We start from the raw sequence: 72,089 nt of genomic DNA, 5'->3' as shown, positions 1-72,089 counted from the left end.
CTGGTCCTTCCCACCGCCCTCAAATTAAGACCCCAAAGCTCATAACTTGGAGTTGTGGTTTAAGAAAGGAGCTTGGAATACATCATTCCTTTCCTCTTCTCCATCTGGCTAGCTCCTGCTCATCCCAATTAAGGCTTCTTTCTTGCAGAAAACCTTCTAAAATCCCAACTGCTGAGTCTCAATGTTCTTTTCTTTACCTCAGTCATATCCTTGCCTCCTTCTTTGGTATTCACCACCGCTCTCTAGGTTAAAGGTCTCCTAGAATCTCCTGAGGTGTGTTTCCTCATTACTGCCTGACATTCTTAAGGTAAAGGCCAGCATACAAAGGACATCCTGACTCTTTAGGGAGTCTAACTAGTTTAAGGGCCCAGGGATAAGCAAGGAGCTAGCCTGCAGTCTGTAACAGAGCTTCCCAAAGCCTCAGCTACTCACATGCCACTGTCATGTTTTTTGCCATACCTGAATTTCTTCAGAACTCTTATTACTTTTCTTTAAATCTCACTTTCTTTGTTGTTGTTGAGGAAGATCAGCCATGAGCTAACACCTGTTGTCAATTTTCCTCTTTTTGCTTGAGGAAGATCATTGCTGAACCAACACTTATGCCAATCCTCCTCCACCTTGCATATGGGATGCCACCACAGCATGGCTTAACGAGCCACATATAGGTCCCATGCCTGGGATCCGAACCCGTGAACCCTGGGCCGCCACAGCGGAGTGCATGAATTTAATCACTATGCCACCAGGCCAGCCCCTAAATCTCACATTTTTAATTTAAGTAAGTACATTTAAAGAAGAAACTTTATATCACTGCCATAAATGGAAAACTAATATTTTTACAGGCATTAAAAATACACAACAATCAAAACATTTATCCATGTTCCACCTAAAATCCTCTCTTCTACCACCAATGGTATACCCATTACGTGGAGGAACAATGGTCTAGAACATCAATGGTAGACCAGACAGAAGTCTAAAGCGTGGATATGAGCCTATGAAAATTTCATGGCAAACTGATCTGTCTGGCTTAGGAAACTAGATAGAGCTTCTTCAGGATAAGGACTTGCTTTGAACAGTGGTCCACAGATGTGCAGATCCCATCTCCGGACTCAGAGTAGAAGATGGGATGGGGAATGGGGAAGTACAGGAACTCAGTCAAGTCCAAGAAAAGCAAAATGGTCCCAAGAAACTCATCTCCCACCTCATTCCGCTCCCAGCTTCTAGCTCCCAGCCGTGGCATCTGAGTGAGCAACACACTGAGAGTGTTGGCATGCACAAGGATTTTAACTGGGAGGCAAAAGGGAACAAGCATATGAAGTCTGAAGTTTACTCATAGTGTGCTATGTATCCCAAGGTCACCAGATAGGTCTCTCAAGTGCTTCTCCTCCTCGCCCCACCTCCTTCATCAAAGACTTTATTTAGTGATAGTTTCCTGATCCCCCTTAAACCAAGTTCTGCAGATAAAGTAAAATTGACTTGGCATTTTCTTCTAAATCCTCTTCCTTATTTTGAAACTACTGTTTTTATAGTACAATATACTTGCTCTTTGTCTACGCATGTCAAATGAAATAAAAATCCTCCCTTTGGAAACAGGATCTTAAAATTCCAGGATGTCAAATTTTATTAAAATCCTCTAGGTGCGTATAGTGACTTGAGATCTAGACTACACCATACTTTTACATACATGATCTTATTTCAACTACTCTCAAATAGAAATAGAAAAAACACTGGTTTAAAAAAAACTAAATTAGGGGCTGGCCCCCTGGCGTAGCGGTTACGTGTGCGTGCTCCGCTGCTGGCGACCTGGGTTCAGATCCCAGGAGCACACAGACGCACAGCTTGTCAGGCCATGCTGTGGCAGTGTCCCACATAAAGTGGAGGAAGATAGGCACAGATGTTAACTCAGGGCCAGTCTTCCTCAGCAAAAAAAAAAAAAAAAAAGAGGAGGATTGGCATGGATATTAGTTCAGGGCTGATCTTCCTCACAGAAAAAAAAAAAAACTAAATTAAACAAACATAGATTTTACATAATGTATCCATAAGGATTTAGGCAATTAGGATGGTAAAGAAAGAGATTTTCTGGAAGCTAAATGGGTAAACAACAGGCAGCTTTCTTCATACCAAATAAAACTAAGGGTGCTGCAAGCAGGTTATTTTGGAGGCAGATTTCCACGAACTGTCAATCACTCTCAGTTAACAGAAAATTACACCCATATATTCTTAGAAATCTCTCGGTTTTCTCCTTACTACGGAGTGCTGGGGTGGTAATGTTCCACTTTGAGGTGGTGTATATTAAATACACGTGGCTTGATGTGAAAATGCTGGGGGATTTTTGCATACTTCCCCAGCTTTGATGCATAGATGCTCTTAGAAATTTTTTGCAGAGGTTTGGCACATGTTCCAGATAATCGTTTTTGAATAGTAAAAATATTGCCCTAAAAATTAATAGTTCTTAGGAGGGAAAAAATAATTTTCTTGGTAGAAAAAAATATTGACAATAGCTACCTATTTTTAACAGGTATAGCTGTTCTCTTTTTACTCTTTTGCCTGAAACGTGACAAATATTGCTTTTCTAGGTCCCTTTATGAAGTATGAAGGCAGTATTAGCCTCACAAAAATGAATAAGCAGAGAAAATAACATTTTAATAAGTGTCAGGGGCCGATATGGATATAAAACAATTTGCACCATGCAAAAAGGGAATGGTCTGTAGTAATATTAACTTTTACTGTTAATTGTACCACATTAGCATGAACTTTCACATTCATGTTTTCTACTCTTAAACACTTACATATTCGCTATCTCCTTTCAGTTTCTACAAAATAAGATAGCGATGTTATCCTCAATTTAACTGTGAATAAATAGAAATCTAGAGAGGTCAAATAATTTTCCCAAAGTTACAAAGCAAGGTAGTAGTTACCCAGGACAAATCCTACCACTTTATCTTCTAGACAAATGAAATGATCTAACTGTGGAGAGTCTGCATATTGTATATCCACATTATAAGTTAGATTTTCTCGTGCACCTCTCATTTTTCTTCTTTGGAACCTAATACATCACTTGAACACAGTCCAAAGAAAACCTTATTAGTACTATATTGTTGAATAACATTTATTTAGGCTTATGCTGTAAATAATCACTGGGTTAGGCAATCCTTTGAGGAAAATATTATTATTCCTATTTTGCTAATGACAAAACTAAGGCTTAGAGAACTTATATTATGTGTGCTGGGTCACACAGGCAAAAATGATTGGAGAAGAAATGGAATCTGGTTCTAGCAAACTGCAGAGCCAGTGTCTTGGCTCCTCCCCAAAACTTCTCAAGTGGGTTGCAGAGCTCCAGGGTCATTTTCTAGCCAGTGGAACTGTTCAAATGTAGACGGGCTAAGAAACAGACCACAGCTGGTCTTTATACAAGCTGGAAAATTAGTTCAGTGAATCAAATTAATTGCAATATTACAAAAATATAATCCAAAAGATCCATCAAGCAATTAAGTGCTTTATAACACCATACAAAGAAAAATGTTTGCATGCTGTTATTAACCTTGGAGGCACCACTCTGAAAGGACCCAAAGTTATCCACAGTGATAACTGTGGAGCAGACCCTAGAGACTGATGATCCAAAGCCAATTCTATTTGGGCAGGAATGTGCCTTTGTACACACATTTGGCTCCCAATCTGCCTGTACTTTTCAGGACTCTGCTCTATCCCTCTCTCTGACTGCTGAACACTTGTGTCATCACCTCTTCAACTGATGCACAGTGACAGTCTCTAATCCTGCTCTTATCTGGAATTACACATCCGCTGGATTAGAAGGCATTGTTTAGCACTTGGGGGCTACAAACAATACCAAATTGCATCTGAGAATACAAATTAAGTAAGTGATACTGACTAGAAATAACTATTCACTTTTGCAATACCTAGCCCATAATCAGTGTTCAGTAAATATTTGTGGAGTTGAACACAATAATATCAAAAGCAATTCAAAAGGAAGATTTCCCCAGGGTATGTAGAAATATGTAAGATCCGCAATGGGTAATTGAAAATTGAGTATACTTATGCTTAGAATCACAGAAATGGAAGAGGATTTAGAGATAATCACATCCCATGAACAACTGAGGCCAGGAGAGATACCCAAGGTCACAAAGATAATTAGTGGCAAAAGCGGACCATGAAACAATAATGCCAGACTCTTGGTTGAATGCTCTTTCCACAACATTGGTACTTAGAAATGTCATTTTTAAACTAAACTCAGTCACACTCTCAAATATGTGGTTCCCACAAAACAAATTTCTAAGTATGTGTATATTTAGGCCCTTACATGCAGATGTTTTAAAAATGCTGGATATTCCTAAGTCCGGCCTCTAAGTCAAGAGGCCTGGCTTCTAGTCTCAGCTTTTTTGTTTTTTTCTTTTTTTTCATAATTTTATTTATTTATTTTTCCCCCCAAAGCCCCAGTAGATAGTTGTATGTCATAGCTGCACACCCTTCTAGTTGCTGTATGTGGGACGCGGCCTCAGCATGGCCAGAGAAGTGGTGTGTTGCTGCGTGCCCGGGATCCGGACCCGGGCCGCCAGCAGCAGAGCACGCGCACTTAACCGCTAAGCCACAGGGCCGGCCCTAGTCTTGGTTTTTAACCAGCCACTTGATAGGGAGTCACTTTGTCATACTGGATCTTAGCGTCCTGAACTGTAAAATGAAGAGGCCAGATGTATCTGTCAGGTTTCAATTGACAAAAAAAGAATCAAACTCACTTAAGCAAAAAATTCAAACTGACTTATGACTTGTAACTGAAGAGTCCAGAAAGAGACATGTTTCAGGTGGGGCTTAACCCAAGGCTTGAATCATGTCACCAGGATCTAATCTTCTCCCATCTATCTGCTATGTCCTTCTACATTGGCTCTGTTTTCAGGCCCCATGTGACACAAGATGGCTGCCAGCTACTCTAGGCCTATATCCTCCCAAATTCACGTCCTCTGGGTCAGGCAAAATCAATAACTACACTGGACAAAACGTCTTTTTAGGTGATTTATGTGTGCATTGCTTTCTGGTTCTGTGGGCTCCTGTTTATACCTATCTTAGGTTATAAGAATATATGAATTGTTTTGAGGAAACCTAGTACCTCTCTGTGCCCCAGCAGCAGGCGTTTGTTACACCTCCACTGCCACGGCCGTGAGCAGGAAGTAACAGTTCACCATGTGCCCCATGCCTCAGCTCTGCCTGACTGTAGTTTCCTCCATGTACTCTATTGTCACATGTCACTTTGCTTTTGTACACACTGTTCCCTCTGTCTGGGGTGCCCTTATTCTTCCTTGACTCTCTCAAAAATGCTTACTCATTGAGCCAAACATCACGTTCCCTGGGAAATCTTCCCTGATTACAGCCCTCTCCTCAACTGAAATTGACCACTCCATTGTACTTAGACCTTCCTATCTACCTCGACTGGATTGGGTATATTACATAGTATTCTTTTGTTTACATGTATTCTCTAAGAATTATTAGAATTTGGAGGGCAGGAATCATTCTTTATTCATCTTTTTGTACCCAGGGCCAAATAACAGTGCCTAAAACATAGAAATTATTCAATAAATTTTGATGAATCAGTGAACTCTAGTTCCTCTGAACTAGAACATTACTGAATCCCATTCTCTCACCTAAATCACAATTAAAAATAATACATCTCCACCCCACACTCCACTCCAACGCCCTGACAGTAATGAATGGTTTTACAGTCTTACATGTTCATAAAGCAGAACTGATCCTGCTTTCTAACCATTGTCAGGACAGACATTTATTTGGTTTTCACAAAGTGAATGGGATTCCACCACCTCTAAATCTGAGGCATCTGGGCATTAGAGAATGTGCTCCTCAATACCTGTACAATCATATATATTTCAGTGTTTCATTATGCTAGGAATTCTTTGATGAGAATACTGGAACAATTTTAATGGATTTTATTGAGTGTACAATTTGTGTTGCCTATCAATTCCTTAGCTATGGTAGTTAATTTGAGAAAAAAGTCTTTGTGCTTTAGGAATCTGTTAACTAATAATATTGCTGCTTGTTCTCCATTACCCATGGGCTAACCAGAGGTTATTATGCCAGAAGAGCGTAGGGTGAAAAACCCTGCTTACAGAACTGCAGGACAGAGGCCTGGGTGTGGGGTTATCACTCTGTGTACCCCACCTGCGTCCCACTTCATTATTTTTACACAAGGAGAAGCAAATTTAAAAGAGGCATCTGGGGCCAGCCTGGTGGCACTGTGGTTAAGTTCAGTGTCCTCCACTTCAGCAGCCTGGGGTTCACAGGTTTGGATCCCAGGTGCGGACCTACACCATTCATCAAGCCATGCTGTGGCAGCAACCCACATACAAAATACAGGAAGATTGGCACAGATGTTAGCTCAGGGCTAATCTTCCTCACCAAAAAAAAAAATTTTTTTTAAAGGCATCTGGAAAAGTCTAGAAAAGGAAAAGAAAGATAAAGTGCAATGAGAAAGGGCAGGTCATTGCCATCATCTTGGTTACAGGAATGTGTAAATCAACTTCTGAGGACATGTACAGCTACCACCCAGGACGATCAAAGCATGGGTCTCTGGGATAATGTCCATGATTTACTGTAGCCCAGGAAAAGCTCAGCCTGATGGGCTGCTACTGACTTGGGTGTGGCTACTACTTGTTAGGGCTTAATTAATAGGTTGACCACCAGTTTACTGCCAGTCTTGGAGCTTAAGGAACCAAAGAATTTAGATCAAGGAACTTAGTGGGAGATATCATCCAAGATTGATTTGGGAAAAAACAAACAAACAAATAAATTCAGAAAGCATGTATCTATGTTTACCCAAAGAGCACATTCCGTATTGCAATACTGATGTCATTGTCATCGCAGACCCACTCAGAGACCACACACTATGCTGCTGGAAAGGAGTCCAATAGAGGCCTCTTAAGAGATATACCCTCATGCTCCTGCTATGGCAATTCCACCTTTCAGGTTCTTTGAATGAACCATGCTCTCTCTCAAATCCAGCCTTGGTACATACTGTCCCCTCTGCCTGGAATATCCTTCTCTCACTGCCTGCCTGATCCCCTAATTTCATCTAGTCAAATCTTATTTTCCTTCATCTTTCAGTTCCCCAAGATACCTCCTATGATCTCCTGGACTCAATTATACCACCTTGCATCCTGAACTTTTCCTTCCCTAACACTTACCACACCTATAGTTATTTGTTCGAAGTCTGCCTTCCCTTACTGATTGTCAAGCCCCTAAGGGCTGGACTCTTTCCGTCCTGTTCACAGAGGTGAAACAAATAGGAGTGTGGAGTAGTCTGATTAAATTCAGGGAGAATGAAGAGAAAGTTCTCCTTATGCTTATACAAAAGGGGATATCTGGAAAAAAAAGATGAAGCAAAGACAAAACTAACATTCAAATATATAGTAAGTCCCTGTATGTGCCAGGCACTGGACTATGATGTGCTTGGAGGCTGCAAAGACCAACAAGTCATGGTTCCTGCTCAATAAATTATAGTTGTTGTTTTGTTGGAGCCAGGAAACAAGAGGTTGATGAAACAGAAGGATATTTGGATTCCCGAAATAGGAGGAGGGAAATGAGAGAAAGATGAACTGGGGAGAAAAGACAGACTTTGAACACTTACCAATTTCATTGATTCCTTTTAACTTCTTCACTTGCACCCCAAGTTACAGTCTGCTTTCGGACTTGTGTTTTGTAGCTGAATATTGAACTTAGCGGCCTGCTTCTTAAGACATTTTGGGCTCTTTGCTTGACATACCACTGTATTCTTTCAAAAAACAGTTCAATCAACAAACATTATGGAACCCCTGCTACATGGGCAGCACTGGGCGAACTACTGTAGGCTGTGTACTTTACAAAAGATGCAGTATCCTGCCTTCATATCTCAGCTCTCCACATCCTTCCTAGACACGCAGCTGCTTGTGTGTGTTTATCCTTTTCATTTTCCTTTTAAATCAGCACTCTGTAATCACAATAACACATTTTGGTGCTGTGTTAGGTGAGGAAGCTGAGAGAGTTGCTTACATAACTCAACCCAGCTCATGTTCTCCGAAGCTTCATTTATTTGACATCCCACCCTCATTCTAACCACACTGCCTTGGCGGCACCACTGAGTCCTGAAGATGACAATGAGTAAGTCCAGTCTCCTAAATAAAGGATACATTATAGATCTGTTTTCTTCCAGTAAGAAAAATCATGCTAGTCTCCATCTGAATATTAGAGCCTGTGCAGTTCTACAAGGAACACTCACATGTTAAGTTTTTAGTGGCCTACAAAAAGAAAAGGAGGATGATCAAAAAATTTTTTTATCCTTGGCAATTGAGGTTTTTCTTTAAGAATCTGGTTCTAGATAGAGGCGACTAACAAAAATCCTCTCCTCCCACATCTCCATGCTTTGATGGGGACACCCCATGGAGTTTAGAGTGACGTGGTAAAGGATAAGCATAGGGTTTTGGAAATTCTCAAGAAGCCAAGAAAGCAGTATTACCAAGACGGAAAATGTAAGTTAGACAAGAATTTCAAGAAGTTAATGTTTACTAGTAGATGTCAACTCTTCATCACCCAGCTGATGCTAATTCTAGAGATGTAAGGGAAGTTGGGGGTGATTCAAATGGATAAAATCAGAGAGCTGGAGAGAATTCAACATGAGCTATCAGAGAAAGAAGGCACTGGGGGTAATCAGCCTTCCAGGGAAGCATTTAAAGCCTTAAACAAAATCAAGGATAGTTCAAAGAATGTCTGTGTCCAGGGGGTGCTCCTGAGGCGGTTTCTACATGAAGCCAAAAAACAGCCTTGATGCCCAGAACAAAGAGACAGGGATACAAACAGATGGTGAGGAAGGAGAACACATCATGGAATGTTGTAAACCAAGCGAATACAGGGAATGTATAGCATAATTTTTTCTCCCAAGACTGAATCAAATTTTATTAAAAATAGCGTGCACACTTCTTAATAGTTAACCAAGTGTGTTGTACTTGACCAAACAAGTGAGGTGGATGCACCCCATTCCTCCAAGACACGTGGTTTCTGCAGAAGAACAGCTCCATGTCCCAGGCCATGAAAGAGAAAATCACTGCCAGTAGAAAAGTGATGATAGAAGGAAGCTAGTGAATCTGCTTGGGAAGTACCCTAAAAAAGGCTGCTCCATCACAGGAGCTCTCTTTCCCCTTCCAAGAAAATCTAACATCTAAACACTCCAGCACAGTCTCAGTTAAATTTCAAAGGGAGATAGAGGGTGTTAATCAAGGAATGCTTTTTCCTGATTAGAGTCATATCTGCTTCTCTCCATGAAAGTCTAAAAGACTTTGGACATTATAAAACTGCAATTCGCAGAGTCTAACACCACTTCCCTGTACATACGTTCCTGTCAAATCATCAAGGGGAACTTGGAGGACTAGACTAGATTGGCAACCTTTGCTTAAGGCGTGTCAGTCAGCTCAGTTCTGCAAATGAGCCAGGAGCTGGAGGCATCCAGAAGACTGAGCAAAGAACTTGGTGGGTGGTCTGGAAGGGAGTCTGGGCTTTGTAGGAGAAAGACACAGCGATGAAGCTTCTGGCCGTGAGAAGCTGCTGGGGGAGATACTTAACCAGGGAAAGATGCCAGTCCACATCAAGACTACATGAGCTCTGAAGAGAATCGGCCCAGGTGCCAGCCTAACACTATAAATAAAGAATCTTGGCTGAGTCAAAGGGAAGCCCTTATTATCCTACGGAATATGTTACAGATACATAGATGAGCACAAAGAGACATACATCAAAGGTGTGGGTAACAATAAAACTTAGCATACATCCAATGATTACAGATATTGAAGTGCTTTCCCGCAAATGATTGCATTGAATCTTCACAACCCCAGGGATGGAAGAAAGGCAGATATTTTATTATCATTATTGCTCTGCCCACCTTTCAGCTTTATCATGAGGCTAGCAATGAGATGTTAAATGAAAACCATCTTGCACGTGGCCACTCAGGACATCATGAGACCACCCCGGGGGGGAAGAGGCCTGATCCCTCCACCCTGCACACAGGAGGCAGCCCACGCTCAGATCATTCATGACCCCAGTCCCCTGACAGTGAGCCTGCCCACACATAACTGGGCCAGATCCCACCTCAGACCCTCAGACATCTTTGTCACCAAATGAGTCACTCCGTCTTTGGAATATCTGTGGTCAATTAATTCCAGTTAAGGCTTCTATTCTTATAATCCTTACATGCCAAAATAAAGTCAGGTTATCTCCTCTCTTCTTAACCCCTTAATGCTCTGTACTTCTTTTCTTGGGCTTCTCTCCTCAAACCACTATGCCCTCTGGAATCTTATTCCTTTGTGTAAAAGAAAAAAAAACCTATAAGCATAACATCTCCCAACATTGTGCTTCGTATTTCACATGCCATAGAACGAAGGGTCTGGGTGACAATTTATTGGCTCCTTAATGCCACCTTAGAACCAACACACTTCCACCCTGGTACCCATGCCATCTGACTATACCACCGTGTACACTTCTATGTTTCTATCATCTACTGACTCTCCAGTCACATCTTCAAGATATAACACTCCTCTACTCCCCTCAACCCCAACCTCTGTCTTCATTCTAGAAAACTTCAGTGTCTTTGTGGGCAATCCACTCAACACCTTCATACATTCCTTTACCTCAAGTACACAATAACAAATCTCACCTCCACTCAACTTGGACTCCCCCACATCGCCAGGGATATATCTTGAACCTTGTTGTCACCAAGAATGGTTCCACATTCAAAATCTTAATTGCAAATATCCCGTTCTCTAACCCAGCTGCCTTTCCTCCATTGCTCTCAGGACCCTCGCTTGCACACACTTGCTCTTCAAACTCATTGAGTCCTCCAACTCCTGGGTCTTCATTTCCTCGCAATCCATCAGCCTTCCCTTAAACAGACTACAAGTAGTTGGTTGTCTGAACCAGTAACTCTTAAATCCATGCCTGTCTCTCCCTACATTGCATTCATCAGGCAAACTCCCAACACAGGAGCAATGTCATCTTGGTACCTAGAAGGCTGAACGCTCCTAAGTAAAATGTTATAACCATTCAGATTATTGTCATAACAAACATGTGGTCTCTGATCTTAGGACTTCACTACATCTCATCAATCCTTTCACTTGATCAACTCTCCTTCCTACTTTCATTAGTAATTATTTTAAACTTATACATCTCTATTGAGGAACCCTACCAAAGCCCACCTTCCTCACTCTAAGTAGACAACAGAATCTTTTCCTTCACTGAAAAGAAATTTCATCCAGAGAAGTAAGAGGAAAAGGAGGGAGTGTGGCGTCATAAAAGTGAACTTTTTTTGAAGAATCCTCTATCCTCTCTTTGAGATCGTTAAATAGAAAAGTTCTCAGGGCCACCCTAGGCTCTCTTCTCTCCTCATTTTCAGAGGTATACCTCATCTACTCTTATAACTTCAGTTATCTTTCTTTGTATAAAGGACTTTGAAATCTCTGTTTTCAGTCCAGACCACTATCCTATGCATCATTAGAACTTCAACTCAACATTTCCACTTACATGTCTAGAAAGCACCTCAAATCTTCATGTCCAAAATTAATCTCTCTCTGTTTCTCTGTCTCTCTTTCTCTCTCTCTCTCTCTCACACACACACACACCTCTTCTCTCATCTCCTCAGTAAAAGGCATCACCACCCAGTTGTTTGAAATAGAAACCTGGTAGTCATCCTTGCCTCCTCCCTCTGCCTCCTCCTTCTGCCAATTCATCAACAATTTCTACTAATATTATCTCCTTGCCTTCTCTCAAATCCAATCACTTTTCTCTGTTCAAATAATGAACAACAACCCTGTTCAAATAAGGAAACTAAAGCTGAGAGATGTTAAGACATTGCACAATGTGACACAACTGGCAGAGCCAACTCAGACTCCCATCTGCTTCCAAAGCCTGTGCTTGAAATGAAAGAATATGGCCTCACTGGGAGCTCTCAGAGCCAAAGAAATCTCCAAGAAACACAAATTAGACTATTTCAACTGCAGAATGGCCCAAAACCCAAACAAAGAAGGCACTGGGGGTGATCAGCCTTCCAGGGAAGCATTTAAAGCCTGAAATAAAATCAAGGATAGTTCAAAGAACGTCTGTGTCCCGGGGTGCTCCTGAAGCAGTTTCTACTGATGCCAAAAATTGGCCTTTATATCCAGAATGAAGAGATAGGGATACAAAGAGATGCTGAATAGAAGGAGAATACATCATGGAACGTGACTGCTGATGGGCATATGTCATGAGTGAGAATAATCCTTTGCTTTTTATGCCACTGAGGTTTTGAGCTTGTTTATTACTACAGCATAACCTGGTTTACCCTAACTGATTTCGTTTCTTTTGGTTTTCCTTTAGGTTTATGTGGTACTCTCACTATCAAATCCAGAAAGAAGCAAAGATTGAAAGGGCTGCAAAGTAGTGCCCTTCCCCTGGAAAATTTTTCTAATAATTCCATTTACCCACCCTCTTGTTAGGTTCATGTTTCTTCCTGGCTTCTCTCTTTAACCTTCTGATGTCAGTGAAGGTGTCCATTGGAGGGACTGAGAAGAAGTGAATGTTAGGGGGAAAAATAAATGAATGACAATTTTTCAGCATCCCCCAAAATGAAATTACCTTGAAAATTACATAAGAATAGACTCGAGGTTTACAGAAAGGTGATGTAAATAGGATCTATTTTTATACTATTATCATCATTTTTTTTATACTATTATCATACTATTCTTATATCTTTACATCTCCCTGATGTGACCAGCCAAAATATTCTTTGCACTAGAAGCTGCATCTACCTCTATTCAGTGACTCAGAATTTAAAATTATTTTTACTTAAAAGCAAGGGCTTTGGAGTCTGGCAGAAATAGGTTTATGTCCTAGTTCTTTGCCACTTCCAAGCTGTGTGACCTTGGGTGGGTCTAAAATGAGGAAAATAATAGTATCCATCTCATAGGGTCATTGTGAGGTTTAAACCACCAGTGAATGTACAGTGTTAGTGCAGCTCACGACAGTGCTTAATAGGTGCTAGTTAGTAGTAGTCATAGTAATACTATCATTTTCATGGTTACTGGTATTTTCACTATGTAACAGGTATACAGGGACATGTATTTGTGTATCTAATCCATAGCAGATGGGTCTGAAAGGCAAGAGAATAGAAAGGCTCTATTGGAAGATGGGAGAAATAAATTCCAACATACACGCTAACTGAAGAACACATAGCTCTTCTGAACTCCTTATGAGTTCATTTCTGGAAAGAAATCAAGAGACAATCTCTGTAAAATTAGTCATTTTTAATTTAATCTTTATTTTTTATCAAAGCAGTTCATGTACATTTGGAGGCAAATCTTACCACCAGAAGAATTATAACAAAAAACAACAGTTACTTGTTTCGGGTAGGGTAGAGGTGGACTCAAAATACTTGTTATTATGTGGGAAAGGTGAAAGAAAAGGCTCTATCTAGCATAACTCCTAGTTTGGGGCCTAAGCAACTGGGTGGACAACAGGCTTCTTAACTAAGATGGAGAAGACTGGTGGAAGGACAGATTTTCCAGCAGACGGGGAAGCAAAGAATCAAGAGTTCTGATTTGGACCTAGAAATCTAGACATCAAAAGGGAAGGCACTGAGTAGACAATTTGACAGACAGCCTAGAGGTTAGGGCATGGGTCATGAGGAAAGTTACTGATTTGGAAGTCACTGGCAAGATGTTAAATACTTAATATTTAAATGATAGCAACTTAGGAGAAGAGAGCTGAAATACTGATGCTAAAGCCCTTCCACATGTAGAGCTGAGACTGAGGAAGGGCAGCCGGGGAAATGACTGAGCCAAGAAGGTGTCGTGACTCTGGAGTACACAGTGGTTCAAGGAGGAGGGCACGGTCAACTATGTGCATGTGGCTCAGTACTCATGATATAAATCCAGCCCTCCTTTATTTCCTCGTCTCTTCCCTAAATGGATCACTGTGCTTTTATTCTTATTACTCGCTTGTGTTGGAGTGCCTCCTCCCCTTCCAAAATCTTATCTATCCACCGTGACCCAGCAAGAATGTCATCACCTTGGTAAGGCATTTCCTGACTCCACTAATAAGATATGCTCTCTTCCTCCGTAATATCCCATAGCCCATTGTATACTATATTTTATTCTGCTTTGTGCTGTAATTATATGTATTCTCTCTTCATCCCTCCTGTATTCCAATTGGACTGTAGTATAGACCCCCAACCCCTCCTAAGGTAGCAGAGTGTTTGGCATGCATTAGGTGCTCAGTAAGGACTTTCACTGAGTCAAATCCAAAAATGTAGAACTCAAGCCTGGAAAAGTATCTACAAAGGACAATCTCTTTTATCATTTGAGATTTCTGTTTGCCAGCACGTACACCATCTGCACCCAAGTCCAGGAATTATTTATACATTTTCCTGATCCTTTATAGAAAAATGGTGGGAGTGAGCATTCCCAGAAAACAAAGTTTTTTAAAAGCCATCTTTTTTTAAAGACTACATGACAAAAATAAACAAACAGTGTAATGTGGGCAAAGCTCCTGTAACATGCCGTGGCTGCATAGCTCCTAAGCTAAGGGCTATTTTAAAGACCATTTAGACTAATCTTTCCCCCAGATCTCAGGAATGAAAACAGCAATCTGCAAAAGTCCATGGATGAAACAACCATCTGAAGTTCAGATCCCTGAACTTCACACTAAAAAGCTAAAAAGACTAAACTCATCCAAGCCTTGGGTTGGAAGTGAGGCAGCAGTTCTCCAATGTTCTTGCTTCAAACATCAGCAGGTACTTGCATTCTCTTACGCTGGGAGGAGAAGTGTGGCAGCAAGAAGTCATCTGGAAGGTAGTTCTGGCTAAGAGTCGGAGGAAGAGGAGAGAGAAAAACAGGTTATCAATGGGAAATGCAGAGTCAAACTTTACGAACCAAATAGAATTTCTACAGGTCCAATGATCAACAAGAATTATTTGCCAAGCTTCTATGTGCACCATGCTGTGAAAATAACTGGCACTTATTTCCTCTATCCCTGCCTCTGTTTTGCACCATGTTGTGTCACAATTGTCTTCCAAAACTGATCACTCTTTCATGGTCAATGGCAATTCAGAACATTAGATCCTCAGATTTTTGCTAAAAGAATTTAGGCCTTTACAGGTGTTTGTAGATAGACAAATAGCCTAGTGACTAAGGAGACACATTCGTTTTAGTTTCATATTCCAGATCTACCGTATATTAACTGTGTGCTCATCTGAGCTGGTTGTTTTGTGTTAAGATTCCTACTTTCTGCACTTTCAGACCCATTCATTCAGAGTTAGGAAATTTTTAGAAAGTGCAAAGGGACAAATGTTACAAATGCCCAATAGTAGACTACATAAGTACAAATAATTAACCCAACATTCCTTTGCCACTAACATATTCTTCCAACACTAAAAAGTCCAGTAACCTCCTTTTCTTAGTGGTGGCGCCAGTTCAACCACACTCTGGAAGGTATTGGTTTCCTTAAGCACAATGTGGAAGCTTCAGCATAAAAGGGCAGCATGAGGAAAAATGACAGTGTGGAGCTTTGTGGTTTCTAGATCTAGTTGCTCATACCAGAACCTGGGAGGGGGAAACCCCCAAAAGATTAGTCACTTCATCTTGCGCTGCAGAACTCAATTCAGGTTAACAAAGTTTTTGCCAACAAAGGAGATGGGAGAATGGCAGTATTCACTTGCTCTGGACTGAATAAACAAATGTGGGATTTGTGGGCTGACTAATGTCCTGGGATAAACCAGGCAGTCAGCCAAATTCTAAGAGTTTGATGAAAAGACAGCAAGCCCCCACTTTTCTTCAAGGAAAGTGCTCCGTTGGAGTATTGATGTCCACAAGGGCAGCCTGGGCCTTCAACTTGCCATAAAGATTCACCCGTATTCAGCATCTGTAATTGAAAACCTAGATCAATTAGAAGAAGATCTAGGTTAGATCTTCTAGTGATAGAAGCTGCATTCTATCTTTTTGGGAAGTGTTAAGTATGTCATTCCTCTCCTTTTAGAAATGTGTTATCACTGTCCGTTTTTAAATACTACATTACTCTGAAAATATATAAGTAGGCTACTAAAATCTGGCTTTGGTTCTATCTTTCCATTCATTCATTCATTCATTCATTCGTTTCCTTCATTGAGTGCCTTCTACATGCTCCAGGCACCATGTAAGGCTCTGTGGATAAGACAGTGACTGAGTCAGGCGCAGTCCATGCCCTTGGGAAGCCCCCAGGCCAGCCTTGACAACTTCAAAGGCACTGGAATAGTAATACAATCTTATAATTTTATTTTTGGTTAGAGGAAAATATTAAAATTTGCAATTTTTTCAGTGAGAAAGGCAACAAACCCTCCAATTAAGGCCACAGTATAAGTTTGTAGGGAAGTCAGAAACAAGAATAAGGGGTTTCCTCTGATCTGGCCACCAGGGTCCCCCACCACGCTGTGAGGACCATAGTCATCACTTAACCCCACGCTAAAGTAGATTTTATTACACACTGCAGCTAGTGAATGTCAAGGACTAAGTGTCACAGGTTCTTAACTAACTCAAGAAAAATTTCCTAGCAGCAACTGATGTAACCTCCTTTAAATCTATAAGCCTGGCTTATCTACCCAGATCAGAAACATATATGGTATACGCAGGCTGAAAACAAAATTCCTGGAATGAGCCAATGTGAATATAATATAAACTAGAGAGAGAAAGTTTACTGCGGTGACTGATATAAAGGGAGTGTTTTATGGGTCTCCAAAAAATCTCCAACCTTCCCTGAAATGTAGGGTCTTCTTAAGTAGTATTTACCTGCACTGGAGCTTTCACAATTCCCATCTGAAGAACTAATCTCCATGACTTATTAACCCTGCAGAGTCCCAGCAGGAGGCTGCCAAGCTGCAAAGTTAGAGAATTAGTTTTGAGAGACATTATGTGTAACTGCCTTTACAAGGAAATTCAGGTAGATTAGCAGAGATTTTAAGGAAGCCCTTTCACGAAAAACTGGCAAGGAATCTGGGGTTTATGAAGTCATCAAATCAATACCAAGTTTAACATATTTAGGTTAGTCTTGTAAACATAACTTTTTAGGAATAAAGGTATTAACAAAATAAGGTTTGGAAAAGGAGCATAACTCTTGCTTAATTACTACGAAGAGCAGAGGAAGAGTTGAAAGAGAAAGCTATAGGCAAGTTGGAAAAGAGCTATTTCAGGTTTAAAAAGCAAAGAAAGAAAACCTGAGACTGGGATTGGATGATAAGCAGGTGGCAGAAGCCACTCACAAAAAAACCTATTTGACCAGCTGCTCAGCGTGCGCCTTGAAGGAACAAGACGAAGTGCACAGCCCACAAACCAGAGGAAGGCCTGCACAGGAAGTGGGGAGGGAGATAGAGTGCTATGGACTTCAGGACAGGATGAAGGCAGTCCATGTGAGGTTCCAGAAAACCAAGTAGGCAGTACAGGCACCAAAGTGTTTCCTTGTGTCATTAACTCAGGACCACTTCCTGATTTCAAGCACCATGCAACCACGGAAGGGAGAGCTGTGCAAACCGGGGCCATTTTTTAAAACCTCTCTCTGTTGTCTGCTTGTCAGAGATGATCAGAACCCTCTCTGAGCGCCTCACAGGGCACACACTGGATCCCACGGAGGTGAGCCATTTGACCGGCAGTGTCAGATTTCTCGGCAAAATTAGATGAGCAGCTTGACTTGACAAGTAGCATGAGGTAGCATAAAGAGCTTCCTCAGACGGTGCCAGAGCCTGAGGTGCCAAAAGCCTGAGGTGGTTATTAGAAGATGGTTACCGCCTCTGATTGTCCGCCTACAGCCTCTTCATCGCCAGGAAACTGCCACAGGAGAATCCAGCCAAAGCAATCACTGCTGCCTTGGGAAGGGTTCACCGTTCACGTGAGCTCTTGCTAACATCCCTGCTGTTTGCAAAGTGACTAGACGGGGCAGTGACAGCAATTCCTGTTGTCAGTTAAGGAGAAATTGCCCAACAAGATTTTAACTTTTCACTGAGTTTTAGCCATGCTGTTTCCTTGGTTATCTATCAGCTGGGACTTCTTTGGCAGCCAAGTTCTAGTGCATTTCACTTCCACAGTCATCGAAGCAGTTTGAAGGAAGGAAAACCGGAAAGGGGTCAGAACACCCCAGCTCTACCCCTAATCAGCTACAAGGCCTTTGGCCCAGCCAATTTGCTTCTTTGTGTTCCTTTTTCCTTTAATCATGAAATAGGGTAATATAAAACCTCTCTCACAGGGTTGTACAGAAAGTCACAGGAGAGAACAGATGAGCAAAATGTTACAGAAGGTATATACATACTTAAGTATGTGTGTGTATACATACAGCTTTTTAAATGTTTTCCAATTGAATAAAAGTGAAGTGTAGATTTGACAAGTACCTGGTTAAGTTGAGTGACATGGAAAATCTGGATATTTTAGAACAAAAATGCCTCCCTTGGTTTTAGGGGAAAAGACAGTAGTCTAAATTGTTCAGACTATTTTTCTTCCCCAAATCCTAGTCACAGAATCTATACAGGACTGACTTTCATGATTACTAGGAGGCCAGAGACAAAATATTTTGAGGAAAAAATGTTAATAGCTACTGATCATTAAATGTTTACTATATGCTGGCCAATCTATGAAGCATTTGACAGATATCATTTCACTTTCTCTTCATTACAATCCCATAATAACAATATACATTATGCCTAAGTTTATAAACAAATGGAATGTTTGAACTGATATTCAAACTCAAGTCTGTCTGACTTCAGGGCCCTTGATCCTAATCAGAGCCATTCTAGCTCTGTGAAGGACACTGTGTTTCTGTTTTGCCCCGGCTTGAGGCCCTAGTATTATTGCTTTGGTATTAAAAGTTGGCCCATGTGCTCTGGCTGTCCTGTGGGCCAGGCCCTAGGTGGCCCTCGTGGAGAAGCAGATGGTTACTGGAGGGTGACATGGAGCGAGTGGTGTGAGGGAAGAGTTCTAAGAGGAGAGACCAAAGAAGCTTCAAGAATAAAGCACTACGGGACTTCTACTCAGTTCTAAAGGGCTGCACTTCTTGGGTAAATGCCACAGAGGTTTGTGTTTAGACAGAACAGGAAGGACCTTTTCCTATATTCTCTGGTCATTCTGTTTAAACTAAAAATATTCTTCAGATGTGGCATTGAGCTGTTCTGGAATTTTATTCAATTAGGATTAATGCCTAAAATGTTGTTGTTTCCTATCCCCCACCTGTTACCTACCTCCGATGGTTTCTTTGGAGTTAGATATATTCCAAATAGGTATCCCAATTTTGTCCTAGAAAGCAACAGTGACTCAGGAAAAGGTGCTAATATGCTTCACCATAATGGTTGAACCCTAGAATAACCACATAGTACATTAGCATAGTTATTAGATGTTATTTAGAAACACCAACTGGAAAAGGGTTGAACATAGCATTTCAGAATTGAGAGTAACCATAATAGCTGAATGGCTAATATTTGTTGAGCCCTTACAAAATGGAAAGCATAGTGCCATACTTCTTACACAAATTATTTCATTGAATCTTGCAATATCCCTATGAGGTAAGCACTGTTATTCCCATTTTCAAATAAGAAGACTAGGTTTTCAAATAAGAAGACAATATTTCTCATTGTCAAAAAGGCCACCAAAATGACAAAGGAGGGTAGAGTTGAGCAAGAATAATGAAACACTTTCACCTATCTCCCCTTCAGCCTCCTAACTTTTCCAGTGTTCTCTCATATATCTATTCCACCACCCAAGGTGTTTCAAAAATCCATTCATTTGTCCTACCGCTTCCCTAACATGGATTGGTGACTCATGAAATACGAGTATAGCCCACGTAAGTATAGCCCAGAAAATTATCCAGGAAAAAAAAACAATAAAACCTTTAAAAAAGCAATTAAAGACATTTAGCTTAAAAGGACCTGAGAACGAACTATGACTCCAAGAAAGGGGTTTACGCAAATTATGAAATGGATTATGAAACCTAAAAACCCAATGGAGAACCCTAACTGCCAGACTAGGCCCCAAAATAGACTCTTCCATGAAATTAAAAGGAAATTATCCCACTGGAGTTATGCAAAAGAGAAGGAGAGACATTTTGTAGGGAAATGCGGGATCAAGAGAGTTAGTCGAATATAATGAAGAGCTTTGGTTGGTGTGCGCCCTTTGGCTGGCTCCCTCCCTCCTAGAGCCTGCCCCAGCTGAGAAATTTCAGACCAGCATCAACCTTAGAGGCACACAACTGCCTGGAGCAAAGAGGTTAGTACAGAAAGACATTTACAGGATGACAGTGACAGTTGTTAGTGAAATCCAGCTCTAAAATATACCCAATTACTTACATCATCCCTGGGGTTTCCAACTTAATATTTTCTCATCCAATGTCTAACCACAGAAAAGCTGGATCTCAAAATCTCCCTAAAGGGGAAATACTTATGAAGGAGTTATATAGTAGGTCCTTGTTTCTTTTTTATTATTGTTATTAATTAGCTATGTTTTACAATATACTTTCCTTAATAGAGACAGTGTGAATCATAAAATAAGGAATTTTGTACAATAATATAAACCAGAGCTATAAGAATCATAATGAATAATTATTGTAATACATTTTAGCATTTGTAACGTGGTCTAGTGTTATAGACTGCTCTGCCTATTTCGTACTTTTTGCTTGATGAATCCAGCACAAGTGGTGAGTTCTTCAGCTCACTAGTTCTTGGAAGCATGGAGTTGCAACAGTGGTGAAAGGGTATCTCTTCAATGCCCAAGTCAAAGTTAAATCTTGGAAATAATGGCTTCTTTCTCACCAATTCACTGGCATCCAGACTTTCCCTCTAAAACTTGTGAGGATGAAATACTTATATCAGTATATAGACGGACGCAAAGAATCAGTGTCTCCTTTGTACACAGTTGTTGCAACAATATACATACACGAAACTCTAGGACTTGTGAAAAACTGCTGGGTACAGAAAAAATAAAGAAAGAGAAGAAAAGGGAAGAAAAGAGGAGAGGTGAAGAGAAGAGAGGAGAGGAGAGCTTGGTCAAAGACAGGAGATGAAAAGGCTCTTTTCATTTATGTCTATTAGTGTCATGAGTTTATCTGCATTACATACATTATATCTTTATTATAATTCTGGAGGTAATTTGAATCACCCTCACTTTTGAGAAAAAGAAATCTGTGCTCAAAGAAGTGAAGTAAGCTACACTACTAAAAGGTGTCAACCCCAGGATTTGATCCTAGATCTCCTCGATTTTAAAAACACTCCTTCTCTTTCATTTTATCTTATTACCTCTCTCTCCAGGAGAGCACTTCTTTGCTGTGCACTTTTAATTCTTTAAGAGCAGATAACATACATCTGGTGGCAAGAAGACAGAAATCGTTTCAGCGATCTCTACTACTGAACCAGAATGAGGTTTATTCTTCTTCTCATCAAAAGAGTGACTGGGTGTAGGAGACAGAAGAGGCAGGTGTTAATCCTGAGATCTGGCTATGACCTAAACATAGCGCTCATTTCCTAATCCCCCTTCTTAGACCCCTTTATCACCTTGGACTGTGTGTGGAGTGGAGAAATACATTGAATGTGGTATACCTCTACTCAATAAATAGAATACAATAGTACCACCTTTCCATTTTAGCACAGATGCCTAGTTAAAACCTACGCACCAGATCCTCCTGCCTTTTTCCTCTCTTGAAGCAACTATCTATACAAGATCAAGTCTCTATGACAACCTTAGCTGTTCCTTGAGGGGACAGGTAGACACTCTAGTGGTTAAGTACATGGGCTTTGGCATCACATCCAGGGTCAAATTCAGGCTCCATTATTGATGTGGCCTTGAAAGGGCAAATTAGTTTACTTCTCTGATCTTTTTGTGGTTTCTCAATCTCTAAAATGGGGATAATAATATCTCATGGTATTGCTATTAAAATTAAAGAAAATGATATGCATAAAGTTCCTAGCATGATGTCTAAGACAGAATGAAAATCAGTATATATCTTTTGAATTACTGCTCTGATCTAGCTCAATGAACTGTCAAGTAGACAAATTACAGTACTTTGAGGTAGGTTTAAGGTCTAGGGAATCATTCTAATGGCTTTCCATTTGCTACAGGGAAATTTATCTGGAGGAAAAGAAGCTGTTGAAAAAAGCTGAGAGCTTTCTCAAGAGACCTGAGCTGTTCAGTTTGTCCCCAACTTTTTCCTATGTCCTAAGTCCAGTGCAAACAAAATTGCAGCCTATTAAATATTTAGTATTTAATATAGGCAATGAATTCATTTTAGGTCCAATTCATGATACTTCAGTGTAGTATTGTATTATTGTATGCATACATAAAATATTGTTTAATGAAGGTGCATAGTGACTTATGAGGATTTTAAAGAGCTTGGACCACAATTTTGAGCAATTTACATCATGGTAGAATTTTACAGTTTTGTAGCTTCACTTTCATAACATATTGCTGAGTCTGTATGGTTTATTTAACACTGAGATCTTGGTGAAGAGTACAACCTCCAAGGATAACTTTAGATTTTAAATTATCTACTCTTTGACCTGCATTGTAGCAAAGAGTGGGGACAGCCTGTGTATTTCACTACTTCCTCCATCAAAACCACAACTACCACCAACACCCAACCTATTACTGCCCCCCAACCTATTCCACTTCTTAAGTATTGACAGTTGAAAAAAAAATCAACTAATTTAATGAAGCTAAGTTATTTGAACATATGCTGATATAGTACTATGAATTACCATTAATAATAAATACCTGTACCAAAAAGCAAGAGGTTATAGTGGTGACACTAGGTGAGACTACAGGAGGGTGCAAATCCCACTTCCACTGCTAATTAGCAGTGTGGAATCAAATGAATTAACCTCTCTGAGCCTCAATTTCTACATCTACAAAATCTAAACAGATTCAAAACAGTGAATTTCATTAGATTAGATTAGATATTTTGATTAGATAGTGTTGTGTCTGATATATAAAAACACTCAACAGACAGTAGCTACTCTATGCTAGAATACAAACAATTCATTTTCACCTTATAATTCCACTCCTATTTATCTTTCCTCTTTTTTAAAAATTTCCATATTTTTCCTTTTCACTCTTACTCCTACTATAGTATTTGTGTTTGTAAAACCTCCTTAAGTCATCTGTGAAGGGAGACTAGATATTAAGGAAAAAAACAGACACAAATAAATAAATAATATCTTTCTATTTCTTTCTCCAAAGAAAAAGTTTCTAAAATAAGTATTGATCTTGTGTATGTGTGGTGGACAATTGCTTGGCACTTTTTAACTTGAAAAAGAGTGGTGTTCTCAGGATGATTGTGGGAAAGTCCTAATGAAACATAGTCAGGCACCTTTGCCTCCAAACCTCCTTTCCCAGCCAAGATGAAAACTATGGGTTCAACATTTCCACTCTAACTGACTCATTTGGCAGGAAAAGAAGTCCAGATGCCAAGAATTTAAAAAAAAAAAAAAAAAAAAAAAAAACTGGTGCAGGATAAAGGCACAGGAAGGAGGAGGGGGAGGCAGGAGAAGCAAGTCATATTCCATCAAGTTATAAAAAACCAATCCTGAAGATTAAAAAGGAGGATGCCCTGAACTTCACGGCCAAAATCAGGGTCCTGGAAGTACAACACTTCTTAAAGTATACTTCACACCAAGGAGTCTTAAGAACTACTGTGGTTTTTTACAGAATTACTGTGTTATAATTCAGTTGTTTACAGGAAAATAACAAAAAATATACGTCAACCTACACAGGAAAGTCAAGGGTAAAAACCTCCAAAACGTTCATGTTCAAATATACTAACAGAGCCAAAGCTGCACTTTAATTAGACTACTGTGAAAAATAAAGTATGCTTACACAAGTGTATATGTGTGCCTAAACTCATCAAATTGTATACCCTAATTATGTGCAGCTTTTGTATACCATTCATATTTCAATAAAGCTGGGGAAAAAAGAAAAACAATCAGAGTAATTGTTTGATAATTTAACTATATGAAACAATTAGCATATTTTAATCTTTTTGTACGCAGCTTATAATCTTTAGCTAATTTGTTCCATAATAATTGCTAAAGATAGAGTCATTATTTCTTACAGCTCCTGCCATTTTTGTAAATGTCTAATGAAAGTATTTAACCAACATACTCCACACAACTTTAGATTCTTCACCTTTCTTGTTTTGATCATTCTGAAATACATTGTCTGTGCTGGGAATACCTAAAGTGACAATGGACAGCCTATTGTTCTAGCTATCTAAGTCTTTACTATTCACCAAAGTATCAAATATACTGTCTTTAACACTTTTATAGGGAAGATAAGTAATGGAATGAGGTTTGAGTATCTAGAAAGTTCATGTCAAAGAAGAGTTAAAAGGCAGGTTTATGGGGTATATCATACCATTTAGTCAAAAAACGATTATTTAGCACCAACTAAATATTTAGGCACTCTGCTAAAAATGCAGGGTGAGAAACCAACCGTACTTGGAGTTCACCATGTATTGGAAGCAAGATGCAGGTACACAAACAAAAACAATTGTGTATCGTAAATTTTATGATGGACATACCAATTACGGAAACACAGAGAAATTCCTAATTATTGCTGGGTTTCACTATTTTTCCTCTGTAAAGTGAGGGAGTTGTCTTATTTCCTTAGGTCTCTTCTAAATCTAATATTTTGTGATGATAAGTTTATAAAAATATTTATTTCAGTATTTTTCTAGCAGAGAGCTGGAAGATTTTTGCGTTTAATAAATTGGGTACTGAGCCAGCCCTGGTGGTCTAGTGGTTAAGATTCAGCGTTTTCAGAGCTGAGGCCCGGATTCGTTTCCTAGTAGTGGAGCCACACCACCCATCTGTCAGTTATCATACTGCGCAGAACTAAAAGCTAACAACTGGGATACACAACCATGTACTGAAGCAATAAAAAAAAAGTAAAAAAATAAATAAATAAAAAATAATTAGGTACTGTGCCAGAGAATGCAAAATCTTTTGAACAAATACCCTGGGTCAGTAGGACAAAGATATTCTCACCGATTAACAACTGAGGAAGCAGAAAAGCATGAGCTAAAAAAAAGAAAACAGGATTTAATCTGATTTCTCCTGCTTGATCCCGCATACCTAGAATAGGTGTAATTGACGCTAACACCCTTTTTCTAGGATTATAATTTTGTTTGACTAACAGCAAATATATTTGATAAAAAGTTTTTTAATCTGCCACCATCCCACTCCACTTTTCATAAAATTAATCGGGTGTGAAATCTCAGCTAACTAAAGAAAAAAATAAATAGTAAAACATTATGGCACGTGTTAGTTACAGCTGCCCTGGGCAAAATGAAGTTTCACTTTTACTGTTTCTTTTTTCCTGCCCTTTGGCCTCACATTTCTGTGATATGCATGCCTGAGAGAGTTGCAAAGATTAAATAAGATAAAATTAAATGACACACGTAAAGCTGTCAATAAACAATAGCTCTTGTTACCATTGCTATGATTATGAACATTATTTATGCATTTTAGTTTTTTCTGCCATTCCTCATTCTCAAAGGTGGGTCCTACATGTAAAGCTTCCCAAAGCATGTCATGTGTAGTGCCGAGAGCACTTGAGAAGATCTGGGGATGCAAACAGACCAAAAAATGTTTAACTTAGTAGTCATACATTTATATTAAAATATATTAGAAAATTTTAGAGATAACATATCAACCTAGTGATTTAACAGATACTATTATTACTAAATTAATTTAATTAAGTTAAAAACAGTAGTATATTTACAGAAGCACAATAGTACAGGTGGTATGTGAATATAGCAAAAATTATAAAGATGGTACGTGAACAACTAAAGTTTGGGAAACAATTAAATAGAGCATAAACAACTACTTTCACAATCTAAGGAGTGGGGAGGTAGTGTCACATTTTGAAAGAGGCAAATCTCTCACCTACTAGATTACATATAAATTTCTTAAGGGAAAACTCAGTCTTCATCAACCCAGTATATTAATATGTGCTTAACAACTGAATGTTGCATATATTTGAAGATAATTGAAACAATGTGTGTGTGTGTGTGTGTGTGTGTGTGTGTGTGTGTGTGTGTGTGTGTGAAAGTCTTCAATCAGAACATTACCCTTATTCAGAGAGTTCTTGATGGAGAAAAAAGTCTTATAAAGGCAGCAAATATGGAAAAGCCTTAAACTGTAATTCATATCTTATTCGACACCAATGATTTCTCACTAAACAGAAAAACCTATAAATATGAGACAATCTTTACCAGTGTTTAAAATGCATGGGTTAAAAAAAAAAAGCTCTCAATTTACTAATGTTTATGGGGAAACTTTAGCCAATCACCCTTCACAACATTGGAAAAGTCCAAGCACACTGTAGCATTCAATAAATTTTTGTTAAATGAATGATTGATGTGGACATTATACCTACAAACAACCTAAAGTTTCATAATCATGTAAAGTATAGACCTGGTAGCTCTTTACAATTCTGGGGAAGAGGGGGAGCTAAAAATTAAAAGAAGCAGATGAAATTACAGTTCCTGTATAAACAGTGTTGTAACAGTATTACAATGATGGCCTATTAATGGGAATGTCATAAAACTCTACTGTAAATAGATGGTCAAAGCATGTGTACATTTCATAGGCAAGGCATTACATTACCTAATCACATATATTAAAGATTTAATTGATTAGGAGAGTTTAAGCATAGTCATTCTTGTATGATCGTGCCACAAAAGAGTCAGAATTCAGAGACTTTTGCTGAAATATAAAGGCTTTTTGAGAAGTAAGCCTAGTGATATCTGTCTTGCTTTCTTTAACATGATAAGGCCAAGGCGAATATTATGGTTAAATTTTTTTATCTTACTACTGGGTCTGAGTACCTGTGAGACAACATCCTGAAGTCACTCAGAGACAGTGTAGATGGAGCCCCTTGAGAGTGGTACTTCCAGCAGCAGGGTTGCTGCTAGAAGTGGTGGCCGTTGGGCTGGGTGGAGTCAGTCTACCACAGGGAGGGTGGGGCTGACTCTGAACTCACAGTGAAACAGATGAACTGGTCTTCATGCATTCATTAATTTCATGTGTTGAAATCTATAAACATATTTCTCTGCCATACCTTCCCAAAGAGCATGTGTGCACTTTCTGCTTTTCAAAGACAGAAGTAATAAAGATTGGGATTACTGAGCTCTGTGAATTGGAACATTTTTCACTGAGTATTATAATTATTCATTTGTAGGTGCTTGAAAGCAGGAAATGTCTGGTTCATTATATTTCCAGAGCCCAGGTCAGTGCCTGACACACTATAGGTATTCAGTAAATATTTGTTGAATGAATGAATGAATTTATAAATGAATGCTTGGGCCCCTAGAAAGTTGGAAGAACGAGGGATTTGAGAGGAAATAGGAAAGAGAACTTCTGAGACCCACTTATTTCGTGGCCTCTTCTGCCTACCCAGCCCAGCAACGAGAGAGCCAAGCAGTGATCTCACCCAAAGAACCTGCTGGGCTAGTCCAGTCAGTGGGTGAGGTGAGTCCTGCCACTCATGTCAAGCACAGTAAACTTGGCTAATATATTCCCAGAAGTACAGTGTGACTGCTCTCTCCATCCAAATCTGCCCTGGTAGGCCAGATCTAATTATCCACCGTGGAATTTGGCCAGTTACACTGAGATTATGGTATGTTGAGAAATTTGAACTTTAGCCACACATAAACAAAAGCACAGGGACCGGGCAATTCCCTATGGCTTCTGGGTGATTTTTGAATTTTTCGTCAAAAGGAAGCAGTTGCTTTGGAGTCTGTGAGTTTTCTTCTTAACGAGAGGGAAATGGAAGTCAACTTGATTCAGTTTTTGAATGTAAACTGTCTTCAAATATCTTTATTAAAATAATTTAAATGTATTGAATAATACCTGGAATCTACATAAAATACAGCACCCTTTATTAATCATCAAAAAAAAATCATGTTAAGTGCCCAGAAAGATACAAAATAAGTAAGATACAGTCTCTAGTGTGGCCTTTTTCAGTCAGATTTCAACAGAAGTAGTTGAAAGCCCTAAGAAAACGTTCTCCTTCTTCCCTCATTCATAGATGCAGAAAGGTTGTCTTTCAAATTTACAATAGAAGATCACACCAAGCATATTATCATATGTCCCATGTGGTAGAATTAAACAAATTTTAATGTTCCTTTTTAAGCAAATTTTCCTGGTAAACAAAAATTGTCTCAGGCTTATGCTTGTGTGGTATTCTCAAGCTTTGTGGGTACAGCTGGGCAAAGTCCTCTCCATAAACAAACTAGAGGCTGTGGGAGCTTCCTTCACTTTGGAAAATGGTTCACAGTAGGATCCCAACAGCTTGACAATTTCCACCGTGCATTCCACCTTTCTTCACCCTGTTGAAGAGGTTCAGGTACACATGTAACATTCAGTCTCCTCACTACCTCAGAACTGACTCATTGCCTTTCATTTTCTCTCTTTCCCTTTCCTCCCAATATACCCCTTTTCTCTTTTGCTTTGATGGGCATCGCTTTGCAACATGCCTTCTCCTTATCTCTGTTTTGTCTCTTATACCATCAACTTCTCTGGTACACTTGTTTTCTGTTTTCATGGGAATTTCTGCCTTGGCAGAGAGTTATTTAGTGAGACGGAGGGAGTGGCATGAAACCCACAGAAGGGATTAAGAAAAGTCAGAGAAAGCAAAGCTCACTCTATTGGCAGTGAAAAATGATAGAAGGAATGCTGGATGGAAATCAGAAAACCTGGGGATCGGTTCTGGCACCAAGGATTACCCTGTGGCCTTGGAATTCCGGGAACCTCTTGAGCATTTCAGTTTCCTCATCTGCATAATTAGCATGCTAATACTGGTCCTGTCTACCTAACAGAAATGACAATAAAATCCAACCAGACTGCAGGGGAGTTTTTTGTTGCATTAATTTATAAGTTGTATCTCTCTGTATCACATGAGATGTGGCGGTTGAGGATGTGAGACACTCGGCTGCAAAGGAGACACTCGTGCACACCAACTGTCCCCAGCCTTCTTGCCTGGACTGGACTAATGCAGAGATATTTAGAAGTTCAGTCCTCAGAGTACAAAGAATCGATACATATCAACAATCCTGCCATCTTTAGCATACTCTGTCTAGTTGGTTGGCTTCATGAAGCTTCTCCCAGCCTGCATTATTGACAGTCTGATGCTGGCCATGATCTCCTTTTCAACCCAGAAGCTCTGCCCACACCCCAGCTGCAGTCTGGTTGTTTATGAGCATCTGGATCAGACTAGAATTGAGTGGAGTAATGTCACTCTGGAGTCATTGGCTTGGGTTCAGACACTGGCACTATAATGAAATAGCTGTGACACCTTCAATTGGTCTTTAATTTCTCTGAGGTTTCATTTCCTAATTTGTATAGAGAAGGCACTGATACCTACACTGTAAAGGGACACGATGAATACAAAACCATAAAGCTTTATTATAACCCAAGAGTTAAAAGTAATATATATCACAAATATGTATATTTAGGATTGTCCATGTATTTGAGTTACAGTCTCTTAAAAACAAAAGATTTTAAAGAGAGGCAGCCATGCAATTAAAAATACACTGTGGTTTTTTTGAGCTCATAGCTCTTGAATAGATTATTAAATCTGCACTGGCACAATAATTAAGCCTAGTAGGTACTTAATTATTTTTTAATAATTAAATGAGTAAATAATCGAATGAATGAATGAATTCTACTGAAGTTTGGAGAAATGTTTAATTTTACATCTCTCCTCTAGGTGGCGAACTGATACCTCCTACAGCGTAGCATCGCATTTCCTGTCTCCACAACTGACATATGAAAATTGTACTAAAATAATCCATAATTTTATGTCTGTCACAGTGTGGAAGTAAGCAACCATAAATGTATTTTCTCCCAAAGTTATCTCTTTATTTCTACATCTTTAAGCTTCTTGTCAAAAACATTGTTTAGAGAAAATCATTAAGAAATATGATTGTGTAACTACTATAAAGAAATAGAATTGTGCAAGAGACTTTTCAAAGCACTTGTGCAAGATTGCTTTGAATACTTTCAATTTTCATGGCCTACTCTTAGGAAAACATTGTTTTGCTAAGTTCGTTATTTTCCTAGGGTATTCATTTTCCTCTAAATATGAAAAAAACAAAAGTAATTCTACTAATCATGATTTTTTTAACTAAGCCCCAAATATATGTTTTTCCTCCAGATTCACTGTGACAGAAACAGATAAAATTGAATAAGAGCTGAATGCATTATCCTGTAAATTGAATATAGAAGAACAATCAAATGAGATAAATTAACCCAAATACCTTGCTTTAATTTTCCTTCAAGCCAGGATATGAGTTCCCCGAGTGATTTAAATAACGCCCCTCAATCTCCACTTCCCTTTATGATGACGTAGTCTATATTTTCTTATACAGGAAATACAAAGGAAAATGTTTTAGAGTACCATGAAAGCTGAAGGGCAAAGCTAAAATGCATCCAAGAGCACACCAAACCGGAACAGCAAGAATTGAAGATGCCTGTCCTGTTTCCAAAGGCAAAGGAGGAGATGAGGAAAAAGAACAATGACATGTCATAGCCCAAGAGCTAAAATTAAATACGCGTAAACAATTCTTGTTGAAACTAGAAGCCAATGTAGATTAGGCCAACCAGGTAAAGAGTTCTTTCCTGCCAAAACACGCCAGGATAAGAGTCACCGAGCATTGAGACATGGCGAGTGATAGAAGTGAGGTTAACACTAGAAAACCACAGAGGATTCCGAACTGGTGTGGCAGCTCTTCAATTCCACGTTAAAGTATATCGCATGTACCTAAAACCCGTATTTCTTCTTTATCCCACCCAACAAGCTGAAAGCCATTTGTTCAGATACAGGAATCTGGATGAGAATTTCTAGCTTATGTGTAATTATTTCTCTAATACACGTTTCTTGAGTAACCACTCTGGTCGAGGCCACATGGTAGAAGCCTTGAATAATACAAAGATGGAGAAGGCATGGTCCCTACCCTCAGAGGAGCGAGGAAGACAGACATGTACACAAATATGAGTAACCAAGGGAGAAGGAGAGAGAGAAAGGCACTAAGGCCAAATTACTGTGTTGATGTGAAAATGGAAGTCACCTTTAAATCCCATCCCACAGCTGGGTTGGTGACCAGAACCCAACCATAGTGATAGTTTTTGCTGGATTTCAAATTAAACCTACACTGCTGAGTCTCTGATGCAGCCAAATCGTGGAAATAGACATGAGGTAGGAATAAACATCTAAAACACCTTTCCAAAAGCATTTTTGGCTTCTTTCATTAAATCGTTTTCACAGGTCTGCAAAAAGCCAGAAGTTATGGAAGAAAACACCATCCATTAAATTAATGTATGATTCCTAACTTTGTCATGAGCATACAACTATAAACCTTTCTAAGTAAACTAAGAAACCAGCTAAATATCCATTAATAGGGGAGTGTAAATAAATTATAGAGTATCTCAAACAGTAATTTTAAAAGAATGAGGTAGCTTAGCATAGAAACATTTCCATATGTATAGATGTGAAAGAAAACAACCAGAAGGAAAACATTTAGGCTATAAACTTGCCTTATTATTTGATGCAACTTAAACATTTCTTCTAAAGGTTAGGCAAAAGCAGAAAATGGCACAAATGTGTAAAATAGTATGAACTATAGTTCATTCTTTATTTATCACTATTATGTTATACCTCCAAAATTATTATGATTTAAAGTGAACTTTTTATAAAAAAATTTTTGGTGTTTGGATTGGTTATTTTACCTACCAAAAAAATATTTTGTCTTGAAGTGCAGTGTGTGAAGACTTTTAACATTGTCCCTAAATATGACTAAGTTGTTTTAGATCATTTCTCTTTACATCATGTTTAAAGCCTTCAATCTAAGTAGCCCATACACACACTATAATTTCAATCCGAAAAGAGAAAAGTGACCTTTGACCCAACTTCTGTTATTAAATGGATATCCTGCTCCATATCAGCCCAAAACTAATCTGTTATCATTTGTCTTTACTCTTCATTATAAGAAAGGAGAAAGAAAAAGAAGAGGGAAAGGGGTTCCAGAAAAGAGAGGAGAAAAGGACTAACCATCCTTTCCAATAGTAGGAATTGAAAGTTGTCTGTTAAATGTAGCCCTTTCATTTATGGTGTGTCACCAACCCAGGACCCCTTCTGTGGTTTCTGCTTTATTGTAATTAGTACAATTTTCTCTTTTAATAAAAAAATTCTCTTTGAGTAAGTTCATGTCTGCAATGACTCAGGACCCTCAGATGTGACTATAGCCTTCTCTCCTTCTAGGGAAATTTATAAAGATAAAAAACAAGTCTCACTTCTGTGAGCCAAATTTACCTCTAGAAATGAGGCAGCATGCCACAGAAAGAACACCAGTATGGCATGCACTGGATGTGGGGCTCAGCCCAGCAGCTCAAATCAACCGGTGACCTTTCACAAAGAAGACAAAGGAAAATACCCACAGAAGGAGAAACTACTTTGGTGCCAACATTACACAAGTAGAACAGGTGCATCCACCCACTCCTGGTACCACAGCCCAAGCTGGACACACCCAGACCTTCTCACTCACAGGGCCACCAGGGCTGGTCTGAATTCAAGTCAACAGGAGCTGTTTGCCATGGGGATATGTGAGAGCTATGTTTAATGCCAATCCACATATGTATGATTATCCAACAAGGAAAATAAGGAGGTAAAACAAAGACATGCACCCGTATCTCTACAATTATTTTGAAAAGGACTTGAAGTACAGAAACTAGAACTGAGAGAGAATGGTATTAGCTCAATAAGTACGAAATAAGCACCAACACTCTCTAAAGCAACTTTCTAATTCCAGTAGAAGAATCTTCAGTCATGAACCAGCAAAACACAATGCCAGCTGCCCTCAACAGCACTTATTGGCTTACTGTAAATACGTTAGTTAGACCACAAACAACCCAAAAAAAACCTGAAAGAAATTAAAATAATAATACCATAATGATGATAATAATAATTATAGTTACCATTTATTAAGCACCTCTTAGGTATCGGAGAGTTTGTTATATTTAGCTACATAGCTGAATCTTCACAATAGTCTTGGGAAGTAGGTTATATTATTCCCATTTTACAGATAAGAAAACTATATCAAATCTAAATTAAATATCTTTTCCCAGAACACCCAGCTAGAGTGAAAGAGTCATAATCAAACTCCAACTGAACTCTTTCCACTCTACCAGGGGTCAGCAAACTACGACACTTGTGTCAAATCTCTCCTGGTGCCTCCTTTCGTAAATAAAGTGATATTGGTGCTCAGTCATTCTCACTCATTTCTGGGTCATCTATGGCTGCTTTGGTTCTACAACAGCAGAGTTGAGTAGTTGTGACAGAAACCATATGGCTCACAAAGGCTAAAGAATTTACTATCTGGCCCTTTACAGAAAAAGTTTGCCAACCCCTGCTCTGCAATATGCCATTAAGAATTTTTCAATGGTTGAATATAGTAAATACTTTCAGAGAGTCATGAAATTTTAAGAAATGGAAGTTCACTGCAATCAATTTATTTGTTAACAGCTACCCTAAGACATTCTGCCACGCATAGAGCTTCTACTCCTTAAAACTCAGTTGGGGAAAGAATATTTGTGTTTCAGAAAACAAGAACCTGAATTTTATTGACTAATTCTTTCATCTCCTCCGCAGTCCTACCTCCAGCTTCTCCTCATCTCAAGTTCTCACAGGACACCTCACCAAACTAGGCACCTAAGAGAGAAAGAGAGAGGAATACAATGAAACATTATTGCTGTAGCTTCACGGCACTTCCATTCCATTTTCAGACCATGACCACTTGCCCCAGGGGGACTCTGAAGGAAACATGCCAAATCTAAGGGTTTACTTAGTTTAGGCTTGCCAGATTGATGCAAGCCTGGTGGATGCATATATAGACTAGAATAATAGAACTGTAATATGGAAGGCACATCAGGTAATATCCAATTGAGATGATTCCGTTTATCGATTAAAAACAAAACACAAGAACCCAGCAAAGCTGGGTGACTTGTCCAAGGTTAAATAGGTAGCAACAGAGAAGCGGTTTCCCTGGTCCGTTCTACCACACACTGCACAGGATCTGTTTCAAGTCCACAACCATATCCTATCCAGCAGCTTCCACATATTCATTAATCTCATGTACTTTATCAAGGCCACAACTTTGATGGAAAGAGTAACTTTGGGGAATCAGGCAGATTTGGGTTCAAACCCTGCTCTGGTCACTTGCTACTTGTATAAACTTAGGAAAGTCAGTAAACCAGTTTAAGCCTCAGTTTTATATAAATAAAATATAGTTAATTGCCCCTTGAGTGTAAAGATGATGAAATGAGATAGCACATTCAGTGCCTAACAAGGTATCTAGCACATAGTAGGCACTTTCTCAATACATGGCTACCACTAGTATTGTTGTTAAAAGAGAAGTAAAACTGCATCATCTCAGTCTCCTCTTGGACCCCAGTCAGTAAGTGTGGGCAGTTGGGCCAAGTAGCATCTCATGGATCAAGTATAGTTGATAACCTGCTGGCTGCATACTATAAAGGTATTTTCACTCTGAGGGAAATCCACTCAGTTTTCACCTGAGAAAGCTAAATGTTAATTTTCTAATCAACTCTTGTACTATTTCCATATAATTGTTATTATATGTTATGATTTATGGACAGCTTTGTTTTTAATTATGAGGTTTTTATTGGAGAGACAGGTTTCGGGGTGAGTCTGCCATGTGACTTGCCAGCACTTGTTAAAAGTTTTTACAGTGTGACTCATTTACATGTGTGTGTGTGAGTTTAGGAGTGCTGTTATTAAATTTTCCCGGCATATAGTGAGGAATTTCTCATTCAAGTTCGTCCATATATACACATCCCCCACTACCCACTCTATCCCTTCAGATATCCCACTCCCCCACCATTTATCAAGGGCTAGCTTCAGATTATTTTCAAGGTTTTATACAGATAGACTCACTTGGAATGGTCCTTGCCTAATTCCCTGTAGCTACTTGGTCATGTGAAATAGAAGCAAACACTGCTCAACTGTGACAATCTTTCAGGTAGTGTGGTGGATGGAAAAGCTAAGAGAAATCAGTAAGACAATGTAAGGTATGGATGTTATTTCCTTATGCTTAGTGTTTTTAATTTTGTAGAGAGCGTACCTGCAGAAAAAATCATCTTCACATCGAAGTCAGCAAGTGAGAGATCAGTGCTATAAATTGCCTACAGAAGAGAAGAGAGAGAGCACATGAATACACAAAGCCCATAAAAGAATAAAGACACTTCCTTAAGTAAACGAAGACAAAATGGAATAGACAGCAATGATGCAACTCCATGATGATTCAATAATACCAACAGCAAAACCTTTGCTACACATGAACATGAAGACTACATATGAAGCCCGGGGCAGGGCATTATGGAAAGGTACAAGTGATAACCTTTTACAGATGCAGGAGTTTTCTTTTGTGATGCTGTTGACTTTGTTTCCGACTGCTCTATTGATTAAAAGTATGGGGAAGAGTAGAAGGAAAGAAGGGAGGGAGGGAAAGAGAGAGGGAAGGGAGGAAAGAATGGGAGAATAAGAGAGAAAGAAAAAGTGTTTATTGTTAGAGTCCATTAGAACTGGAAGAACATGGGGCCCATGCACAGCAGCGTTCACTTGATTCCACCTCCACTGAATCACTTCCGGAAATGACTCCTGTAGACTTGTGTTATATATTGCTGCATAAGCAATTAACCCCCACCACCCCCCCAAAAAAACACTGGTGGGTCAAGGTTCTGGGGATGGCTTAACTGGATCCTCTGCTTCACAGTCTCTCACAAGGCTGCAGCCAAGGCATCCATCAAGGCTGGGGTCTCATCTGAAGGCTCACTCGGGGAAGGATATGCTTCCAAGCTAATGCAAGTGATTGTTGGCAGGATTCATTTCCTTGAGGGATGTTGAACTGAGGGCTTCAGTTCCCTGCTGTCTTCTGCTGGAGGCTGCCCTCAGGTCCTCTCTCCTACGGCAGAAGAGCCTCTCTCCTATGGCAGCTTGCTTCACCATAATCAGCAAGAGAGAGAGAGTCTTCTAGCAAGACAGAAGTCACAATCTTTTGTAAATTAATAAGGGAAGGGACACCTCCTTTAAGTTGCCATATTCTATTGGTTAGAAAGCAGCTACTCAAGTAAAGGGGATTACACAAATAACTTGGCCAAAATCAGTCAGCTAGAAAGTAGCAGAGCTAGAATTTAAGCTCAGGTCTACCTAAGTCCAAAGCCTGTGTTCATACTACTCTGCCAGTAAAGTTTTAAAGCACTGAACTTCCACTTACTTTGACCACATCCCATCTTTTTTTTACTTCTTATGGTTTTACATTTTGACAACGTTATATGTTTTTCTCTGAAACTTGGGAAAACATATCAACACCTGGGCATTTAAGATAAGGTCAGAGAATGAGCCATTTTTTACAAATACACAGACAGGACATACAACTAAGTAGAATAAGAGAAGCAATTGCTTCCTGGCCCAAACTTTTTCATCCTACTCACTCCCACGGGTGGAGGAGCAAACAGAAAGATAAAGTTTAGACACTTCCTAGGGCTCCTCCCAGGCAGGGATGTTGATATTCACCACTTCCCCTATATGACCTCCCAACCAAGGACAATTCTATAAGCAAAGAAAAAGCACATTACTCATGGGCTCCAAACACCTGGCGAGCGTTTTAACTGCAAAGAACTCTCTCCTCAAGAAAAGACAACATCTGACTTCTGCTTTTTCAACTTGACATGTAATTTTGGTTGAAACCAAGTATTCCAAGTGATAAGGCTAACTGAAATGTGATTCTCTTTCAAAAATAACTTTGAGATTTACATCTTTATATCTAAAAAAATAGACTTGAAAATCTATTTTGGGAAAACTGATTACTAAAGTTATAGCTCACTAACCAGTGGGAAATAGAATTCAGGAGATTGCAGAGAGTGGAATGGTCCCATATAGGAAATATTACTTTCTATACTCAGATTATATTCATTTTGTAACACTATTCATTTTGTAACAGAAGGCAAGTTTTTGCTCATTTGAGTCATGGAATATTAATGTCACAATACTCAGATCTTAGTGATTACAAATACAAGGTAAAATAAAGTTGTAAAAATACAAGGTCAGAAATACATGAAAACAGAAAATTATAAGTAAATATTTGAAAACAGGTCATTGAAATATTTTTAATAACGTACAGGTTAAATTTAGAAGAGATGTTTTCCCATTTCTCTTCTCTTCCCACACAGCCCTGGAAGACAACCACAAACAGCAGTAGGTATGTGCCTCAGTGGTGCATACCACATTGACTACCACAAAGAGAGTCACGGAGATCGGGTCAGAGACCAGATGTGAGGAGCCATCATAAAGTGGCCACCAATGTTCTCTCTTCTTTGAATCCTCGAGTCCTGGCCTGTGTTTCTGTAGAACATCCAGCAATCTGGATTTGTTAGACTGGCTCCTCTGTGATTAGATTCATGTCGATGTCAAGAACCCCACTCAGATGATGGGGAGGTCATTTGCATATGGACAGGCTCTCTCATTTGGTTACAGTGATAACCACCAGATCTCTCTCTCTTGAAAAGCACCTTTTCACCAAATACACCAGAGGTGTGAGACCATGAGACTATTCTATTCCCAACCACGGTCTATTGTGATCCTGTGGGGTCACAATATGGTCATTTTCTAATTCTAGGATTGGCTCTATATTTATCAGCTACCATCCTCTAGAAAGAGAACCTTTGCGCCCCCCCCCCACCCCTGCCAATCCATGGATTATTTTTTAAATTTAGTGTGGTTTAAATTGCATCATCATTCTTTTTGATGCTTAAATTGTCCCAAATTAAGCACGTCAGAGAAAAAAGTTTATTTTTAAAAATATGGCAGTGTTATGATTTTATTATGCCATAATCAAACAATCTGTAAGAGGTTTACAGGTGTATGATGATGTTTTCATTTATATTTATCACTGTTATTATTATTCTTTAGTAACTTATTTATATCACATCAGGGAAAGGAGTTGGATATCTTTAGTCAATTCAAGTTGATCATGGTACAGGTTTCTGAAGTGACACTACATGTGATTATAAAATATTTCACAAACTATATGTGAAAATCAGTAATACTGTATTATAAATATATCTAATACTTAAATGTTAAATTTCAAGTGCTAATTTGAGATTATGTCTCAAATTAAAAATCCTAAAATTGCCTTTATATTGATTATGTTTTCGCTAACTCCTGATTTTAATTTATTTTGAAACTTTCATTTCAGCACTGCCTAGGTTTATAACCACATCAAATACAATTTGAGACTAGGGTGTCAAAATTAAAATCCTAAAACCACCATCATAATGATACTGAATTTTGGCTTATGATACTTTTTTTTAAACTTTCACTTCAACTATGGTTTGCCTTGGTTTATAACCATATCTAGTTTTCAACACTGAATTATGAGTACTCGTTTAATATGGGAATGGCAAATTAAAAACCTAAACCTGATTGACATATTTTGGGGCCAGAGTCTATTTCTTGAAACTTTTATTTTAACTCTAGCAAGGTTTCACTAAGATGAATAATCACTTTGCATTCAGTTTATGGTTATTAAGGAAATGGTTTTCTTATTGATTCGTTCATATAACAAAAATTATTTTAAAAGTCTTTATATGATGTGGGTATTGATTTCTTATGAGCCAGATCTTGAATGTTCGATGATATAGTATAACACATATGGAGCATATTCAGTATAAAATAACCTCTTTTAAGTGTTATTTCTATAATGTGATTATATTTACAACAGAAATGCTGCCCCTGCTAGAATGTAAGAGCCATGAGGAGAGGGATCTTCTACTGTTTTGTCAATGATGTATCTTAAGGGGCTACAAAACTGGCTGGTACATAGACACTCAATAAATATTTGTTGAATTACTATTAGATGAATTGATAATCAACACAGATCTGTACACAGAAAAGAGAAACCATGAAAAAAGCATTTCTCATTCAGAAAGGGCATTATTTTTAGGTGATTTTCTAATAATATTGTTTTGCTCACTTTTTTTCCATTGGTAAGAATGAATATAGAGAAATTTCAGAAGAAACTCTTATAAAGGATATTATGCAGTAACTGCCTTCTCTTGGCAGTGTTTTTTGTGTAGTTCTCTGAATTTTTTTTCAATAGATTATTCTAAGTTTGAATTTGAATTATATTTATGTCTTGGAAACTGGTCCTTATATATAAGTAATCAAAGAAAACGTTGAGCCTACAATTTTTAGAAGAAGAAAGGAATTAACAATGTAAAGAAATGCAAAAAATGTCTTCAGAATGATTAAGCAAATTTAGAGACAGAAGAAGTGATATGAAAATATATTATCAAATGCTTTTTTGCCCGAAAAGTTTTGGAGTTAATTCTTAGGATTAAATACTATAGCTTATACTATTTTTTTCTGAAAAATAAACTAATCTTCTATTGCCAAAATTTGTGCCGGAAAATTTCATTTCTACATTTGTTAGTCTAAATTAGTCTAAATTAGTAATATACACTCCTTCCTGAACTCCAGAACCATCTTTCTAACATTGGACATCTGTACCTGGGTATATCACCATGTCTCAAGTTCAAGCACTCTGAACCTGAACTCATGATCTTCACCTCAAAAAAGCATCCTCATCCATGTTCCCTATTTTGATGACCATGATCACCAACCTCTTCAGTTGTACAAACCTGCCTAACACCTTCCTCTCCCTCATCCGCAATCTCAAGTTTATTGCTAAGCTCTATTGAAGTTATTCCTTACATATATCCTAAAGCATTCTCCTTCTCTCCACCTTGGGTACAAACGTTTTAGTCTAAACTACCATAATCTATCCTCTCTCTGAACCACTGGCCCACCAGTATCCACTCTTGCTTCTCCTCAGACCATTCTCCAAAGTTCATCTAAACTGATTTTTTTTAACCTAAAATCTGGTCACATCACCTCTCTGCTGAAACACACAATGGCTTCTCCTTTTCCTAAGATAAAGATAAAAATTCTTAACACAGCCTATACAGTCCTACAAGACATTGCAGTGTTTATTTCTCCAACCACAACTAGCCATACTCTCCTCCTCCATCCCTACACTCCAACCACAATTTTTTCAATATGCCCATGCTTTCTCCCACTTCAGAGCTTGCCACATGCAGTTCCTTCAGCCTGGAATGTTCCTTCTTGCAACTACTGCCCCATTCCTTTGATTAGTTAATACCAACATAATCCTGCAAGTCTCAACTCAAATATCCCTTGATTTCCTTGACCACCAGACTAGACCAGCTCTCTCATTATGCATTCACATAGCATCCAGGACTTTTATTTCATGGAAGTTATCATGTTTTGTAATTAATACTCTCTGATTTGCTCATCACTTGCACCTAGCACATAGTATAGGATAGAGTAGGGACTCTATATGCAATTTTTTAATGGATAAGTAAATATTTTACAGATAGCTAATAATTCAAGATTTTATTTTACATCGTTACTGAAAATACAGATGGACTAAATGTAGATTAAGAATATATTTTTAGGAGGATGTAAACATGTTGGTATTATTTACATAATATACACGACATATGTTCTCAGTATCATATGAGAGGATGGCTTTATGAGAGGCAAGAACGTTAAGAGCATCAAGAAAAAAGGGTTCATCAGGACCCAAAGCTGCAGAAGAGAAACTGCAGTGAGGACGACTGAGATTATTGGGTCTAGCAACAAGAAAGTCATTGGTTGCCTTGGCAATTAGTTACCCAGATTCTGAGTAAATTAGACACCCCGATTGAGGAGTAAGAGGAAATGGAGATAACACTCCTCTTCCAAGGATCTTATATTCTGAACGTGTAGTTTCTCTAGACACGCAAAAGTTAATTATTTGATTGTATCTGTGCTGTATCATTGGATCTACACAAGAGCAACAGTTTCAGACAAGGAAAAAAAAACAGGTTCTAACTCACAATGGCTCATGAAGATGGAAGCTCAAATGTAGGACTGGATCTACAGCATATCAGATTAATCAAATCCTCAAGCCAATTGATCCTGCTGAGATATGCATATATGTATTTGTGTGTGTGCACACAATTTTTAACAAAGAAACCTCCTAAAATTAAAAAACACTTTTAAAAATCACTACATTTTATAGGGTGGGTTTTATAAAAGAGCTCTGGAAAGAAAATATACTTTATCCGAAATGTATGAATTATCCCTAATGGAAGATTATTAAACATAGTTCAGAAATAACACATTTCTTAGGAAAAAAAGCAAATTAAATTTGTAATTTATGCTAAATAACAATCTTCAAAAGAAAATTAAAGTAAAATTCTCAATTCATTGATCTTTTTATCATATTCTTCAAGAAATTAAACAACTATCTCTAGTTTGAGAAAACGTTTTCAGCTAACTCTACCTCTCACTCCCCCTCCTGATAGTCCATCTACAATAGTAGCGGTAACCGTCACAGTAATAGTAATAGTTACTGTTAAAATAGTAACAGTAATAAAATGCACTAGATCCTAATATTAATACTTGACATCCAAAATAAAAGAGAGAAAGAGAGGGAAGTCTGGATACACAACTTAATTTCACAAATAATCACTGACTCCTATATTACTGTGCTGTTCCACACGTCTGACTTGAGCATAGTCATTTCAGTAGTAGCTAAAGTTTGGTTACTGACACAGCACCCCTTTACATGCAATGGCCTATTAAATTCTCTTCAACTTGAGAAGGTTCTTTTGTTTTAAAAATACCTGTAAGTTAACAAACAAACATACACCAATATCTCAGCAGAATCCGTTAATTTGATAAGTTAGGTATGTTGGTCATTATGAAATTTCTGGCAAACAAGAACTGTACGTTAACTGATATTATAAGGTATACACACCGAGGTTGGCCTCATTTTTTAAAATGGGGTCCTTGCTGTGATTGAATAATATGGGATAACTTTATTCTAGAACAAGCTTCAGTGAGAGGATAAAATTAATAAAAGGAGGAAATAAACAATTATATCAAACTAAGTGTAGTATACCCCTGTGTGTATACCTGAAAAAGCTCAATCTTGCCTAGCATATAAAGTCTGGATTCCGTTGGGGGTGTGTGGAAGGGAGGTTGATGACCCATAGAGGCAGGGGATTTCTGATTTTATACTTAAATCATCCCTTTGATCACATCTCTATCCATGTGTCATTTAAATCAGTGGTTTTCCAAAGGGAGCCACTCTATGGGGGCATTTTGAATATTTCTCAATGGCATTTTTGGTTGTAACAATGATTTGAGGGTTCTCCTGGCTCAAAAGACAGGCCAAAAGGCCAACACCATTGAATTTTTAACGATCTCCTGGACGTTCATGTAGGTGAAAACATATGTAAATATTCTGAGCTAAGAAACCAATTATGTTTTATATATAAACATAAAGGCCTAGAAATATAATGACCACTGGGTAGCATTAAGGTCTCCAGCACCCAGGTTGTTCTTTTTTTTGTGTGTGTGAGGAGATCAGCCCTGTGCTAACATCCGCCAATCCTCCTCTTTTTTTGCCGAGGAAGACGGCCCTGGGCTAACATCTGTGCCCATCTTCCTCCACTTTATATGGGATGCCGCCACAGCATGGCTTGCCAAGCAGTGCATCGGTGCGTGCCCGGGATCCGAACCAGCGAACCCCGGGCCGCCGCAGCGGAGTGCGCGCACTTAACCGCTTGCGCCACCGGGCCGGCCCCTCCAGGTTGTTCTTTTTAAGTACCATTCCCACAAAAAGAATCAGCACTCCTTTGAGAATGGTTGATACTATGTATTTAATACAGGAAACGCACAAGATAAAACTGGAATATATTGTCATACCAGAAATCAAGAACTCTGTCAAAGACTACCCAAGTCATGTTGAAAAGACTCAGGAACCAACTTGCAGAAGCTCCCATTGGTCAAAGATAGGACTTGAGCATCAATAGGAATGATATGTGGATTGAAACACACCAATTAATCACCTTTGGAGGATGGTAGCGACTCAATTCCTTATTTTGAAAACATACAAATAAATTTGAAAATAAAGTAGTTATTCTACCTTTATTATATGTATCTAAGGGCAACCAAGTAGATAATAAAGAAAACTTTCTCTTTCTAGAAGTAGTCCAGCTAGTAAATGAAGAAGGGACGGTAGGATTAGAATATCACCATTTTGCAACCCCTAAGGAAACAATAGATCTAAAAAATAATCATAAATGGCTGCTAGAATCATAGAAAGGGAGACAACCAGATTATATGTCTCTTGGTGGAAGTTTATAATACTACTTATGAAATATCTTTGCCAAAATATCAAACCTGAAACACATCCAGACTCTAGATCTAAATAACAAATTACAAGAAATACAGGTGACAGAGAAAAGTATTAAATGTCATCATGAAGAAGCATTCTGCAAAGTCCAGATTTCAGAAAACTACAGAACAATCTAATTCCTGCAACAAATAAATTGAAAGGGAAAGAAAGAAAGAAAAGAGAAAGAGTAGAACATATAAATTAAAAGAGACATGAGAGACTTGTGGAATTTCAACCAATTTCAATATGTTGATCTTATTTTCATCCTTATTCAAATAAACAAATTGTTAATAACAGCTAAAAAAAGAAATGAAAAGCAATATGCGTAAAACTTGGAAGAGACTCTGTTATGGACTGAATTGTGTCCCCTCAAAATTCATATGTTAAATTTCTTAACCCCCATTATCTCGGAATGTGACTATATTTGAAGATAGGGCATTTAAAGGGATGATTAAGTTAAATGAGGCTGTTGGGGTGAGCCTAATCCAATCTGACTGGTATATAAGAGGAGGAAATTTGGACACACAAAAGAAATACCAGGGGTTTGCATGCACGCGGGAGGACTATGCGAAGCAGCTGCAGGATGGTGACCATCCACAACCCAAGGAAAGAGGCCTCAAGAGAAACAAAAACTGTGAGAAAAAACATTTCTGTTGTTTAAACCACCCAGTCTGTGGCATTTTGTTATGACAGCCCTAGCAAACTAATACAAATGCTAAAATGATAAATATGTTCACTATTCAATTAAATAAGAAACATATATGGGGATACAAAAAGGAGATATATTTGTAGATCCTGGAGCAATAAATCTCAGCTGATGAAATGAAGAGAATCAAGCCTCCTGGTGGGAGGTGGGTCATATACAGTTTTAAAAAGCCACAAAATGATTCTGAATTTCCTTCTTGCCCCACTTAGAAACACTGTATTAGATCCAATCATATGCAAAGAACATGCAAATGAGGACATGGTTATGTCACTACTGCCCTTGGTCACTCAACTGATTCTATTCACCCTTTTATAGTGAGTTCATATATAGTTTCACCAACTAGAATATAAACATTATCACTGGAGATCTGCATTGTTTATACTATTGGAAGTGATTCTACTCATTCCCTTCTATTTACCTCCAAAATTCTATGCCAATTTACTGTTTACTTGCTCTCTCTTCTCACTTATAAATTATCCATCCCATTAAAAGGCAGAGCTGTGACAATTCCAAGTTTTAGCTGCCCACTATGTTCCCATCCATTTCATCTCTTAAATGTGTTTAAAGCATTAACAACAGGTTGTGTTTCATCCTAGAGACAGCTGGGTTTTAGGGAGAGGTAATATGCTTCATTATCTCACTCTACTGTCCAAGACAAATGTGCTATTGTATTACGTGTAAAATGTCATCTTTGAAGTCTATTAAGGGTGTGCTGTGAGATAAGCCATCTGGAAAACACAGTGTAGACTGGAAAAAAAAAAAACTATAAGCCAGTTTTTGCACTTTTTTTCTAGCTAAGCCTACCATGACAGCTGCTAAAAACACTGTGTAGTGTAAGTAAAGGCTCTGAAGCCACGCAGGTTAGACACTGCCTCCGATAATAATTAGCTAATACGCAAGTTACTTAATTTCTCTTTGTCTTGTCTGTAAAATTGAGATACTAATGCACATTACATAGGAGTTCTATGAGGGTTAAATGAAATAATACTGGTAATGCACTTGGAACAGAGTAGACAATAAGTGTAATTTCTCCTCTCTTCTTTTAAATATAGAGAATATTTAATATTCTTTATTAAGGGCTTACTCACTTTCACCCTTTCCTTTCCTCTTCTCTGGCTCCATCTTCTTCTAAAAGAGAGAGAGAGAATAGAGAATACTGTTAGATAACCCAATAATATATGGAAACTAGGTTGAGCAAGCTGGTTTTGTAAAGAAGTCCATTGAGCTTCCACGTGGTTTCCTTTGAATTTCAGGAGAGAAAAAGGCTTTGGGAGACCAAGTTTGCAGCTTCCTAGGAAATTCTGTCTGGATTAGGTTAGGACCACCCAGACGTGCTTAATAGGGAGGCGCTGTCCGTGGTACTAGTAATCGCGCATACCCCTGGCAACATTTCCCCGGCCCAAAGTTCTTTTCTAGTCAACGTGCTTCGCGAAGCTCACTTATCTGCCTCGTGGAAGATTCTCAATCATTCTGTTCATTGGCTTTTTTCCTATCTTACCACTCTTTACCTATGTTCCCTTCAACAAAGAACAATTCTCTTCCATCTCCTTATCAACTTCCAATAGATTTTATTTTTCAGACACTGTGGCCATGCCTGCCGCCTAAGAAGGTGGTTCAAAAATTGGCTCAGGCTATCTTTTCCTAAGCCTTTTGTTAAGTTTCAGAGAAATCCAAGGCTCAAAATAAGAACACAAGAAAGTTAATTTCCAATGTGTTCTTTAAAGACTCTCTTTAGCTGACAACACCTCTAAGAAACTTTCCCTGCACCTCCATCTTGAGTTAAGCTCCCCTCTTCCTTATTCCCAAAACACCCTGTAAATACATCTCTCAGTAAAGTTATCACATTAAATTGAAACTCGGTACCTGTTATTTTTGAGTGCCGCTAGGGACAGTTTCTTAAAATCTAGGACCCTTACTTTTTTTTTTTCTTTCTTTTTTTTTTTCAGCACTAGCTAGCTTGTACCCACTCCACTCTCCCTCTCTTCTCTACCATGCCATATCTACCCATGCTGATGAAGCATGAAGTTTCAGAAGATTAGGCCAGGGAAGTTCATTTTGGTTTAAGAAAAATTCATGATCTTAGCTTTCATGATCAACTAGTTTGGAATTCATGCAGCCATATTTTTATGCAGTCATAAAAGTACTCATATTAAAATGAAGTTAAAGTGACATAGTTATGTAGTAGTAGTATATTCAAGCACTATTTTCATCCTTGCATCTACTTTTTCAATAAAGGAAACCTGCGAGTAATCTGTTGTTCTACATCTGAGTTCTTGAATACCTTGATATTCATCAAGTAGCCTTTCCTTCAATTCCTCAATCCTAATGCTTTGGGCCCAGTTCCTTGTCATAACACAGAACTCTAATGAGAGTAAATTCTATCCTGAACTCATTCTGATTTGGAACCCTGAAATTTTTCCTAGATTGTGTCTGCTTTTCCTTTCATGAACTAGGGTTCTATTTCATCTATTTCTAGATGGCCCTCCTCTGGAACCCAGACATTGCTACATCTCTATTGCCAGATATACCTTCTGCCATGTCCCCTCCACAGTAAAAATCCCTGGTAACTGATGTTAATTCAAAACAGAATATATTAATCCACTCTGCTTTCCTTGGTAGAATGGGGCACCTTTATCCAGAATGTTTTATACACCCGAAACTACCAGGCATTATATAACGGTATGTCCTCAACTGGAAGAACACGTGGGTCTGAGAACTAAGGTATGGAAGCAGGAGTGGCTCTATTTATCATATTTTGTAACCCACACAAGGAACTTATATTTTCCACACTTACAATTTTAAAATCTGTGGTCCTGGGAAGCCTGGATCATATAGAGAGAACATTTCACCGTGGGACGTTGTAAGGGTCCCATTTACGCTCTCGGTGCTGCCCCATCACTTCAGGCTCTTCATGCTAAGAGACCAGTTAGCAAGCAAAGGAATCATCTTTTCTAAAGGGGGCAATTGAGCACATCCATCAGGAAAAGGTAGGGCTTCTGAATCTAAGAAGAGAAAAACATATTTGATATCCAAGTATTGGAATATCTCTTGATATCTCTCTGCCCAACCATGATAGTAAAGGGACATGAGCTACGCTCTGAGAAGGGCATGGTGACAAGCTCACTACTCTCAGGAATGGTGATCTATGTCCCTTACCAAGTTAAGCACCTAGACCACCAGATGTGTGAACTAAGGGTGAGGGAATCTAGAATGGGTGGTTGAAGAGGGAGACAATGAGTATTAGTAGTGGTCTTGCAACCAGCTGCAGCTGCAGGGGCTGTAGTTTGCCCCACTAACCTTCATAAGTATTCTGACTTGCACAGCAGTGAACTAGACTTCAAACATGAGAATATACCAAAGGAGAAATTATAGAGCTGAGAAATAGGAGATAGTTGTTACAATAAAACTGGGAAATATGTTCTTTAAAAAAAAAAAACAATTTATTTAAACTAAAAAAGAAAATAGTTCACACATTGCTCCCACTCCCTACCCCCCACCTCTGGCAATCACCAATATATTCTCTGTATCTATGAGCTTGGTTTTTTTGTTTAGTTTTATTTTGTCATTTTGTTTTTTAAGATTCCACATATAAAAGAGATCATATGGTATTTTTCTTTCCCTGTCTGACTCGACTTATTTCACTTAGCATAATGTCCTTGAGGTCCATCCATGTTGTCACAGATGGCAAGATTTCATTCTTTTTTATGGATCAATAATATTCTATTGCATACATATATACTATAATTTCTTTATCTATTCATCCACCAATGGACACTTAAGTTGTTTCCATATCTTGGCTATTGTAAATAATGCTGCAATGAACATGTGGATGCATATATCTTTTCAAGTTAGTGTTTTCATTTTCTTTGGAAAAATACCCAGAAGTGGAATTTCAGGATCATATCATATTTCTATTTTTAATTTTTTGAGGAACTTCCATACTGTTTTCCACAGTGGGTGCATCACTTTACATTCCCACTAACAGTGCACAAGGGTTCCCTTTTCTCCACATCATCACCAACACTTATTTTTTTGTCTTTTTGTTAATAGCCATTCTAATAGGTGTGAGGTGATATCTCATTGTGGTTTTGATTTTCATTTCCCTGATGATTAATGAGGCTGAGCATCTTTTCATGTTGCCCATCTGTATGTCTTCTTTGGAAAAAATATCTATTCAGGTTCTCTGGCCTTTTGTAAATTGGATTGTTTGTTTTTCTGCTATTGAGTTGTATAAGTTTTTTATATATTTTAGATGTTAGTCCCTTATTAGATATATGATTTGCAAATATTTTCTCCCATTCAGTAGGTTGCCTTTTCATTTTGTTGATAGTTTCCTTTGCAGTGCAGAAGCTTTTTAGCATGATGTAGTCCCATTTATTTATTTTTCCTTTAATTGCTTTTGCTTTTGGTGTCAGATTCAAAAAATCATTGCCAAGGCCCATGTCAAGGAGATTATTTCCTGTTTTCTTCCAGCATTTTTATGGTTTCAGGTCTTATGTTCAAGTGGTTAACTCGTTTTGAGTTAATTTTTGTGTATGGTGTAAGATAGTGGTTCAATGTCATTCTTTTGCATGTGGCTGTCCAGTTTTCCCAGCACCATTTATTGAAGAGACTGTCCTTTCCCCATTGTATATTCTTGGCTCCTTTGTCATAAATTAATTGACCATATATGTGTGGATTTATTTATGGTTTCTTGATTCTGTTCCACTGATCTATCTGCTAATACCATACTGTTTTAATTACTATAGCTTTGTAATATAGTTTGAAGTCAAGAAGTGTGATGCCTCCAGCTTTGTTCTTTCTTAAGATTGCTTGGGCTATTTGGGGTTTTTGTGGTTCCATACAAATTTTAAGATTATTCTATTTCTTTGAAAAATGCCATTGGAATTTTGATAGAGATTGCATTGAATCTGAAACTCTCTACTTGTTAGTTTTGAGGTCCACTAGGGAGATTTTCTTAAAATCTAGAACCTGTATCTTATTCAACTGTGCACTCCTGGAATACAGCACATGCCGAACTAAGTTTTGTCAAACTAAATTTAATTATTGGATCCATTAGAGGGAAGATCTCAACAACACTCCTCTAAAAGGCAACCTGCCTTGTTACATTTGGCTGTGAACTAAATTTCAGAATAGCTAGGCCATTCTGATGATGATATTCTGGACTGAGCCCATTTGCCACCACAACCTCCATATCAGTCTAGTGACTCAGGCTCTCAAGATGACTGGCTAAGAACCAACGCCATCTGTTCCAAAGACTCTGACTTCCCACTGTCCATCTTTCCTCTTCCTTCTCCCATTCTACCTACATACTTGTAATCCCCAATACCTGTGCGTGGGGACCAGCCCCAAAGGCTAAACAAAAACAGCTCATCCATGCTTTCCCCCCAGAAGTAGATTTCTATTCCTCGGGCTAGATCGAGGAATGAAACTGCCATCAACAAATAAAACGACCATTTTCTTTCCCAGATAAGAGCAGAGGTTCAAGTAAGAGTGAAAGGTAGAGAAATTAAGAAACTGAAAACTAAGAGATGAGGGTGAAGTGAGAGAGAGAGTAAAAAACTGTTACGAACGCAGACTCCTTCCTTTCCCCATCTGGGTGGATTTCAACTCTGTTGAGGCTCAGTCAGTAGATGTTAAGCCCTAACCACCACTTCCATGGGCCCCCTGTCTTTAAATGTTCTTCCTCACTCTACAGCAGATTGGGGGGAGGCAGTCCAAGCTAAGGTATGCCAGAAGAAACATATGGAGTTTCTCATTTGTAAGCAAGCAATTGCTCTCCCTTTAAAACTGTCTTCCTCAGCACTCTGAACCAAAAATAATGTTGTAAATAAGAACCATTCAGTGTTAAGGGAGGCCCACTCTCGTGTAGCTCCTTACCAAAGTTTTCAGGCAACAGATACATAACTTGTGGTTCTCTTCCTACTTCAATCAAGCATCAGCTATAATTTTTTAAATCTTTAAAGTGATGAATATGTTTATTCAAACTCACCTAGGAAGATTAGGAAGAAAAGAAAAGCACTTGGCCTTTAAATCTTCAGAAGAGGCTTTAATGACAGGTTCAGCCTGTTTAATGACAGGCCCAGCACCACACCCCTGTTTTATTATGTTTCATTATTACCGCATAAATTTCCTTTATTACTCATGATAAATAAAAACCAAATACTTGCTGAGGTGGGTTTAAATAGGTAAGAGTGCAAATAAAAATTTACTCTTCAAATATCATGAAGCTGGGATCTTAGATTCTTAAAATATATCTTTATATTTTTTAAGTGTCTTATGTGTACCAAGGTGCCACTCTCAATCTCAGACTAGTGTTTTTTGGTTTTGTTTTTTGTTTTAGGATTGTATCCATAATTCAAAGATGAAAAGAGTACAAAACATTCAAAACAGCAGCCTCAGGATTTTTCACTGCGACTGATTTTTGGCTGATTCCAATAGGAAGACACACCCAAAAGAAAATCGCTAAGGTTGATGCAAGATGTGAAGCTAGTGAAGTTCAGGTACCGGCCTGGGATGAATTTAACCTGCACGTCAGGTGCAGAGCTGTCACTTTCAGATATCTTAAGGGAGAGATGGGGTTATTTTCAATGCTTTTCCGCAGCCATTCGATTACACAAGGAGAGCCTAACGTCTCAAGAGTGAAACCAGCTGGCCCGGGGCTGAAAGAAAAGAAATCCTCTGCTCCTCCTGCTGGAGGGAGGGGATTAGGAGCTGAGAGCATTGATTCGACGTTTCCAAAAGCTCAGCCAAGGCCTTGCTGGACACCAGGCGAGCAGCGCTGCCGGCTCAGCGCGCCACTGTGTGGCGCATGCGCTCCAGACCTTCTGGGCAGGCTCCCCCCGCCCCCACCCTCGTCGGCTGTGACGTCGTCTGTGGGCCGGGCCTTCCCGCCAGCAGTGGGATGCGCCCGCGCCGGCCGGCCGGGCAGGGGGCGGAGCCTAAGGGGGTGGGGAGACCCGGCCCCACCGCCCAGCTGGAAACGGACTCGTTCCCCGCCGGCTCTCCACTCCGCCCGAGCGTAGTGCGGCGGGGAGGACGCTGCGACGCGCCCGCACTCTGCGGTCGGAGCCGCTGCGCGCGAGGCTGCGGCCGCGCGAGGCGCCTTTTCCTGGGCGCGAGCCGGGAAAAGCCCGGCTCACCCCCGGGCCGCTCGGCCGCTGCGCGGGCCCCCAAGCCGCGGAGGGACAGCGAAAGGGGACTGACGCTGAGCTGAGCTCTCCCGGGGAGGGGCGAGCGCGCCTGGGCGAGGTGCGGAGGGAGGGAAGAGCGTCGCGAAGCTCACGGCCGGCGGTGGATCATCCGGGCCAGTTTGCGTCTCGGGGCTGCGAGATGCGCGACGAGGACAAGGGCATGCTCGGTGGTGGCGGCGGCGACGCGGGCCTGGCCAACGCCGCGGCGCGGGGGCAAGTGGAGACCGTGCAGCAGCTCCTGGAAGCCGGTGCAGATCCCAACGGAGTCAACGGCTTCGGGAGGCGCCCGATCCAGGTAGCTGGGGCCCCGGGGCCTCGCCGGCAGGGGGCGCACGAACGCGGGGGCGCGGCCTCCGTAGGACGCGGCTGGGACCTAGATCTGCGCCGACGGAGACCTGTGTCTCCCTTGCTGGAGGTGTGAAGCCCGGGTGTAAAGCAGGTTTTCACCCACCAAAAATTCTAAAGAAAGGGATTGAGAAACTCAATGCTTCAGTTTAGTTTTTAATGGTGGAAAAAAATATCAGTATTCCCTCTCCCGTCTCAGGATCAGAGATGCAAGGGACAGATTCAGTTGGGGAGGAAAAGGGGAAAGGAGGGGTTATTTTGGGAGAACTACTTTGTCTTGTCTGCTTTTCAGCAAACAGCGATCAACTTTCAACGATAGAGATAAGTAAATTACAAATTATACAATCTAGATTGGATTTAAGGAATCATATAAAATCATAGCACATGAAAAAAAATTCACCGTGAACTTTTAAGCTACGATATGAAATTCTTTGTATTCTTTCCTCATAGAGGGGAACTGAATACAAAGGAATGAGACAATTCCTTAACCACAGTACTTAATTCCTTTTATTTTGTGTTGGCAGTGTCTCTTATGTGTTACATAACAAAAAAAATATGTTTCTATAGATTTTTATTATTTAATTATACTGAATGCTCAGATTACAAGAGCATTCCTGAAGCAACTGTTAGATCCTTTTTAAATGGCAAGGGGTCTTCATAAATAATTAGCCTCTTCATTGCTAAAATCCATTTATTCAATTTGTTTAACTATTAATTCCACTTTAATTAGGACTGGTATATTTTTTAATTCCTTTAAAGTCTAAAATAATGTTTTGTGCTTTACTGTTAACTTTGATGATCATATTTATTATTCACCTCACTATCACCTTCCAGAGCCAAGCTATTATTAAGGAATCTTGTTAGTCATGTAGATTTTAAAGAAAATGTGTTCATTCCTTTTGAATTCTTAGAAAGTGTTATAAGAAATGAGGGTTTTAAGCAGCAAAAATATTAAGTAGTTCTTAAAGATTTCAAATTATATTAATAATTGTAAAAAGAGGTTTTATGGTTTTAATTTGGCATTTCTTGAGATATTAAGAACCACTTTTTTCTCCTCATCTCTGTATGTGAAATACCCTTTACATCACTAGTAGAAATGATAACATTTCTTGGTTTTTAAGAGAGGAAATGGATGTTCTTAATAGTCATAAAACAAGAAAAATAGTATACTTTCAATTACATGGTACATTTTAAAACAAACTCACAAGAACAAATAACTCCATTTTGGATAGTTATCAAAAATTGTTTTATTGTTAAAATAAGAAAGTAAATGCTTGCATAATGTACATTTACACAAATGGCTACTATAGGATTCCTGCATTGCTAACTTATGCGTTGCTCTGATTGGATTGCTAACATCCAAGCTCTTTTTTATATAGCAAAATATTTACTATTTAATATTATAAAATCCTAGCACATTATAAAATCCTGTACAATGTAAATATAGTGTTTATTTGACATGTTACATTAAATATATTACCCTCTAAACTTTAGCCCTTACTATAACATTAACTTAAAATATTAAAATGGTAAACTGTTCATTAAAAACAATTTGTTTTCATCATTTTATAAAACTGTGCATGACTTTATTTACTTTTTCCGCTCCATCTGCAATTTTGGCACAAATTGTTGGACTATATTCCACTTACGAGCACAGACATATATAACAGTTAAAAACAAAAGCCTTCCGCAGGGGATTTACTACGAGAACTAAACAAAATAAACCTTATTTTAAACTTAGTTGTTTCTTATTTTCTCCCTTAAAGCATTGCTCTGACTTCTAAAAAATATATTAACTGACTGCTTAATGAATATTTTAAACCCAGATTATGGCTGGGGTGGGGGGAAAGCAAGGGAAATAATTTAAGACTTTAAAAGCTTTTCAACTTAACTTGGCCCATAAATCATATAACAAAATAGATTCCCATGTTCTGATGGAAATTAAAAAAACTTCCCACAACGACGATAAGCATTTTATCATTTGCTCTTTCTTGTCTCCGCACGTTTGAAGAATAAAATGGAACTCAATTAGGGCTGAGGAGAGAGGAGGGGAGAGAATAACTGGAGGGTGGGGGGTTATTGCATCAGCGAATAGAGCGTAACTGAACTCCTGAGGCTTGGAAGCTCTGCGGCAATAGGTGGATACTTCATGAATAGGTATTTCTTTGAAATGGCTCTACCTGTCCCTGCCCAAGCCTGCATCTCGCAGCCTACACCCTCGCCCTGACCACGCTGCTCTCCCCCGCAGGTCATGATGATGGGCAGCGCCCGCGTGGCCGAGCTGCTGCTGCTCCACGGCGCGGACCCCAACCGCGCGGACCCCGCCACCCTCACCCGACCCGTGCACGACGCGGCCCGGGAGGGCTTCCTGGACACGCTGGTGGCGCTGCACCGAGCCGGGGCGCGGCTGGACGTGCGCGACGCCTGGGGCCGCCTGCCCGTGGACCTGGCTGAGGAGCGGGGCCACCGCGACGTCGCCCGGTACCTGCGCGCGGCCGCGGGAGATTGATGGCGGGGGCACCCAGCCGCCCACAAGGACTTTTCCTTTTTTCCCCAGTTCCCCACCCCAACTTAGTTCAATGAAGGCTGCAGACGTGGAGCGGCGGAAAGCCTGAAAGCCTTCCTGGGCGACTCACTCCCTGCGGGGAAGGAGGGGCAGACCGGGAGTAAGTTGCTGTGTTTTTTTTTCCCCTGGATCCCGCCCTCGACACTCACCGTGAAGCCAAACGCAGAGAGGTGAGGCAAATGGATTTCCAGCGAGATTTAGGAGAGGAATATGAAGTTCCCAAGTGTCGTTTGCTTTCCAGGGTTTTCTGGCAAAAAGTGGCATGTGAAGAAATCCTCGACCGACCCCGGTGCCTGCGGATCTTCACCGGGAAGATGCTGGCGGCGGAGTGGGAGGAGGCGATGATTGGCATTCGGCTGGAGGCAGGTGATAAGTTGATAAGTTCACCCCACTGATCTTGAAGGAGCCCCCTGTAAGCCCCCACTTCCGGCGTTAGGCCCTGGGGGCTACGAGGGCAGAGCTGAAGACAGGACCAGAAGAGGACGGTGGATGTGGGCGTCAGTAGGTGCCCAACGCTTTACACGCAGTGCGGTGCCCGGCAAGCCACGTGCACAACGATACTCACTAGAAGCCCTGAGACTCGTGCCCAGCTCCACGGGCTAGTGACGGGGAAGAGAGGATGCGGAGCCACCACGAATTTGCCCACAGGTTCTAAAATCCCTGGGTCAAGGTGATGCAGAACAGCTCTCAGAAAGGGGCTGGCGCTTGCTGTTGTTCAGTGGAGGCGAGATTCCTGTGGTGGTCCAGATGTCAGCGCACTCATGAGGTGGTGGATTGTAGCAAGAGCAACTGTAGCGGTTAACGGTAACGATTTGCTTCATCTATATACGATAGGATACAGAAACCCCCCTGTGGTTGCCTCTTGAAAAGATTGCGTGATATTTTGTACTTCTGAGTTGTTCTTCAGTAACAGTCTTACTTAATGGGGAGACTTTTTAAATAACAAAGTAACTCGTGGCCCTTGGTAAAGAGGCGAGGAAGACCTACAGCTCTTAAATGATGCTATGGGACAGTGCCAACGCCTAGTTTACTTTCATCCTTAATCTATTTATTTCTTTGTTAAGTTTTCTATTTCCTTTACTAGAGTGTCTCAGGGGGTCCAACTATGAAATATTCCAAATGTGTTTTAGAAGATCGATGCACTTACCCAGTAAATTATCTCGGGATATTTCCCAAAGGGTTGCTGAAAGAGTAGACTGAGTATAAAACTGTTGAAAATATATGATGGCTCTTGGAATACCTTAATATCTCTGACAGACTAAAGGTGCACTGCTTTAGGATTTAATTTCCAGTTTTGCTTGATTCATTACAGCACTAGAACAACTGATACTTCACTGCTTTAATAAAGAAAAAACAACAGAGATCGGACTCCAAGATGTGGGTGATTTGGTTTAAAAACATGTCCATGGATTTACCACTAACTTCTGAGAAATGTTAAAGGCGTTCACTTCTTGCACTCTTTCTAATAATTGTTGATAAGTGATAACAACAGTTTATAAAAACTGCTTACACATAACATAGAAAGATTTACACCTGTTGTGTGTGTGTGTGTGAGAGAGAGAGAGAAACGAGGGAACAGAAAAAAAATGAATTTGAGAGATTTATAAGAAGGGGTCCCTTTGAGCTAAATAAACAAATCTTTACTTCTATGTCAATTCTTTATTCCCTAAATGAATATATTACTGGGGAAGCTTAGTTAAGAATCAGAGCATATCTTATTGGAAAAAATATATAAACATTTTGACAAATAACTTGTGCCAAGCTTGCTTTAAAATACATTTGTTCATTTAACACTTAAAACAAACCTGAGAGATAGGTATTGTTTCCCAGATGAGGACAATGAGACAGAGAAATATCAAGTAACTTCTCAAAGGTCACAAGATATTCATTCCATGGTTGTGCAAAGTAAGTCTGTCTGGCGCCAAAGCTTATGATTTTGTTTTGTTTTGTTTTCCCACTGCTCCATCCTGTTCTCCAAAATTACTAATGATAGATATAAAGTCAACTACTTAAAAAAAATGCAGAAAGATCTCCCTTGTAAGTTCCTAGGATAGTTCCTTTTTGTTTCTATGGTATCTACTAAATCTGAACAGATTGTTTTAAATCTATTTTAAAATGTGAACAATATGGAGAATAGCCCCAAAAGAAAGACCTAAAAAACACTTTTGGAACAAAGATAATGGAAACCCCACTCTCAAATTAAGCCATAAGGACAGAAAATACAATTCTAGTTATCACTTAACCACCCAATCATTATTGGCTACAAGAATAGTATTTTTAAAGTTTATATTGTTTTACAATTACTAAGAAGCATTCTGCATAAAAGAAGTCAATTGATCATTTAAAATCTTCCATTTGACTTATGAATCCCTCATTTTTTCTTCTACTTAAGTTCCAAGATATTCAAATTTGCTAGTTGTATGAGGCTGAGTAATGAAAAATAATAATCCCTTGAAATACATATGAAACATGTGATTTCATTCCTAATTTAAAGAAATTGTGGAACTGAATGACAACCTGATATTAAAGGAAACTAAAACAAGAAAATATGGTTGTGGATCTCACAGTACTAGATTACATTGTTTTTTGTTTTATGAATATATATATACTAAAACATTATTGGAAATCAAGTACCACCTGGTTGCACTGAAATAGTAATTTGTTAATGCATGTAAAAGTAAATTCAGTTTTCAAAAGCCACCTGATAGACAGGTTTGGCTGATGTGTTTTATCAGCATCACAAGGAGGTATACACTGTTAAATTTGTTAAAGATTCCAGTTTGAAGGATACACACAAACAAATATAGCTCTATATACATGAACCCTACTTCTGGCTCCATTGTGAAATTATAGAAAAATATATATCTTAATTTCTATATCTAAGTCTAAAATATTACCAAGATTTTTACCAGATCTTACTACCTGAACTTCATTCCAAGATCTGGAAGTGAAATAAATTCAGAATTCATTAATTTTATTCATTTGGCCTCATTTTTATATTTCCTTTTTCAGCTGAGTGCATGGATGAAGAAACAAGGATGATTTACTACGAAAGCAAAATCTCTCTAAAGTTTCTTGTGCTCTAATGGCTAAAATTAGTAATTTCAGATCTAAGGAATGAAACATTCAAAAGGAGAGCTCATGATCCATAAAATTCCAAACAGCTTTGAGAAAGTGTGTACATAGGAATGCTTTTATGATATTTTATTTCTGTATTATGGCAAACACAATATGATGTCCAGGACCAAACAATTCATCTTATGAAGCTAGGTAACTGGCCTTCAGCAAATAAATACAATTTAACTTACACTTACACTGAGATCTATATTGCCCTTCCTTTATGGGAAACGTTAAAAACAAACTACTTGTATGTTAATATGTAATATTCCATAGGGATTTCTTTCACCACCTCTATAATTACCTGTCAATTATTTCAAAAATTATTTCACGCTTATTTTCCTTTTATGCTTTACCAGAGGCTGATTGTTTTTATGATAGGGTATAATTTTTCCAATGTTCAAGACATTTGCCTTCTACCAAAAGAAGAGCAAGTAAAATTAGTGATCTAGAAAAATGACAGAAATCATCTGAAGAAGCACTTTTGTGGACTGCCTTCTGAAGCAAATGCAAAAGCTGGTGTCGTCTGAAGTACAAGAGGTCTGCTTTCACGTTTATGTCAGCAGCTAATCATAACCAAATTCTAACATGGTTAGTAGGTTTTCATTATTAACAAACTAGTTATTTTGTGAAAATTTGAAGAAGAATTTTTAGGTTGATGTAATTTCACACTGTTCAATTACCAAGCTACGAATAAATATATAGAGGTTGACAGATGATAGATAGAACATATATTTAAAAAAGAAAATTTCAAAAATTACTTGAAGGAGCACCAACAGTTGAATCCCAATACTTTCAATATCTTCTCCTGTTCTACTTATAACCCCAGGGAATAAAGAGAGAATGGAGGAAAGAAAAATTAGCACTTGATTGGAAGATACAAGGCCTGGCTTCCAGTATTGGTTCTTCAGCTAATTCAATATATGACTTACTAAGTCATATAACTTTGATGAGCCTCAATTTTCCTCATCTATAACAGGTGGGAGTTGGACTGGATTCTAAGTTCCCTACGATCACCGAAGTTTTATCCTTTTATGAGTTTGTTGCCAACATGACTGTAGTGGAGTCTTACATTTTATTAGTAATAATCTTGCCATGGTATGAGCCAAGGAAAGAGATATAGAGGAATGGAGAGGAGACACACATTTTTAAATTCTGGAGCACTAGAGGGGGAAATATCTTTATAAGCACCACCTCCACTAGGTAGCTGAAAAATGACAGACAAGTTTGTGGGAACTAGGAAAGAAAAGATGCTTTGCAAAATAAATACTTTAATTATAAAATCTTTCCCACTTCATCTTAACTCTAATTTTTCCTGTTGCTTTTTGCATTTCTCTCATGCCACTCAGAGCCACTAGAAGAATTAGTTTCTTAAAGTGAGATAAGCAAGTAGACCCAATAGATTTATAAAATAATGCTGAAGTCGATATTTACAAACTAATGTAAGTGATCTGAAAGAAAAAGTGGTTTTTAAATGAGCATATAATAAGGGATTTTGACCTAAATGGGGTTGGTGTAGGAGTTAAAACCAAGAGAAAAGGTCCGGGATATTAAAAGAAACAGAAAGTGCAAAGGAAAGAGAATGCTTAAAACATGTAGAAGTCACGAGAAGATGAGTAACTCTGTAAACAGTTGGCACAGACTTTACAGACCTGTTTCTAAGGGTCTGTACTTTCTGGTTTGTTTCCATCGGATTCCCTGAAACTTTAAGTCCTTAAATTTTGCCTGGGTGATAGTAGGAACCAGCTGGTTAGGGAAGAGTTCTATGTCACCTGAATATGCACATATCGGCCATTTCAGGAGGGCAGAGAATGAGATGAAAGAAAGCAACAAAAGGAATAGAAAGAGAGCAGCATGGTGGTGTTTTGTGGAAGATGGGTCAATAGTTCAACAGAATTAATCAAATCAAACCAAAACAAACTGTACATGGTCTACATGCTGCTGGAATTTGTGAAATATTTCCAGGCCTCAAATAATAGGAATCTGCTCATTCCCCACTATCTTGATTTTCTATAAAACTTTTCTCAAATTCAGCTATTACAAATGGATGACTCCTTTCTTGCCTCTTGAGTCCTCTACTCAGAAGATTTTAAATTCGTTCCTTGCACAAGAAAAAAAGTACTTATAGAAACAGTAACTTTTATATGTCATCCCTTTATTAATTCTGTAATAAAGGAAAATTTGCTTTGAAGCAAGTGCTGCTAATGAAATAATATGTAACTGGCACGAATTACATATTAAGCACAGTAATATAAATCAACATGTACGTCAAAACTGAGCACCCAACTCTAATTTACTAATTTGAAGTGTGAAATAAATATAAACCAAAGATTTTGTGGGGCGGGGGGGACTATGAGAGATGTATGAAGATGATATGCCAACTCACAGCTATCTACATTATACTGAAAGTTTACAAAGGAACCCCAAACAACTATGAATCCTCTTCGCACCCAGAAGCCCCTGGCATTAGACCTCCAGTAGACATACAGAGTCAGTGCTGACACAGAAAATATTTTACAACAGAGTTTAAGTCAAAACTTTAAGAGCAATTATACTAATTAAACCATGTCTCATTTCCCTTTCATATTTGGCCTTCTCCCAAAATGTGTAATCTTCTATTTATCTATCCTCTCATTCAAATATTCTGTTATGATAGGGTTGTTGCTACTTTCTTTGAACTCTTTCTTATGTGACCTCTAAGTCTCCGTTTCACTTTAAGCAAACTCCCCTCTACCTTCTTATCCCTTCACAAATTTCTCTATCTCCTTGCCTTAGCTGAAAAATGAGTCTCCCTGAGAATCCCACTTTCTTCTGCACCAGATACTAGGTACTGGGCTGTGGGTAACAAGTGGGAGTGAGGACCAGTAATGAGTGTTTGCTGTTTGGCTTTCAATATAATCCCAAACCAAATATGTAAGGATTATCCATTGTTATTCAGGTTTCACTCATCTCTTAGTATAAATAATTGCCTTTTGTTTTCTTTATCAGGTTAAGCTGTAAATAACTTCCATATATGTTATTACATATTTTATAATATGTTTATAAGAAATAACATATAGACATAAAATAGTAAGCAATTTATTCTGTTCACAAACCCACAGATAGTCAACAGATTATTGACAACACATGGAGTTTTCTTCTGAAGGGTGAGTATTGGAAATATTTATACCCAAGGGCTCCTCATTCCATCTGTGGGTTATGAGTTGCTAAGCTCTATCACCTTTCCTAATGCACAGCAGTCCCCTTCCCAGTCCTCTGTATTCCCTCCCAAGATGCCACCTGGAGTTATAAACTATAACCTTGCCTCAAATATTTTGTCATCCTCTACTACTCTCTAATCTCTGGCTGCCTTTGATAGAGTTTTCACATATGGATCTATTCCAGGATTTCAGGAGCCTTCTGTTTAAATCCCATCCTAAACAGAATAATTTAATGTCATTCCCTTTCTAAAGAAAAATTAAATGACATCTCATTTTACATTCGCCCCCAGGAATTTATTACATCTGTACAATGACCATGCTGTCCTGACCAGTCATTTAAGACCAACAGAAAGGGAAGTGGTTCTGCACGCTGGCTTCATATCAGAATCACCCATGGAGGTGTTCTAAAATTGAGATTTACTGACCAACTTCAGGTCTAAGAATTAGAATCTCTGGGTTTGGGGTCCCAAATTTCTGTGGTTACTTTAAAGTTCTCATTCATGGTAAACTTGCAAACAGTACAGAAAATAAACAGAATGAGGTAAAAATCTCCTGAGACCTCCCTACCTTCTCATTCTCACTACCCAGGGATAACCACTATTTTTAAAAATTTTTAATTAACCTCCCAGAAACATGGATACATGTAATTGTAAACACACCTCCCCCAACACAGATATTTGGAAAACATAAATGGGACCATACTATTCTGCAACTTGTTTTCTTGATTAGTAATAGACCTTTGACAACTTCCATTTTCTGGACATATAGATGCTCTTCATTTTTTAATGGGTGCATAGTTTTGTATTTTATGGATGAACCCAAATGTTTTAAAACCAGCCTCCTGTTGACAAACATCTAAATTGTGTCCTTTTTCCTTTCCTGCTCTTTTTTATACTACTACATATGATGCTATAAAGAACCTTCTTTGCATCCTTATATGAGCTACCTGCAGCAATTTATAGGAGTGAAATTGCTGAGGCTAAGGGTACATATCTCTCTCTCTCTCTCTCTCTCTCTCTCTCTCATACACACACCCACACACACAGAGAGTGTGTCTGTGCATGTGTGTCTGTGTGTAAAATCTTTCCATACTTATATGAGTGTGTTTATATATGTGTTTATTTATATATCTTCAATATTTACATATATGTATATATATACTTATATATACTTTTCATACTTATATGAGTTATAGGAGTGTAATTGCTGAGTCAAAGGGTACATGTATCTTTATATATGTATATATACATACATATATAATATATATTTCTTTCCATAAATATATACACACACTACATATATAGTATATATATTTCCATACATATATTTATGTATGTGTATCTTTGCATACTTATACAAGTTATAGAAGTGGAATCGCTGAGTCAAAGGGTCCATATATGCCCATACAATTTTGAAGAATAGTGTAAAATTGCCTTCCAAAACAATTGCACCAAGTTACAATAATGTATAAGAGTGATTGTTTCTTGACAAGTTTGCCAAAGTTATCACTCCTTTTTATTTCTGCTACACCTATAGGTATATGTCATTGTTCTATTACATTTCTTTACTAATGAGTAAAATTAGATATCTTTTCATATATTTTTTGACCATTTGTATATCCTCTACTATAAACTGCCCATTATATTCTTTGCTCATTTTTCTACTGGGTTATCTTTTTACTCATTTATGTTTTTATTTATATATTCTAGAAGTTAACTTTTTGTCATATATGTTCAAATAATAGTTTTAAAACCTTGCTTATGGTGTCTTTTGTCTTATATCTTTGGGATTTTCAGTTTAAGCATGTCCAATATTAGCAAAATTTCTCATGGAATTTGGATAATCAAGAGTTACCTGCGGGAAAAAGCTAGTGTCCTGGGACATCCTGGGATGGGGGAAGGTGGCACAAGACAAAGTATGTTAAGTAAAGTGCCCCCTCCTATGTGCCTGTGGGATGAATTTGCTGATCCAAAATGGAAAATAATTTTCCTCCACTCAAAAACTCACATCTGCAGAGTCAGTTTTTTAGGCCAAAGGAAAATAGCAAAGAAAAACTCCAACATTCAGTGATTCTCTGTCTGCACAGATGACCCACCAATAGCTCACTCCTGTCGACTCCAGCCTTTAGTACACCAGAAGGAGCACAGGGCTTGCAGTCCAAAGCCCTTCTTGATGATTCCAGCCCTGGCACTTGCTGGCCAGACAGTGTCCATGGTTTGAGCCCCTCTGGGCCTCAGCATTCTTACCTGTAAAGTAGGGGTAGTAATCCCAAATTCAAAGGGCCACTGTGAGGATAAAATAAGTAATATAAGTGATAGGGCACGCACATAATACTGCTCAGTTCTTGATCATACACTTTTTTGAAGCGCACCTAGCCAAAAGTCACTTGGAATTCTAAAAGTCCTTGGAATGCCACAAATTGGTTGTTTTGCTACAGATTCATCTTCATAATTGTATTTTGCTTAGTCTAATATTAAAATTAGATAGAATTCCCCTGCATTCCGTAACTAACAAAACACAGGTGTTGGGCAGCAGGGGAAAACCAAGATGGAATTTAAGTCTAAATTTTAAAATTTATATTCATTGAACACAGAGCTTTCTGTATAATACTCTTATTCAATGCTCTTACTCAAATGGCGTTCCTCTGAAGAGGGTGACTCCCCTTGTCCACGGAACAAGTTTGGGTGGAGAGGAAATGATTATAGGTTAAGCTATACAGGCCCAATCCATACAGACAGATCCCTGAATTTAAACTTGGCTGGGAAACTGAGGCTCAGCAGACCCCTCAGGCATAATGGGATAATATGATGTTTAATTTCATGTGTCAACTTGGCTAGGCTATGGTACCCCATTGTTTGGTCAAACTGCAGCCTAGATGTTGCTGTGAAGGCATTTTTTAAAAAAATAATTAACATTTAAATCCATAGACTTTGAATAAAGCAGATTATCCTTCATAATGTGTATGGGCCTCATCCAATCAGTTGAAGGCCTTAAGTGAAAAAACAGGTTCCCCAAAGAAGAAGAAATTCTGTCTCCAGGCTGCCTTCTGACTCAAAACTGCAACATCATCTCTTCCCTAGGTCTCCAGCGAGCCTGTCTGTCCTGCAGATTTCAGATTTGCCAGCCCCACAATCGGGTAAACCAATTCCATAAAATAAATCACACATACACACACACACACACACGCATTCTATTGGTTCTGTTTCTCTGGAGAATTCTGACTAATAATTTCAAGAGATGCGTAGTACCGGTTTTCTTACCCTCACCCACCATCGTTTATTGCCACAGCTCATCACCCTGCCTGGGCCCAGGAAACCCTTCACTCTCCTACTTCTCTAGGGTTCTTAAATGATACTTAATGCTGGAATTGGGCAGCATTTTTCCTCCAAGATGCTTTCTCTGAACTACTCACCCTCTAACGTGCCCCTCCTCTGTTGGCCATAAAATGAAATCCCCTCATTACAATTGTACGTTTTTACTAGTCCATCTCTCCTAATAGTTTTTTTGGGAGGGGAGGGAGAAGGGTGGAGAGTGATCATCGGTGTAGGGCAATACAGAGCAGGCTCTGGCTCCCATGGAGTTTACATACTACTGTGAGAGACAAGTTAACATATTAAGATAATTTCTGTATGCTAAGTGCTATACGGTAAAAACACGGTGATGTGATGATGCCTGAAAGAGGAAGAGTCTCTGAGCGGGGATCCTTGAGAAGAGACGTGAAGGAGAAGGAGCCAGCTTTATGAAGAGTGAGAAAGAGCATTCATTCTAGACAGCGGAGTGGCAAGCAGCCTCAGCATGGAGCACCGTGTCCGGTAAATTCTGAGTGAATCCTACCGGAGAGGGGAGAGGTGCATCTGTAAAGATCTAAGTAGATATTCAGAGTGGCTATTGAAAGGTGGTCCCTACGTCCCACTTCATCCAATCGCGGGTCATGTGATGGGAAAGTGGGAGAAGCCTGTCGCCAGACCTGGCCTCTCAGTTACAGTACCGGTGCCTTGCATAATCCAAGCCTCCCTTTCCTCCTCCAAGTAGTGAGGGGCTGGGCGTCTAATCTATAAGGCCCTTTCAGCTCTCCCGCTGTGGCTCCACTTCTGCAGCTAGGCCACTAGGCCCGGGCACATGCAGACGCCGCTGTGGGGCGGGCCACCTTTGGGCTCCGAAGCTGGGCCTAGTCCCACAGTCTCTTTTACACGCGCGGCTGCCCAGGCCGCGCCCCCAGCCCGCGAGGCGCTGGACCGATGGAGACTGACTGCTGGCCCGGGAGGTGGGGACACCGGGTCAGCGCCACCCGCCTGAAAGCAGCGTCCTGGGCTCGACTTCCCGCCTTCGGGGAGCCAGCGAGCCCGCGTCCGAGCTCCATCCAGCCCGAGAGCCGGGACCCGCCAGACTGCGCCCTGGAACCGGGCTCCTCCATGTCCTCGGGCCGCCTCCGTGTCCTGGGCTCACCCCTGCTTTATGCTGCTCCTTCCTTTCCTTCCCCCGCTTTTCCTGTTCTGAGTGGACCACGGAGGGGAGGGGGGAGAGGGTGTCCAGAAAGAAAGGATCAGTGATGTGGAAGAAGAGAGGAGGCAGAGGGAGGCGGCGAGGCGAGGGGAGAGGGACCACGCTGCGGCGGCAGGCGGCGGGAGAGAAGGGTGTCCGGGCGCCGGCCCGGGGCCCGGGAGGACGCGGGGAGCCGCGGGTGGGGGCGGGCAGCGCCGCCGGGGGACGAAAGAGGAAGAAGTGTTCAGATGCTCCGCGAGTCTCTTAAGTTAAAACCGAAAATAAAAACGGCCTGGGTGAGCGGACTCGGTTCCAGGCCCAGCCCGGCGCCCTCGGCAACGAGGAGGCCAGGGAGGGGAAGGGGCGCCCGCACCCTGAGGGACCCCAGGGTTGGGGTTCGGCTCCGCCTACCTGGTCAGGCGCCCGGCCCGCCGCTCCAGCGCCGCCAGCGCCACGCAGTGTCCAGATGTCGCGTCGGCGCAGCGGTTTGCTTTAATTTTGCCGGTTTCCCAAATCTAGAAGCAGAGCATAGCGCCATTTCTTTCAAACTGACATCCAGCCTCCTGAATGGCGGAGAGAGCAATGAGATGACCTCGCTTTCCTTCCTTCCTTTTTCTCTTTTAAATAATCTGGTTTGGAGAAACGGACGACCCTCGGCGCGGGGCGTGAGGAATAAAGGCAGGGGTCCGGGGGAGCGGGGACGCGAGCGGGACCAGAAGCCGCCGGAGCGCGGCGGTTCCTGGTTTGGCAGTGTCAGGTGACGAATGTCGCGTGGGGGCGGGCTGCCTAGAGATGCGTTCCGGCGTTCTGTTCTCGGGCTGTCACGCCGTGGGGAGCCCGCGCGGAGGCTGAGAAGGTTGGGGGGGGAGCGCGGATCGGGCGGGAAAGAGGAGGTGGGGGGGAGGGAGAGGAACCAAGGGCGCTAGCCGCCCGCGCGCGCGCAGCCCTCCCGGTGCTTCGGCCGGCCTTTCCCGCTCGCGCTGGGCGCTGAACGGTTCCGAGATCGGAGGAGGTCGGGGGCGAGCGGGCACGCGCAGGAGGCGCGGGGGCGCGCCCGCGGGGCGGGGATGGGCGGGGGGCGGCGCGTGGGTCTCAGTTTGCGATCGGGGGGCGGGCGCGGGGCTGGCTACCACTGATACCAAAAGGAGGCGCAGCAGCCGCGGAGCTCGGCGGAGGTGGCGACGGCGAGGAATGGTCCGTACCAGGTTCTTAGTGACGGTGCGGACTCGGCGCGCGTGCGGCCCGCCGCGAGTGAGGGCTTTCGTGGTGCAGATCGCGCGGCCGGCGGGGGAGTGGGCAGCGCCGAGTGTGCGGGCCGCTGCGGCCCTCGTGCTGATGTTGGTGAGGAGCCAGCGCGGAGCGCGGCAGCCGCATCCTAGAAGACCAGGTAGGAAAGGCCTCGAAAAGTCCCGGGTGCAATCGGCCCTTGGATGGTTTTGTTTGGAGTGATTCAATACACAGATAAGTCATCTTCCGGACGAGGTTATGAGGAGGAGGTTACCGGGGGGGTGGAGGCTCTTTCCCCCTTTTTCTCCATACGGGTTACAGTTACTTAAAGGTGTAATTCTCCCTATCTATTGAGACCGGAACCTCCTTCACACACCTCCTCAATCCCGTGAAACTCCGGGGGAAACCTGGAGATTCTAAACCCACCTTGGAAGTCAGTCACTCCTAAATTTCCTGGGTGGAAGTCTGTAAACACACACATACACTGTGCAATACACAAGGTGTATTTCTTGGGCACTTTATTTCGCCCTGGAGGAAAGTATTACTAACGGTCTTAGTTTTCTGGAGGCCACCTTTTTTCTCCCCAGCCTTCTGCCGGGTTTACCCTCCCTCCTTCCAGCGGTGGAGGACCTGCGAGGGTGGGGGCTCGCACGTGGTGTGACTTCCCGAAATAGTAACATTGATCCAAAGAGCAGTAACTGCTACGAGGAGCTTTTGCAGTCAATAGAGAGATGGGCTTTCATAGTGACTTATTTCATAGTTTCTTATTTGGCGGCCTCATATTGCAACTGCTCGGGACAATGCCCGTATGTTAGCTGCAACTACAGTGATGAGTCTGAGGAGTGGCAACCGATCATATTTAAGCTCAGGCCACAATTAACACTTTTTAAAAAATGAGGCCTACTTTTTAAAAAGAAAATCCTAGATAGTTTTGTCCACACATCAGATAAATCTTTACACCATCGGTGTAATTTCCTATCACCAAAATAATTGAAAAAATATATGTATAGTTACAACATGCAGAATCCTAAGTAGAACTTGGATAATAAGTCTAAAAGCAATTTAATGAGACTTCATTTCTGTGACTTTCCTTGTGGCTTCATTTCCCCGGGAATATACGTTTTGAAAAAGCAAAGGCCGGCGGAGGGGGAATTATTTTTTATTGTAATGGTAATAGCTTTTTGACATGTAGATGTAAACTGTTAAAACTATCGATGTTTAATTTGAATTCAATTTCTATTGGCAAAAAATCTACAAACCATTTACAGAGTAAATACACATTTTCTGTTTCATAATATTATGAAAGTTCAATTTTTTAAAGAATGAGTAGAAGGAGCTTGTAAAGGGTTTCATGGCGTGTTGCTGGACTTGATTTTAGTTCATTTTAAAACATTAACACGATGCTGTGGTTTTTTTAATGGTGCTTTATTCATACGAGCAAACGTTTAGCCACTATGATATATTTTTGAACATCACAGTTGGTAATATTACTCTATATAGAGCTATTTTATTTAGATTATTAGGTTGCTTCCAGAAATCTATAGTAACAAAGTAGAAAATTTTAACCTATTAAATACTAAAATTATGTGTTTTCTATTTTAGGATTACACAATATAATATTGTGATTACTTTAAGTTAGAGAAAATATTCATTTTATAGTATATTTATTGTATAAAATGTTAAAAATATAAAAATGATAGGTTCATTGAAAGTAGCCATTTACTCCTTGTTACTTAGGTAGAAATCAATTTTCAGGAATGACGTGTAAAGTTATTTAAAAATGCATTGACTTTATAAAAAGCCCAATTTTCAGCAAATATCTGAAGACAGAATATACGACTTGGATAGAATAGAATATGTTTTGATAATATGTGTGATTCTCCAACTTCATATGTGAAATTATACACATATATAAACATCTGGAAGTATTAATTATAAAGGATATGTAATTATATATTTGACATTAATATATGTTATATCTATGGTTATATATTGACAATATATATGGATGGTAATTATGTTGGGACTCATACAATTCCTTGAGAGCCACAGTGCTAAAAAATAACTCATATGAAATATTTAATATTAATGCAATATGTAAGATGTTATTTTAACATATTTTTAAAGTTTCTGCAAATATGTTCATTATGACTTTTTATATGACTGGAAAATGTATATAATAAAATTCCATCTTACTAGTTTCTTATCCACACATGCCTGATTAATTACATTAATTGGTTTGTTACTTCTACCTTAGTGTGTTTACAAAATAGTCATATTTTTATGAATTTAATATATTTATTGGTTTACTGCTATTTGGGAACTCTTAAAGTTCCCCCACCCCTTTAATAGTGTAGTGTCCTCTCAAGGTAAGCACTGTACAGTTAGCATAAATCATTATTCCCAATGTGTACATGATACCTAGCTTGTATTATGAAATCAAGACTTAATATTCATTTACTTCTTTGGGGGCTCTTGAATTTTGAAAAGTCCATTGTCAGCCTATTGCTGTCTATGTCCATAATATTTTACAGGTCTGCTAATTATATATTAGTTTGTCACTAATAACTATCATGGTAGAGTTAAGCTAAACCATTTTCCCAACATATGAATGACTCCTGTTAGTAAAGCGATCCACGTCATCTCAAAAATACTTTCTTAAAGGAAGGCTGAACATTTGGCCCAGTGTTTTTATTCTTTTAAAACCTTTTTGAGAAGCATAACCATCTCCCTCTCCCCCCTCCATACTAAAACACCCTAGGCCAGAGAATCCTTATGTCTGCAGCAAAACCAAACCTGACAAAAAGTTTTTGTGAAGCTTTATTTCTACAGTTGAAATTATATAAACAATGAATATAGTTTCATTTTCTAAATATAAAATTATAATATTGAATAGCTTTTTTTTTAAAAAAAACAGTTCTCTAAATTCTGGTTCTCACATACTTGATCACTAATATTGTGTCTGTTTATTGATTGGTGAGATTAGTGCACTTTCTTAAACACCTCACTGGCAAGGACATTTTTACAGTATGCATTAAGAACTTTTAAACTATTTATACACTTTTATTCAGTTTTTCTATATGTGGGCATCATCCTAAGGAAAGAAAGATTCTGACAAAGATCAATACAGACAGATAAATAGTAGCAAGAAATTGAAAATTGTCTAAAATTCTAACAATGAGGAGTTGTTAAATTATGGTACAACTATACTCTGGAATTATGGTCTGGAATATTCCAGACTCTGGAATATTATAGATGATCATGATGTTTTTGAAGCATATTTAATAGACTGTAAAATGATTACATTATAAAATTAGGTGATTTTTTTTTACAAGCAAGATTCAAAACAGAAAACAATTCTTACTCTTGATTTTCCTCTTTTCCTTCTCTCTCTCTCTACACACACACACACACACACACACACACACACACACACACATTTTATGTGCCAAAATATTTATAGTGATTTCCTCAGGATGGGGGGATGGGGGTTGGTGATCTTTAATTTCTTCGTTATACTTTTGAGTTTTCCAAATTGCTATGATCATCACCAGTAAAAAATATACGTTATTTTCAAAAGCCTTTGCCACTGAAACGATCGATCGTACCCTACGGATGAACAGAGAGCTTGCTTAGCATTAGATGGGGAGGGAGTGAGAAAGGGTGAGGAACCTGAGTTGTGCAAGGATCACATATAAGACGGTGGCTTTAAGGTCTGGAGAAAGCACGAGAGGGTTGTGACCTCAGACTCACGCGCCGTGCCTATGCGCAATGTAGTCGGTTTTTAAATAAACGGTAAATCAACGATAAATGCGTAGCTCTTCCCGTTTGTTTCCAAGGCGCCTGGGTGTTAGGCCTCTGGTCACAGCACGTGCCCCCTTCTCGGGATCCCTCCTCACACGTCCTCTGCGGAGGCCTTCATGCTGGGGTTCGCCGCCCCCAGGACCCCAGAGAGAGCCCGCAGGTAGGAAGTGAGACTCAAAGCTTGTCGGGCCATGCCTCCCCACCTCCCAGCTCAGACCATCCTCCTCCACGCTTATCTCCCCACCCTCTCAATTCCTAGAGACGCAGCGCGTCCGGGAGATTTAATTGGCACCTGGGGTAGGACCCTCCACCAAGAGTTTAGACGCGGTCCCACTTATCACTCACTCCGCGAACGCACCCCTTCTACTTTTAGCCTCCCCTGGGCCTCGCCCCTCACCCCAACTATTCCCACAAGTAGGTTCTGATCTGATCAGAGTACCAGTAACTGCAGACCAAGGGTTATACGTAGAGCAGGACTGGGGCTCCACTGGGTGGGGGAGGGGATGGGGGCACGCAGAGTCTATGTGGGCCTCATGGATTCGGGAGGGGTGCAAGGTATGACAGGGGACATCTCTAAGTCGCCTCCCCAGCTTGGAACTGGCTAGGCCTTTTTTCTGGAGGGGAGGGGGCGAAGTGGGTCAGGTTCCTTCCGAGGGACCGAGGGACCGAGGGACCGTGGGGAAAGTGCACTTCCAAGAATCGTGGCCATTCCATTCCAATCCCTTCCATGCCAGGTGGCCACCAGAGTGCTGAAAGGCCTCCTCTTCTTTGTTTCTCTGTCTGGGGTGCAAGATGGTACGGAGAATGGCCCCTAGTATTTTTCCAGTGATGCTGCCTCTCAACTGTTTTCTTCTTATACTGCAGCTTTCTTCAGGTTTGAAAACTGTCTCCCTCAGTTAAAACATTCAAATGAAATCATTTATTAGAATGAAAAAAGTCAGTAAGTATTAAAACAAGATCAACTTCTATGACAGTAAGCCAACCAATGGAGACAACCTTGGGAATAAATACTTTCTTTGTTCAGTAGGAGAAGGAAGGTCCTTTTAAAGACTCTGCTCCATCCTAGGAGACGCCCACCAATTTGAGACCTCCACAGATTCACCATATCCTAATTCATGCTATTTCAGTGTGTATTCAGCAATCCCACGTGTATTTACAATTGTTGAACTTCCTAAGTGTCAATAGCATTTGTTTTTCAAAGAAAGGAGGATTGAAGAAAATCTCTGCTTGTCAATGCTGTTATTATTTCCTGAGCCCTGGAATGATTGTTGCAGTTGGGCAGAACTACATAATCCCAAAGAAGTAAGGAAAGGGAAAAAATTTAAACCATCAACTACAAGATTTAAATTTCCAGTGCCTCAGAGGTCCTTTGAAAAATAATAAGTTGATTTTTATTTTTTGTATCATAAGTAACATAAGGGCTTTGTTCATGAAAATATATTTTATCACAAATGACTTTAGTTCTTCAACTAGCTCTCAGTTTTCCCCTTCATCTTCAAAAAAAAAAAAACTCAGAATTTATTTAAATGGTTGCAAAGCCAGTAGGAATTGTTTTTAAAGGAAGAAAGGTTTTGTAGAGGTTCAGAACTATACAAACAAAGATATGTAAACTCTTAAGCAAATTGAAACTAATAAAATCGTGCAGAGTGGTGTAAATAAATATGCCTTTACCTTCTTAATTTAAGTATGAGAGAAATGAGATGTCAAAGAAATAAGGCAAAGCATCATTACTTGGGCTGCTATTTAAAATACACATTTCTGGGGCTCACTCCCAGAAAACCTGATTCAGTAGACTTGTTGTGAGTTTCAAGAATCTGCACTTTAAATAAGCATTTGAGGGGGATTCTGTTACAGGTGGCTCCTTGGGACACCATTTAACAAATATGGCCAATGTTGCTTTTTTAGCCTTATTTTTGCTTATTTATTTTTAAATTGAGGTCCAGTCTTTTAGGTAAGATTTAAAATTTTAGAGTCAGTCAATCACAGTTTGGGTGCCAAGAAGGACACTGAGAGTCTGAGTAATCAGTGGAGAAGCTATTTTACCAAATGAAGGAGACATGTTACTA

At 39.6% G+C, this 72,089-nt stretch overlaps 1 protein-coding gene and 1 long non-coding RNA gene across 3 annotated transcripts; one reads left to right on the top strand and one right to left on the bottom strand.

Moving 5' to 3' along the window:
* Window positions 1-13,345: 13,345 nt before the first annotated feature.
* Window positions 13,346-45,219, bottom strand: LOC147914432 (uncharacterized). The gene is made up of 4 exons (XR_015555319.1): window positions 45,178-45,219; window positions 35,197-35,257; window positions 33,714-33,767; window positions 13,346-14,868 (listed from the first exon to the last, which is right to left on the bottom strand). It is a non-coding gene; the product is annotated as an uncharacterized LOC147914432 (long non-coding RNA).
* Window positions 45,220-51,084: 5,865 nt separating this feature from the next.
* CDKN2B (cyclin dependent kinase inhibitor 2B) lies at window positions 51,085-61,726 on the top strand. 2 transcript variants are annotated; one of them, XR_015555456.1, is made up of 3 exons: window positions 51,085-51,577; window positions 53,876-54,997; window positions 57,206-61,726. XR_015555456.1 is itself a non-coding variant. In XM_004428395.3 (2 exons), the coding sequence occupies exons 1-2, from the start codon at window positions 51,422-51,424 to the stop codon at window positions 54,134-54,136; spliced, it is 417 nt and encodes a 138-aa protein (XP_004428452.1). In that variant the 5' UTR covers window positions 51,085-51,421; the 3' UTR covers window positions 54,137-55,561. The 2 variants fall into 2 exon arrangements, 1 of the variants encoding a protein (XP_004428452.1); XM_004428395.3 differs by lacking the exon at window positions 57,206-61,726 and having other exon boundaries at window positions 53,876-55,561.
* Window positions 61,727-72,089: the final 10,363 nt, after the last annotated feature.

This window comes from Ceratotherium simum, chromosome 20 (genome assembly GCF_057802395.1).
Source record: "Ceratotherium simum simum isolate JZ-2026a chromosome 20, ASM5780239v1, whole genome shotgun sequence".
In the NCBI taxonomy this organism is placed as follows: Eukaryota; Metazoa; Chordata; class Mammalia; order Perissodactyla; family Rhinocerotidae; genus Ceratotherium; species Ceratotherium simum.
This window is presented reverse-complemented; position numbering and strand designations above follow the sequence as displayed.

Coding starts and splice junctions, on each gene's coding strand:
- CDKN2B (XM_004428395.3), top strand. CDS start 51,422: ATGCGCGACGAGGACAAGGGCATGCTCGGTGGTGGCGGCGGCGACGCG. Junction 51,578..53,875: donor TCGGGAGGCGCCCGATCCAG/GTAGCTGGGGCC, acceptor TCTCCCCCGCAG/GTCATGATGATGGGCAGCGC.